General features: G+C 38.0%; 1 pseudogene; it reads right to left on the minus strand.

Moving 5' to 3' along the window:
* Positions 1-21,427: 21,427 nt before the first annotated feature.
* On the minus strand, positions 21,428-44,570 carry LOC101563864 (annotated as a pseudogene).
* Between the last annotated feature and the right edge of the window lie 27,519 nt (positions 44,571-72,089).

Here is a 72,089-nt window from a genome sequence, read left to right on the forward strand (position 1 = left end):
CTCTCTCTCTCTCTCTCTCTCTCTCTCTCTCTCTCTCTCTCTCTCTCTCTCTCCCCCCCCCTTCTCTTTCTCTGGTTTTGTAAATCATTCTCATCCACATACTAAATTTATTCCATCCTGGAAATAAATTTGCTTATGGTAAAAATATCAGTAAATTCTGGAAAATAACCTGTTGCTGGGTTTTTTTTTAAGATTTTGGGATTGTACACCTGTATGTTGGAAGACTAACAATATTGAATATATATGGAGATTTAACAAATTCTACAGTAATAGCCAGCTAAGACTCTGGTCCTTCTGCAATGTAGAAGAAAGCTGAAGGTTTTAAAAAGATGTTTTCAAGCACAGTAGCTACTGTAATCATTGCATGTTGCAGAAAAAACAAGAACATGGTTTCTTTATTCTTCTGTGGTTTTATTTCTAACTATTTCATTCCTTAAGGTCACAATGTTGATTGCTTGATACAAACTAGTAGTTGGTTCATGCCAATCTAATTTCCCAGATGTTATTTTGGGGAAAAAGATCATAAATATTTATAAGTAAAGTTAACTCATCAGCCCCCATCGTCACAACAGCTCCAACTGTGATAAGCCCAGCTTCATTGGTAATAGGTAATAAGAGATGCAGTGGGCTTGAATAAATACAGAACATTATTTTTCAGTTATTATTAAAATAGATTTGAGGTGTCATAGACTGAGTGTGTGTGTGTGTGTGTGCACGTGTGTGTGTGTGTGTACACAGGGGGATATGTGTGTCTTTGTGGGTAAGAGATGTATTCTTGGAGACCAATACTTTGCACTCATCAGAAATATATCTTTCTGGTGAAATGCCAAATTTATAATACTGAACTGTTGAAAGCTTTTGGGAAGCTTTATGATTAGGCCAAGAATGCCACAGATGAGGTTAACTGTGATAAGAAGTAAATTAATGAGGCTGGTGAAACAGCAAACTTGAAAATCTTTTAACATATATCCTAAAACAGCAAAAACAATGTGAACATTATGGAAATGTAAAATCTGAATGTCTGAGAATATCTGAGCCACAAAAGTGTAACAGCAGGAAGATTGTGAATAAGGAAATTAAGCAAATCAGAACCAGACAAAAGGCCATGTTCCTGACCTGGTGTAGCAGTACTGGACATTGAGGGAGCAAAACTGGGGACAGCCTTCATGCCAAATGCACTTATTGACTCAAAATTCAACTTTTAAATCACAAATGTAGTTGGTATATGTACCTTCCATTCTATTTTTACTGGATACTTCCATTTTATATAATCCACAAATCAAAGAATTTCCACTAGAAAATTTTAAATATTTTGGGCCTCACAACAATCAAAACAACACATCTAATATGTAAAATGCACCACACAGTATTTAGAGAAAATGTGTACATCAGTGCATATATGTGAAGTGCAGACCAACATAAAATAAATAATTTGTAAGTTAAATATTCACCCCAACGAGTTGTTCAAAATGATAAGGTACAGGCAAGTAAATTGTACTGAAGAAAATAATAATACCTGGTAATCTGAGCAACTGCATTGAAGACAGCAATGTGCAATATAGTAACCCTTGTTGAATACTTATTACCTTCTTATTTTTGAAATTGCATATCATTTCTCATGTCTTACCTATACTAAAAATAAAAATAAACTAAAATACAAACTATGTGATCCAGTGAATAATTCATGAGTTGTAGTTCACCATATGGTTAACAGTATAATAATGTCTGAAGAAATGCATGCTCTGTGCAGGTAGGATAGGCTCAGCTTCTCTCCCTTAGAGGATACTTAAATATCTAAAGAATATCAAGCTCAGTTGTCCGGGTGTTGTAGGTAGAATGTGGGGAGTACAGGAGTGCAGGAAAAGCTCCAGCATGGTTCCTCACCCACACCTGTGAACTATGAAGAATGGGAACAACCATCAATTTTCCAGAGCATCTTAAGGGAACACCATTAACATCAACATTTATAAGTCTTCCAGAAGAAAAGGAATAAGTATTTGCACTGTGAGTGCATAAGCCTGGACCCTTTCACCATGATTCTGCAAATCTCTGTAGCATCTCACCTGGACAGGATCAGGATGAAAAGCAAAACAGCCTTTTATGTACAGGTGGATGAGAAGAGTCCTTCTAGAATCCTTTCCAATACTAAAATTTAAAACCAAGATAGGGATAGTTCACATAAACACAAAGGGATGCTTCTCATCCACCTGTACATAAAAGGTTGTTTTGCTTTTCATCCTCTTCCGGTTTTTCCATTCCACACCACAACATATGTCATTATACCAAAGTCTAAGTCCCAAAGAAAAATCAGTTCTTCAGAGAAAAATACATGACCCAGGAGTCTTTTAGGATTTTCCTTTTCTGTTACATGAGCAGTTCATGAGTCAAGGGAATGAAGATCGTGTTAATTTTTGAACGCTTCTATCTAAAATATATAGAGAGAATTTTTATAACTTTGTAAAATTGATTGTATTTTAATATGTTCATTTGGAATATAACCAAAAGAAAAATAGAGATTTAAAAAAATAGACAAATTCTAAGAATTTAGAAATGCTGTTTAATAAGGACAAGTTATATAGATTTTTTTTCTAATTTTGCTCCGTTGAATCCAGTAAATGTAGTACGAAACATCTACAGTATTGTATGCAGTCTTGCAAATGGTAGTCTCATTTGAAAAGTTTTGATCTGCCCAGAAGATACTGTATGGTGAATCATAATGAACTATAAAATATAGATTATTTAATCCAGACCATCAGATTCAACAGCAGGAATCATCAAATAAAAGTATGTGTTAGATTCCATAGTTTTTGTGGAAAATTAGGAATGAATCCTTTGTACACGTTACATAAAAATACAAAAATGATAACTAATTTTTAGAAGAGTAATGACATTCTTTAAACAGCTATTGTTTGGAAAATAGAGGCTCAAATTAATATAAATGAAGTATTGCATTTTTAAAATCTCGCACAGTCAGATAGACTCTCTTACTAATTTCCTTTTCTTTGTTTCATATCCTAAATGCTACGGCCCTGACCAACTATCACTATGGTGACATACTAGTTAACAGCTTTGGAAAGGCCAGGGGCCTAGTCAGTAAGAATGCTGTGTTAAAAGACAACTGGTTGTTTTCCTGATATTTGGAGTTGTTTTTGTTTAAAGTCAATATGTCCCCTACAATGCTCATGTACTCATAGGCAAGTACCCTGCTTCTTACTTATTTTTCTGTCATGACTTAGACAAAATTTCCAATGCCCAAAGTTAAAGGGGAAAAAATGTGTTTAGCTCAGTTTGCAGAGGTTTCAGTCCCTAATCAGCTGGCTCCAAGACAGAGTTGCACATGGAAGAGGGGCAGAAGTTCATGGAAGACAGCAAAAGTAACAATCAAGGGAGAATGACAGACGAGTCTCTTTCCCTTATATTGTATGCAGGCTACCTGTCTTAGGGCTGGTGGAGCATTTTCATCTTTAATCCTATCTTTGGACCAAGAATCAATCACAAACTCTAGATTTAATGACCTCTGAAATAAGTACCTCCCCATGATGGCAGGAGGCTTTCTGAGACATCCAGATGCAAACCATCACAGCAGGGCTTTGATGGTTAGATCGAAAGGGCTCTAAACTCATCAGTGAACTCATCCACTAGTGAGGTTTGGCAGCTAAGTGTGCTATTAGGAGGTGAAATGTAGTTAAAGCCAGGTTTCTATGGGTGTGATATGAAAAATACAGCTCACTCATTGACTTATCCCTTCTCTCTCTGCTTCATGACTGCCATAATGTAAGTGGATGTCCCCTGTCCAACCTTTCAACCATACCCATTCTGCCTCAAAGCCAACAGACTACAGAGTAATGTTCTAAAATCCATGAACCAAAATAAGCCTTTCTTCATTTAAGTTTCAGGTATTGGGTATTGTGTCTCATGAATGAGAAATTGACAGAGACAAGTGTTAAGGACTTATCTCCAAATCCTTTCAAGACCCAAGAGAGAGCACTACCCCAATGTAACGCTAACCTTATGTGTCCTGGTCCTTTGCTTAACCTGTCCACTGAATTGTTTACATTTCTTTCTAGAAATGGAATGTAATTTGAAATTGTCAACTTTTCAGACTGACAATTTCAGCATTTTGTTTGCTTTTTTGGTACCAAGGATCAAACACAGGACCATGCACTTGCCAGGCAGGTACTTAAGCCACTGAGCTATATCCATGGCCCTGGACTGACAATTTGAGATTAAGGCCCTCATCTAATTTCTGTGGGCAAAACTTCTGAGATTTCCACTGAATAGGCTTTTCACTCACAGCTTTACACATTGCCCTCCCAGACCTTCTGAAATCTAGGTATAAGCATTCTTAATCTCAGAACTCCTGCATTCTGCATGTGCCTAAAACTAATGTCACGTGGATAATGCAAAAGTCCATTTCTAGCTGGAGAAGTAGCTAGGATTTCTTCTCTCTTGACTGTGAGGGTCGAGTGTCTGGATTGCTTAGCACCTGACCCTGATTCCAAGAAACAAATTCTCTATGCTGCTGCCATTCTGGAACATGCTAAGGCCGTTGCCTCCATTATTGAACATGGCACTCTGGCTTTTTCCTCAAAGCAAAGTCCCTCACACTTGCAGTTCTGAGGCTGCAAAAGGTGAGGACCTGCCACCTCTTGTGATGCCCTTGGGATATTTTATCTATTCTCCTGTTCCTCCTGAGCAATGGAGATCTCAGCTCTATCTTTGAAGTCCACAGCCTTCCTGGCACTTCTTTTCTGGCCAAATTCACATTTTAAATCATCCTTCTGGGCTCTTTGCTCTTAATTTTCAACATAAATCTGACTAAAATCCCCAACAACAGCCATGCCACTGCCTCAATATTTGACTGCCTAGATATTTATTTTGCCAGATTAATTAGTCCATGGTGCTTAATCTTGGACTTGGGCAGATTCTCTAGACACAGGCAAAACACAGATAAGCTTTCAGTCAAGCCAAAACACACATTATCTGGAGTCCAACAACCAATGCAGTCCTTCTTCCCAGCAGAAAACTCCACAGCCTAATCTTTACAGGGAGGACTTCTATCAGCATTCTGTTTTTCTGAGCTCTGCTCAGAATTTGTCATACAGAATAGCCAAAGGTATTCCAGTGCTTCTAATCCAGGCAACATCTCTGAACCTTCCTATCTTTTCCCATAAGCTGTTCCCAGAGGCTCATAATCCACACGGTCAGGTTTATAGTCACAACAATGGCCCCACCCCTGGTATCAAGTTCTGTCACAGTTACACTGCTCTCCTTGCTGGTACAAAATACAAGACACCCCAAATTAAGAGAAGAAAGATTTATTTAGCTCACAGTTGGTGGAAGTTTCAGTCCATACTGAGCTGGCTCCAGGGAAGAATAACATATGGAATAAGGCAGCCATTCCTGTTTGTGGAAAACAGCAAAAAACAAGGGAAGGGGCAATAGGAGCTGCCTCTCTCCATTCCTTATGTTATAAACAAGCTATGCTAGGGTAGGGGTGTAGAACTACACAATATGCACGCCCTTATTATGCACAGGATGATGTTTACAAAGTAAGAACCCTAGCTCCCTGCTGAGTCACTTAATTAATCTTTCAAAGTTCTCAAGTTGGCAAAATGTACCAACCAGTATAACCTACCAATATAGTGTCTAGTTGCATCCTTTTATCTACCAAAGCCTTGGATTTATCATTTTTATGGCTAGGTATTACTGTACTGAGTAAAAATGCTACAACTTTTTTATCCATTCCTCAGTTGATGGTCATTTGGGTTGTTTTCAAGATTTAGCTACGACAAATAGCACTGCTATAAACATGGGTGCACATATATTGCTGTGCTATAATGATTTTAGTTCTTTTAGGAAAATACCTAGGAGGAGAAAACTTGGCTTGAATGGGACCTCCTATCTTTTTGAGGAATCTCTATACTGGTTTCCATGATGGCTATACCAGCCTGTACTCCCACCAAGAGTGGAAGTGTTCCTTTTTCCTCACTTCTTTTCCAGAATTTGTTATTGATTGACTTCTTGATGACAGACACTCTTTCTTGCATAAGATAGTATCTCAGCATTGTTTTAATTTACATCTCTTGAATGACCAATGAAGTTGAACATTTTTCCATGTATTTTTTTCCATTTATCAGTTCATTTATGAAGTGAAGTGTACATTCATCTCAGATGCCCACTTTTGAATTGGGTCTATGAATTTTGGAGGACTGATTTTTTTCAATTTAATAATCAAATTCAATAGAATAGCAGGATACAAAGTCAGCACTCAAAATTAATAGCATTTCTATACACAACAAGTGCACCAAGACAAAAAATATTGAAGTTACACCTTCACTAACACCTAAAAAATGAGATACTTCGGAATCAATCTCACAAAGGAGGTAAATGTTTTATACAGTGAAAATTACAGTTGGCTAAAGAAAGAGATTGAAGAGGATTACAGAAAGGAAAGATATTCCTTGTTCCTGGATAGGAAGAAACAACATTGTGAAAATAGCCATACTATCAATGTGGTTGGGGCTGGGGAGATAAATCAGCAGTTTAAGTGCCTTCTTGGCAAGAACAAGGACCCAGGTTTGTGGGGCATGCTGAGACTGCAATTGAGACTGGGCATGGGGCACACACCTGCAATCCCAGCTCTTGGGAGGCTGTAAACAGGGGGATCACTACGAGTGCTATCTAGTTGTAAGACCCCAAACACCTTGTAGGCCTTTCCCTAACAACAACAAAAAAAAGACTCAGGTTTTATCTCTGGTACCACATGCCATTCTAGCCTCAGAATACGAGGGATACTGAGTCCACCACCAAAACTGGACATGGTAGAACATGCCTGTAATCACAGCACTGGGTAGACTGAAAAAGATGATAACTATGAGTGCAGGCTGCATAGTGAGAACCTGTACCAAAAAAAAAATTTAAAAAAGAAAGAATTTTTTAAATTGTTATACAAACTTAATGCAATCCCATTTAAAATATCATTAGTATACTTCAGAGACCTAGAAAAAAACATTTCTCAAATTCATCTGAAAACAGATAGAGACTTAGAATAGCAAAAGCAATCCTGGGAAACAAAGGAAAGGCAAGAGGCATAACAATCCTTGACTTGAAATTGTATCACAAAGCTACTGTGAATAAGTCAGCATGGCACTGGCAGACCTAAGTATCAGTGGAACAGATGAAAAGATGCAGACACAGCTACAAATGCACTCAGCCAACTTATCTTTGACAAAGGGGCCAAACATGTTTACTGGAAGAAAGACAGCCTCTTTAACAAGTGGCGCTGGAAGTACTGGCTTTTCACATGATGAAGGCTGAAAATAGACCCATGTCTATCTCCATGCACAAAACTACAGTCAAAATGAAGGACTTAAATATTAAAACTGAAATACTAAATCTTCTGGAGGAGAAGTAAGTAGGAATCTTAAGGATGTCGAAGTAGGGAGACAGTTTATGATCAAAAATCAAACTGCATGGGAAATATTTCAAACAATAACTGGGAATCTCATCTGTTTGAAAAGATTATGCACATCAAAAGAAATCATCAACAGAAGAAAAAGAAAACTCATGAATTGGAAAAAAATATAGTGGACTTTCCCTCAGACAAAGAACTCCTATCTCGAACATATAAAGAATTGAAAGGCTACACCTTGACATAAGCTTCTATAACCAACTTAGAAGAGGAATGAAATATGATCTCCCTTAAAGGTTTGTGCTCAACAGTGGTATATGTCTGTTCTGCTTATATATCACTGGCCAAAACCAATTTCATGCCACACCCAAGTCTAAATCATAAAGAAGTGACTTGCACTGTGTTCTCCAAGTGAAGTTTCAGAACAGCACCGAAGAGCCTTAATGACGACCACCACCCTTTTGCTGCTCTTTTGCAGTGCATGTGTTGCCGCCATTCCACCTCAAATTGCCCGTATGCTCACACAGTTTATTTCAAAGTTATTGCAGATAAAAATAGAACTCCCTTACCTTATGTGTTCTCTTATCAACCGAATCTTCTTAGTATATTTTCCCAGATTTTTCAGGAACAGGACAGTGAAATATAATAATCTTTGTATAGAAAAGAATGCCAGTTGAACATGAGCTAAGTATGTCAGTTTCTTTTATCTCCTTCTAGGGACTTGAGTAGCTAACAGAGAATCCAGGTCTGACTATATCTAAAATGCATACTCTTAACCACTGTGGTATATGAATGAACAATTGTTTTATACTGCTAAGTGTTGCAACTCAACAAATACCAATATAAGTGAAATATTTTTTATATTTTCAGCAGGACTCATTTTATGGACTTCTTGAAATTGTCCAAAGACTGTAATGTGCAGGACTTCCTGCACTGCTCTCCTGGGAAGAAAAGTGATTTTCTCTATTTTGGCAAAATCAGGTCCTATTTCCATGTATTCATATGTGTGGAGCTGGCTAGGACATTTCCTTATGCCTTTAATTGGCTTTAAGCAATGCAAATAGGTCCAGCCTAGGTGCTGATGCACAGTCTTTGAAGCAAGGAGACAGGGCAGTGTAACGCAGCCCCTATTGTTCCTAAAAGTGCCAGTGTGAGCTTGGCAGGGGGGAGAGCCACACTCCACGCTGTCAGCTGGGAATGTGACTCAAGATAAGAGGCCGTGACTTCCCAGAGCACATAAAATTACCCATCAGAGCAGAAGCACTGACCTCAAAACATTAGATGCTATGTAAAATTATGTTATATAGATTATTCCTTCTTCATATCCTTCTCTCTGCATGTAGCAGAGGTGACTTTAAACCCCCTAGCTAGCAAAGCTCACACACTCACCTGTTTCCCACCACTCCCACAATCCCTCTGTGTTAAGCCACACTCCTCTTTGAGAATTCATAAAACCTGGGTTTGGCATTGGGTCAAAGCCTTTGCCCTGGTGAGCCATCATCCTGGACGGACTTAGGAACCCCTTGGCTCCCCAGCATGTTGGCTGTGTAATTGTGTCTTGATCTTTGTGATAGGTTGTACTGTAGGTGGTAGATTGGAATTATCTTGCTTGAATTCCAAAAATTTTTCCATGATTTCACAAATACACACTTCTCAGATCCTGATGAGAACCAGGGAGGCTTGCTGCAAGAATCATGAACTCACTTTTAGCTTGTCAATGATTGTGTGATTTTTGGTCTGCAAATGATCTCTCTAGAATCACATCACCTAATATTCTGATCAAGCAGTATCTATAAGAAGTTGTAAAGGTGGTAAGGGAAAGCCATGAGTTATATATTATTTTTATTCTATATATTATTCAATTTATCTTTCAGTTTAAAACACAGTGGTTTACCATTCTCCCTCTGTCAGGAGATACTGTCTTAATCTACATAGAACATGATAGCAAGGATTAAAATTGTTAAAGAATTGAAATTATTGTCCACTATCCTGTGCTGTGGTGGCTCTCAGCATGGCTCCCCATTCTCATACCTACTAAGAAGCTACTGATATTCACTACCCCTTTTTTGCATCTTTCTTCGTATTGGGCTTCCTAATGTTTCTGCTTTTGATCCCTTCTTTCATAGCTTTACCTTCATCACAATTTCTTTGGCTTGGACATTTTGCTGCCCCTGACTATAATTTACTCCTAGACTGAGGATTACATGTTTTCAACTACACAGGGTATAAATTCTAACTGATAACAATGAACCTTGGGGTAATGACTTTTGCAGACCCAGCTGACTGTCATTCCTGATAGATTCTCCCCCCTCATCATCCAGAACCGAATACAAATGTCTGACAAATGATCTCTTATGCAAGATGGCACTCTATACCAATGGACAGCCACAACTTTGTCTATACTAATGTTATAAAGAAATATTTTCATTTTAATGGTGACATTTATATATGGCAGAATAATTCATTTTGTAAAATGTCCAGCCAAAAATACGTTCCAAATGCTAAGACATAGAACACCAAAACAAATTGCCATAATTCCCTAGCAAGAGATTTTGGGAGCTCTCTTCATCCTCCGCTCTCCAGAAGAAAATAATTCATCAAACAAGTCCCCTGAAGTGCTTCAGAAATGTCCAGTTCCATGTATAGATGTTTCCATGAACATACAGAATAAGCACTGGCGGAAACTCTTCATGTAAGCATAACAACCTGCTCTGCAATCCCTGACAAATGCCTTCAATAAATTCTCTCTGTGACCAATGCCATAAATCATTGTGAAGACAGTGTTCACACATAAAATCCATTGCACTATAGTTCCCTGGACACCCAGGAACAGACTACTTCATCTACTTCAGCTATTACTGACAATGGTCCCCCAAGTCACCCTACACTATTCAAAAGTTCCAGGATCTGACTATTAGGAACTTTTAGTATAGCTCCCTGGTCACCCATTTCTCCTGTTCTCATTCCTTTCAGTTCTGAGGGTTGTCCTGACATTTATGACCTGTGAGGAATTCACATTTAAGGCAGATAATGAATGAGTCTAATAAAACAATCATTGCAATACTTTAGAAGCTGTGGCAGGCATTCAAGCCCAGAGCTCACAGCAGTGCCCCATACTTTCCAAACAGCAGGGTGTGCAACCTGTGTTTTCCAGAACTCAGTCAACAGCCTTCAGCTACATACAGTGCCCACCTTTAGCACTGACATCTCCCTGGCAACACTGCAGAGGTTTCCTGTGGCATTTTTTATACTTTGTCAGAGAACACAGTGCTTGTCAGGGAATTTGATGCTACCTCAACAAGATTATGGTCATAAGATAGGTTCTCTGGAATGAAAATTCAAGGAAAAATCTTAAAACAAGTTAAATATTTATGTACTTGGGGAGGGCAAGTACAGAATCTAAATTTAAAATATCTTCTTTTTCAAAGTAGGCATTGCCTTACTCTAGGAAAACAAAAATTCAGAATGAAAGAGTTGTTTTTAACTTTCTGTCCTAAGAAAAAAGATCTAGGATAATGCCTATGTCACTCCCTCCTTTATATCCCTAATCATTATATATTCTTCAATATTTGGTTAAATGTTAACCACGGGCCACGGGTGCAGATCAAAGTTGCAACTGGCACTGAGTGAGCATTTTGTAAGACCAAGGATCAAACCTCAGCACAACAAAAACAAACAGAAAAATACAATGTTATCACTTTTCTTTCTTTTTTTCCCAAAGAAAACTGACCTTTTTCTCCTCAGGTTTTATTTTTTTCCTCTTTCATTTTAAGAGCCACAATATGATATTAGTAACAATTTCATGGTGTTTTTAATGTCTATTAACTTTCCCATGCATTTGTTGAGGGATAAAACTATGACTAAAAATTCTTCATATACCATGACACTATTTCGCACATGGTGTGCACACAAAAGATCAAGAAATTTATGCTATATAATGAATTAAATCAGCAAGTGATGTTGAATCACTTGAGTGGCAAAGTAGCCTAGATTACAGTTTTGGTGAAATGATATTATAGATATCAGATATCAGTGGGCCAAAGGCAAAATAAAATAAAAAAATACACCTAGGAAATATGGAAATACAAATCACTCCTAAGAAACTTAGCTGCAAAGGAGAAAATACTTGCTTAGAAAGAATAATAAAATTTACATAAAATAATGCCCAATAAATTAGAAGTCTGTGTAAGTCACTACATTTTTCTGTTCTCTCAAAATATTACTAAATTTTTCTGTTTTTTAACCTCCAAACAAATATATCAGCTATGAGTCAGAATGAAAGCCAAGCAGCAGATGGGCTACTCAGCTTAGAAAATTTAAGCAAAATACAGTGTTGGAATAATGGTAACAAAGGAGACAGAAACAGAAGTGTGCTTTGTTTTATTCTAAAGTTTGAAAAAAACTAGACTTGAGTTCTCTAGTTTGAGTAACCTTGTGTTAGTCTGTTGTGTTTACAGTATAAAAAGTTATTGTATTTAGGAGTCAAGTCAATTCAATGCTAGTTGTCCTATGCTCTGAGTTTGTCATATTTAACTGATGAAATGATTTAGAATAATAATATTCTAAATATATATCTCCAATTAAAGGATTTTGATAAAGACATTTTTTGAATTCAAAGTTTCCAGCTTATAACACAATAGCTAAAACAATTATTTTCTGAAAACATTCTGCATATCTATTTATTTTCTTTTTATTTTATTATATGCAGAATATGCAGTTTACAGTCATCTCGGGGAGTGGGTACATGTACATACTACAGTTATTTCTTTCTTTTAATTTCCTTCCCTTCTCAGCTTCTTCTACCTCCTCTAATTCTCCATCACAATTTTCATTTTTATTGATGTCAATATTAGCTCATGTTATGGCATACAATGTTTACATTCATTGAGGTGTTCCTATACATAGCATAGCTTTATTTTACTTATTTCTTCTTTCCTCCTCTTCACTCTTCATCCTTGTTCCTTTATACTACTCCTTTACTGCAAGAGATATATCCTTTTGTCCCATCCACCTATCTTTATTACTTTCTTTGCACTTTATCTCACTCTAATGAGATGAACCATACAGTATTTAGGCTTGTGTATCTGGTTTATTTCACTTAACATTGTATCTTCTATGTACATCCACTTTCTTAGAAGTGTCTCAGGTTTGTCTTTCTGTATTGCTGAATACTATTCCATTATATATAAACACCACCTTTTCTTTATCCAATCATCTGTTGATGACTATATAGGTTGCTTCCTGCATTTATCTTCACAAATTGTGCCGCTACAAACATTACTATAAACATTGGTATGTACATGACACAAGTATGATGTCTCAAGATCTTTTGGAAAGATATCTAGAGGGGAGATAAATGGATCATATGGAATTACTAAATTCAATTTTTTGAGAAATCTCCATAACAATTCCCATACCAGTTGCAATAGTCTGCATTCCCACAGTCAAAGATGGAGGGTTCCTTTTTCACCACATGCACTCCAGCATTTGTTGTTTCATTCCTTAATGAGTGCCATTCTTTCCAGAGTAAGGTGGAATCTTAGAAGCTTTAATTTACATTTAACAAATGGCCAGAGATGTTGAACATTTTTGCATTTATTTATTGCTCATTTGCATTTGTTCCACTGTAAAGTGTCTTGTCTATTTCTCTTGCCTATTTTTTTTTGGCAGAAACAGGGACTGAACACAGACCTTTTCATTTGCCAGGGAAATGCTTATTTCCCCAGCCCCTCTTGCCAATTGATTGACTGTGTCTTTAATTTTTTGTATATGTATGTCATTAATTTAACTTTTTAATTTATTTTTAAATGATTTTATTGGAAAACAAATAACAATGAGACGGTTTCAAAACTGATTACTAGAACAGTTTCAATAATAAAAACATTGCATATTGTTGTCTTAGTAGTTATTCACTGTACAAGATGCAGACATGGTATCCTGTACACAAACACTATTAGAACAAATCTCTCTATTCATTGAATTAAGAGAATGCAGCTGTATATCTATCCAAACTACTTTGAATATACAGATACCAAATGGTCCTTCATTTGTTTCTCCATATTTTGTTTAGTTTTGTCTGAGATGGGAATTCCATTATCATTTAAATATTGTAGGTGCAAGAATTCAGCAAAATATTCCAATACAGTCTAGTAGTGCATAATAGTAGCGGGTTTTCCATAACACTGGAAGTGTAAGAAGTTGATGATTTGAGCCTTTTCTAGCTCAGCATATTAATATGGCATTACTTTTTATGCTTGGTTCTTATACTTTTCTGCTAGATGGTTAAGACCAAGATAAAGCAAGACCTATATAACAAGAAATGTAACTTTTGTATCTGATAAGGTCAGTTCAAATCCCCTCATGATTTACCTGAAACCTTGTACCACGGTTTGTAGATTCTTTGTCAGTGTCGGCCATGTGAATTAGTCATGGCCATTGCTTGACCAGTTTGTTTTCTGTGAAAGCCTGAGAGAATATTTTCTCTTCCATGTGACTCTTCTTAGGCACAGTCTACACCATCGATTACTTTCCTCTGTGGCCCCATAGTTTCCTTGATCACAAAATATGGGGCACAACTGAGTTACATGATGTTACAGTACAGGTTCTCCTATGTCCTAAATCTTCACTGACCTTAAAGGCTAGGGCCAAAATGTCGGATGTCCTTGCAGCCCTTCTTTTTCTCTAATTTTTGACCTAAAAACTTAAGCTATTAACCCTCTAGAAGAGATGCTTAATGATATTATTACCATATAACACAGGCAGTTGACCTCAATCTCACTATCTGACTGAATATCAAACATCTTAGGCATAGCATGGGACAGGCATTTTCCATCAAGTATTAATATGTTAAATTTTATGTCCCTCTAGAATATGAAGAAAAATATAAAAAATAAAAAATATTCAAAAAATAGAAATAAACAGTTACATATTTTACACAGAAATTTAGAAATATAACTATATACAGCATTGTAGCAGGATACTCCAGTGGCATTTTTTTTTCTTTTCTCTTGTTTTCATTTTTTACCCTTTTTTAAACAAACATTTACTTTAGAGACAATATGGTAGTAATTGGTGTGTCATGAAAAGCAGTATGTATGCAGAAGACCAGAAGGGCAGGCATTCCAAGCATGACCCTAAAATTACACATTGCTGTCTTCAGTGCAGTTCCTTAGTTCACAGGTATCAGCATATATAGTTAGTCAGGATGAGAATCCTGCCAATTGACTGCTAGTTTCAAAAACCTGCTGAAAAAAAAAAAAAAAGAAAGAAAAAGAAACCCTGCTGAAGATTCTCAGGATCATTGCCTTAACCATCTTGTCCATAGAGATTTATGGCTTTGCCCCTGTCATGCTTCCTAGCTTTTCTCCTTGCCCTCTCTTCACTGTCTAATCCTCAAGTTCTCACGTTCCTTTTAATTGTGTTATACCTTTCTATTTGTATTACTTCTTTTCAGTTCTTACACTATGAGACTATATGATATTCACACATATGTGTCTCGTTTATTTCACTTACGAGTATATCTTCAAGTGGCATCCACTTCAATATAAAGGCTTCAAGTTTATCATTCTTTATAGCTGAGTAATTCTCTATTGTACAAAATACCACATCTTTTTCAACCATTCCTCAGGTGATGGGCATCTTGGTTGTTTCCAAGATTTGGCTATCACAAATTGTGCTGCTATAAATAGATGCACATATATCACTGTGATATGAGGTATTCAGTTCCTCTGGGAAAATTCCAGTAGGGGGATACCTGGTTTCAATTGGAATTCCAGTCCAACTTTTCTAAGGAGTCTCCACACTGATTTCCATAAGGTTGCACCAGTCTACATTCCCACCAGCAGTGGAGAAGTTTCTTTTTTCCTCACAGCCTCTCAAAACATTTGTTTTTGGTTGATTTCTTTACTATAGACATTCTTTGTAGGGAGAGATGGTATCTCAGTGTTTTAATTTGCATTTCATGGGTGGCTATGATGTGGAGCATTTTTTCATATATTTAATCGTTTCTTTAATTTCAACCTCTGAGAACTGTGTGTTCATCTCGGATGTCCATTTCTGGATTGGGTCTTTAAATTTTGGGGCCCTAATCATTTTTATTTCTTCATAAATTCTAGAGAGCAGACCTCTGTCTGAGTGCTTATTAATCACGATTTCTTTTCAACATTTAGTAGATTGTCTTTTCACTTTGTTGGTAATTTCTTTAGATGTGCAAAAACTTCTCAATAAGAAGAGGTCTCCGTTGTTATTTCTTTCAAGTATTTGCTCTGCAAATTGATTTTTGTTCATGAAATCTTTTCCTACCCCTATGTCTTCAAAAGTTCTTCCTACTTTCTTTTCCAGGATATTGAGTATTTCTGTTTTGATGTTTAGATCTTTAATCCACTTTGACTTTAGCTTAGTGCATGGGGATAGACCTGAGTCAAATATTAGTTATCAGCATGTAGAGAGCCAATTTCTCCAGCACCATTTGTCAAAGAGACTATCTTTCTTCCAGTAAGCATGTTTGGCCCCTTTGTAAAAGATAAGGTGGTTGACTGTGCTCATAGAGTCTTCTGTGTCCTCTAATATATCCCACTGATCCTCAGATCTATTTCACTGCAAATACCATGCTGATTTTATCACAGTATGTTTGTAGTATAATTTCAAGTCAGGAATTATAATGCCTCCTGCATTGTGTTTGATGCCCAGGATTGCCTTTGCTATTATTGGTGTTTTCTGATTCCAAATAAATTTTAGGAATGATTTCTTTTGGTCTGTTAGGTGTGTCAGTTGTAGTTTTAAAGGGATTGCATTAAATCTGTACAAGAATTTTGGGAGTATGGCCATTTCACAATGTTGGTTATTCCTACCCAGCAGCCAGGAATAAATCACCATTTTCTGAAATCCTCTATTATCTATTTTTTAAGACCAGTGTAATTTTCATTGAATAGATCTTTCACTTCTTTAGTTAGATTAATTCCAAGGTATTTCATTTTTCATGGTAGTTTTGTAATAGATATTGTTTCTATAATTACCATCTCAGTGTATTTATTATATGTGTAGAGGAATGCTATTGACTTTTGGGTATTAACTTTGTATCCTGCTATGCTACTGAATTTGTGTGTCAATTCCAGTAGCTTATTGGAGGAGTTTTTTGGGTCTTCTGAGTAAATTGTCATCTCATCTGCAAATAATGATAACTTAATTTCTCCTTTACTTATTCTGATTCTTTTTATTTCTCTCTCTTGTCTAATGGCTCTAGCTAATGATTCCAGAACTATATTGAATAGGAGTGGTGATAGAGGACATCTTTCTCTTGTACTACATCTGAGAGTGAAAGATTTCAGTTTTTCCCCATTTAGAATTATGTTACCCTTTGCGTTATCATAGATGGTTTTATTAGATTAAATTAGAGGCCATCTATTCCAATGTTCTGTAGGACTTTGAACATGTATGAGTGTTGGACTTTGTCAAAAGCCTTTTCTGCATCAATTGAGATTTTCATGTGGTTTTTAGATTTGGCTCTATTGATATAGTGTATTACATTTATACATTTGTATATATTGAACCATCCTTGCATCCCTGGGATGAACCCTACCTGGTCATGTTGTATACTCTTTTTCATGATTTATTGTATTCTATGTGCTAGGGTTTTATTGAGGATTTTGCATCTATGTTCAAGAGGGAGATTGGCCTGTAGTTTTCTTTCTTAACTGCATCTTTCCCTGGTTTTGGTATCTGTATAATATTTACCTCCAGGAATGATTTTGGGAGGATTGCTTCTCTTTCAATTTCATTGAAGAAATTGAGGCACATAGGGATTATATCATCTGTAAATTTCTTGTAGAATTCAGCTGTGTGCCCATCAGGACCTGGAGTTTTCTTTGCCTGTAAGTTTTTCATATTTCATATCTCACTGGATGTTATTGGGTTATTGAGAGTGGTTATATCTTCTTGATTCAGTTTTGGTAATTTGTAACTTTTGAGAAATCTGTCCATTACTTCTTTGTCTTCTATTCTGTGAGAGTAAAGATTCTCAAAGTAGCTATTGATGATCTTTTGAATTTCCACTGAGTCTGTGTCAATTACACCCCTTTCATTCCATATGGCTTGTATTTGAATCTTTTCTTTCCTCTTTTTGATGAGGTTAGCTAGAGGATTATCAATTTTATTTAATCTTTCAAAGAAATAGCTTTTTGATTCATTAATTCTTTGAACTGTTTCCTTCATCTCAATTGAATTAATTTCTGCTCTAATCTTTATGATCTCTTCCCATTTTTGGGCTTTCAGGTTGGTTAGCTCTTTCTTTTCTAGCTGTTGGGAGGGCAGTATTAGGGTGTTTACTTGTTCCCTTCTGTTTTCCTAATGTGTGAGTTCACAGCTATAAATTTCCCACTGAGAACTGCTTTTATCACATCCCATAAATTCTGATAAGTTGTGCTTGAATTTTTATTGAATTGCAGAACTTCTTCAATTTCTTGTTAAATTTTATCTGTGACCCATTGGTTGCTGAGTAGAATGTTTAATTTTTATGTATTTAGGGGGGTTTTCTAGTTTCTTTTGTCTTTTAGTTCCAGTTTCATTGCACTGTGGTCAGATAATATGCATAGGATAATTTCTGTTTTCTTGCATATACTTAAACATGAGCCATGGACTACTATTGTTTGATTTTAGAAAATGACCCATAAGTAGCCAAAAATAGATGTGTATTCAGCTGTGATTGAGTGGAACCCTCTGTATATGTCCACTAAGTCCATTTGTTCCAAGCTGTGGTTCAATTCTGCTATTTCTTTGCTACTTTTTTGTCTGCTTGACCTATGTTTTTAGGATAAGGGGGTGTTAAGGCTTCCTTTTAAGACTGTGGTCTTGGATATTAGATTTTTCATGTCCATTAAGATTTGTCTTATATAGTTGGGTGCTCTCCTGTTTGCTGCATAGATGTTTATGAGTGTTACTTCTTCCTCTTGAATTTTTCCCCTAAACAGCATATAGTGGCCTTATTTATTTTGTTTGATCATTCTTGGTTTGAAGTTGAGACTTTCTAAAAACAGGATTGCTACCCCTGCTTTTTTCTGAGGTGCTGGGTATAGTATTGTTTTCCATACTTTGACTTTCAGCCTATGAATTTCCTTATGAGTTAAGTGTGTTTCTTGTGTACAGTATGTTGTTGGATTTTGTATCCTAACCTATTGTGTCAGTCTATTTCTTTTAGTTGGTAAATCTAGTCCATTTACATTGATGGTTGTAATTGAGAAGTATTGATATATGATTAACCTGTTATTTACCTGCTGTTGTTTACTCCTTTTTCTCATGTATTTAATTGTTTGCCATATTTAGTGGATTCCTTCTATTCTCATTCATGGAGTTCTAATCATATTGGTCCCTCTCTGGAACTTTTGTTTTAGTCTGTGTAGGGTTGGCTTTGTCATCATGAAATTCTTTAATTGTTCTTTGTCATGGACGTATTTCACTTCTCCATCAAACTTGAAAGAGTTTTGCAGGGTATAGTAGTCTGAGCTGGAATTTGTTTTCATAGAGGACTTGAAGTACTCTGTTCCATGCTCTTCTAGCTGTCATGGTTTGTGAAGAGAAGTCTGCCATTATCCTGATGGGTTTTCCTTTAAATGTGATTTGTTTCTTTTCTCTAGCAGCTTTCAGTATATTGCTCTTGTGCTAGATTTCTGGGATCTTGACTATTATATGTCTTGGTGTGTTTTTAATTGGGTTGATGTTAGTTTTTATTCTGTATGCCTCAGTTACCTAAATGTCAGAATTTTTCCCCACACTTGGGAAGTTTTCAGCTATTACTTCTACCCATATTCTTTTTATATCATTTGAATTGACTCCTTTCTCATTTATGCCCATTAGTCTCATGTTGTTCATCTTTGCATCATCTTGCAGGTGATGAATTATATTTTCCTGCATCCTAGCTGTTTTTAAAGGATACTTTCTTACCTTTTCACTAGTTGCAATGGCATCTTCAAGATCTGAAACTCTATCATAATTTCACTCAAATTATTTTGCAAACTTGCAATTGAGATTTTGAGTTCCTCTATATCTCTTTGACTCTGCTTCATGTGATCTATTTATTTTTTTCCTGAATTACTCTTTCAAGGAATCTATCATTTTTCTAATCTCCTCTATTTTTTCAGTGTCTTCTTGAGAAGCAGTTATTAATTCTTTTCATACCGAGAGTATTTCTTATTTTATTTCCTCTATATATTTCTGCATTTGATTCTTTTCTTCAGATGCTATTAATTCAGAGTTTTATTTTTTATTTCAGAGGTTATATCTGATCTGAGTTCCTCTATAACTTTCTGCAGTTGTTTCTTTTCTTCACATGCAGTTGATTCAGACATTTCAACTGTGTGACTCCCCATTTCTTATGTTCTAGTGTCCCCTGCCCTTGTTCTGGGTTGGCTTGGAGTCTGAGATTGCATTTTGCTCCTCTTTGTCATTTTGTGTAGCACTGACCTCTTTGGTTTAGAGCTTTGGTGCAGTTATAACCTTAGCACCTACTGAAATTTCCTTGCAGATCTACTAAGTGTGAGTCCATTCAGCTGTGCTTGGCTTAGGTCTGGCTGCTGTGCTCAGCTCTGTCCTGCTGCATCTCTTGGAAGTGAACCTCTTGTGCCCCTCCTACAAAATGTTCCCCTCCTAGATTAGTTGGTTTGTTCTGGCCTCTCATCTCTCTGCAGGGACTTCAGCTGCAGAGTGTCACCCCAGGCCTGTATGCCAGGCCTGGGTTGGGTCGAGGGGTTCAGGGGCCCGGGGGAGTGTGGAAGCTCTCCCACACACTTTCAGGGCCTCAGCTTTGTCTGGGTCTGGGGGGTCCTGAGAGTGAGCAAGAAGGAAGTTCTCACTCATGCAGCATGCTTGGGCTTTCTCTGGAGGAATGGAGGGGTCAGGAGAGCACCGTGAGTGGTCTCACTCATGCCGTTGTGCTGGGTTTGGTTAGAAGAGATCCAGTGGGCACCGGAGAGCATGGAAACTCTTCCACAGACTTGCAGGGTCTGGGCTTGGGCTGGGTCTGGAGGGGTCCCGAGAGTGCAGCAGAAGTTCTTACTCACTCAGCTAAGTTGGGCTGGCTCCAGAGGGGTGGAGGGGTCCCAAGAGCATGGCAGAAGCTATCTTTAATTTTAGGTGATTAACTTTTTGAGTTATTTATATATTCTAAATATTAGTGCTCTGTCTGAGTTGATGCTGGCCAATATTTTTCCCATTTTGATGTTGTCTCTTTGTTCTAACTCTCTTGCTATACAGAAGTTTATGCGTCTGATATAAACCCATTTGTTGATCCTTACTGTTATTTGTTATGCAATTGAGGTTTTACTTAAAAATCCTTTTGTATACCTATATCTTGAAGCATTTTACCTCTTTTACCTTCTAATAAGTTTAATGTTTCTACTTTAATGTTTACTTATTTGATCAATTTTGACTTTATTTTAGTATATAGTGAGAGAGAATAATCCAGTTTCATTCTTCTATAGATAAACACACTTTCCCACTACCACTTGTTAAATAGCTTATCATTCCTCCAATATGTTTTTGTCCCCTTTGTCGAAGATTAGGTGAATGTGCTTGAGTATGTTTCTGCATACTCTGTTCTGTCCCCTTGATGCACATGTCCATTTGTGTTTCAGTAACATACTGTTGTTATAACCACGGCAGTTTCATCACCATTGCTTTTTTTTTTTTAATGTTAAAATATATCCATGTTTATTTTACTATTAAAACTTCCCTGCTCCAACTCTTAAAAAAATGGATGCCCTTGGAAGACACACCACATTTATCCTGTGGCTTCAAGTACTGTATCGCAGTAAGTAACATGGCCCAGCCAGGAAGAACAAGACTGGGTTGATTCTAAGGCCTCATCCCAGCCAGGCCTGGGGTGGGAACCCAGCTGGACAACAGCAGGGCCTGTGGCTCCCAGTGCCCAGTGACTGAGGACAACAGGTGGTAGAGGGGTCTCCGGGTTTAACGTGACAGTCTTGACCAAGACTACCTTGCGAGATAAGCCAGGGTGCTCCACGGCCGGACAGCTTATTCCTCAATCCACCCCTTCCCCAATAAACAAAACACAGCCACTGTAACTTCGGCCCTCAGGGATCCCCTGGCTACACTGGTCCCACACTCTGCAGTGTCCTGGGAGCATAGCAGACACAGATATCCCAAGACTGCAGAGAAAGGCCACAAAGTGACTTTTCACTCTGGCCTTGTGGGTCCTGGCTCTGCAGTTCGGCCAGGGGTGCAGATCCCTGTTTCCCAGCATGGTACGCCAGGGTCCACATCCTTCCTCCACCCACAGGGCTGACCCATTCCGCCATCCTGTCCAGGAGCCAAGGCTAAGGGCTGGATGCAGCAGAAGGTTCCTGTACACAGAATCCCCAGTGGGGCAGCTAGTCATCTGAGTAGCGGTTCCCCAGGACATTGAATTTGCACAGTGGGCAGGTCTGCTGGAGCATCAGCCAGGGATCCACGCAGTCTCGGTGGAACTCATGCTTACAGGGCAGCACCCGGAGCCACTGCTTGTTATAAAAGTAATCCAGACACACTGCACAGGTCTCAGTGTCAGGCTCCGCAAGGCCCTGTGCTGTCCTGCTCAGACGGCAGCGCCGGGTCTTGAGGGAGGCCAGTCTCCGCACCACACGGCGCTTGAAAAAGTCAACCTGGCCTCCAGGCTCCTGCTGGCTCTGCCGTGATGCCTGTCGCTGGGCCTGGACCACAAGTCCTGTGCACAGGAACATGGCCACCATCAGGATGGCATTCCACAGCTGCTACAGGGGCTTCTGCTCCTGGGCACGACTGCCTCCCAGGCACACTAGGTCCTGCCATCCTCCATAGCCATCCTTGGAGAGGCCACAGGTGGTCCACAGGGTCAGCTTCCACTCAATGTTGGCTGACAAAGATTCTCCACTTGTGATCTCAGCTGAGGCCTGGGTCCTTTGCAGCAGTGCCTCCAACAGTTTGGTGACATTGGAAGAATAATGAAGGACAATCAAAGGTCTGAGCAGAAGCTGGGATATGTCCAGTGCTTTGTGATACAGCCTGAAGTCCGGTATTATAGGGCTTTTGCTCAGCTCTTGCAGTTCAAAATTGCCATATCCCTGTCATTCTGTTTCTCTTTGTATTTTCATTTGTAGGCACTAGACAATAGCAGTATCGAAGTGAATATTAATACTCCTCCTCTTCACTGAGCTCACAATGAAGTGTGTGGAAGATGAATTAAACAACAGTGCCAAATAAAAAGCACCAGCTCTAATGATATGCAGTCAGAGAAAGCCTCAGAGAAGACACAAGCCATTCATCAGTCAAAGCGGTGAGATCTGGAAACATATGTGATGCTAAGTGAGAGTACAGTTAGTACAGTCTATGGAGACAGAAATTAGGCTAAATGACAGTAGTAAAAGTCTGACCACAATCATAGTGAATTAGAAGCAAGTAAATCAACCACCCTTGAAAAGACTAGGTTTCTAGAGGAATAAATGTCTGGGTGAAGAAGGCCAAGTTAGTAGTGTTGAATTATTTCAGGGCCAGCACTACATGGGTTAAAGATCATTAAAGTTCTCAGTCTGCTATTGTTAGTGGCCTAGAATACCCACACTTATATGCCTAAAGCATTTTATTTTTGACTTCAAAAAGTAAGCGATTCCAGGGGTATAGCTAAGTAGCATAAGCACCTGCCTGGCAAGCACAAGATCCTGAGTTCAAGTCCCAGTATCAGAAAAAAAAAGGATAAATGACATAAAATTAAGAGAAAGCAAATCCAGAAGATAGAAAATTTAATACATGCATGTAATTTTTCTTCCTCTAGAAAATCTACTAGATAAATAACTATATTTTTATTTAAAGATGCTAATTTACAAAATGGAAAAAAAGGATAAGATTCAATAGGAATAAATTTTTGACAAACTGAGAGGTGAGTACATAATAATTCAGCAGAGGAGACACAAGGGAATTGTAAGCTGGTACCATGGGATGCTAAGAAAGAAACAGAATATTAAATCATCAACATTTCCAGGAAGTGAGAGCACCACATACTTTTGAACTGGCAGTGAAAAGTAGTTTTGATAAAGTAAAATTGATAGTTTGTTTAAAGTTTCTTAAGAAAAAAAATGAGACCTCTCAACCTCACACTTCCACTCTACATCTCTAGGTGGATTAGCATAATCTACACCAGTGGAGTACTGGAGGCTTCTCTGCAGGTTTCTGAAGAGTTAAACTCTTTCAACTATCAAATAGCAGCAGTAGAAATGAATAGCACATTTGTCTGAGAACATGGACTTTTTTCTTTAGAAAAGATGAAGTAGCCAAATGCAGCCAGAATTTTAACCAAGCTCCCCTTTCGCCCTCCTTTTCCTGAACACTGGTAGCCAATTTGTATTTTCCAGAAAAGCGATTAGGAGATTCCACTGCATAGAGAAGCCCAGGGATGCTGACACTGAGGGACTCTTTTGACCTCTCTTGTCACCCTCAAAGAAGATTGCAATCTACAAGCCCTGTTCATGTGCTCAGAGGTTTCAACTGCATTCTGACAACCTGTTGTAAATCGTAAGCAGGAAATTAAGGATGATTATTAGATACCTGAGGAAGTTCTTTGTATCTAAAATAGACAACAACAAACAGAAAACAGTAACTTGAAAGAAACCAGCATAATATAGGGATTAAAAACAACTTTAAAGAAACTATCATAAAGAGAGTAAGACAGCATACTATATCCCTAACACAAAACTAAGGTATTGTCAAAAACCTTGAAAGCTATTCAAGCTAGCAATTAAAAACTGAATAGAAATTTTTTAAAGCCAATAATCTATGTAGTTCAGGAAACATAAAAAGAATGTTAAAGAGAAAAATAAGACAACTAGAGGATTTGTTTATTGTACATTGATATCTAAATATTACTCCAGAAAGAAAAGGAACAAGGACTATGAAGGTGGAAGGCTACTCAAGTAATTCTTGAAATTTTCTTCAAGTGAAAGGGCTAGATATTTCAGATTAAATGTGTCCACTAAATATCCAACATGAAAAATAAAATCAGATCCTGATTGAAGAACATCACCGAATAATTTTGAAGTATTGGAAACAAAGATGTTAAAAGCATTAATATCCAATTTTTCCCCATTCTTGCATAACTGTATCTGTTAATCTGAGTAACAAATTTGTTGATAAAAATAGGTAATATCACAATCATTGTTATTTTGCTATTTTTGTTTCAAAACTCTAACATATGTATTGTATGTTACCTTGTTTCTATCTTTGTTTCTGCTATTTGTTTTGCTTTTGTTTTTACTCTTTAAAATAAAATAAAATAAAAGATAATTTAAAAACAGCTTGAAGAGACAAAAAAAGCTAAAGTGATATTACAGTTTGAATGTCAAACACTTCTGAACTAGCATATGCTAAAGACAGATTGCCAACTGTGCTGCTATTGGGAGACAGTGAAGTCATTAGGAGGTGGAGCTAGTGGAAGGTCACAACAATTGTTTCCTTGAAAAATATATTCCCAATCCGTTCTCTCCTTCTCTTTGTTTCCTGACAACCACGAAGTGGCCATATGCTTTTCACCATGATATGCTGCCTCACCACTGACCCAAATGTAAGAAGGCCAAGTGCCCATGCACTGTATACTTTGAAACAGTTGCAGGCAGCTAAGTTAGATAAAAATATTATAGGGAGTCAGACAGGGCTAAGCCCTTGAAGGAGATAACACAGAAGACAAGATACCTTACAACTGTAAGAGGGATGGATGCTCCTGCTGTGGGCCAGACCTAAAGACCAAAGATCAAACAAATGCTGAACTCCTTAAAGATAAGCGTCTGGGATTGATCATTGCCTTGAGGAAACCAGGAAGAGTCACTAATCCAACTGCTACTAGATGGTTACTGGACAAAGTCTTGTTCTATACTCATGCCCATTTGCTACATGACTCACTTCCCCATTTGGTCCTGGACTTAATTTTACCTGAGCAATAGTGCTTATAATCTCATCAGTTGGCCATAGTTTTGTCCCACCTCATGCCCACCTAAGCCAGATCCCATGTTCTTCACCTTAGACCTGCATGATTTTACACTACAAAAGTCACTGGAAGAGACAGCTTCCTGGGGAACAGCCGCTAAGGACCACCTCCTGTCCCTCTCTCAGACAGGAGCTTTCTTTCCCCCAATAAATATATTCTGCTCAGAACCTCCATTGGTTCCTAAAACTCATTCTTCACTTTTAGAGAACACAAACTCATCCCAAGTACCTTTCAGGTCAGGAGTTTCATTTTTTCCCCTATATCAAAACCATGAGCTCAAATAAATTTTTCTGCTTATAAGTTAATTTTTCCAAGTATTTTGTCACAACTATGAAAGGTTCTTTAATGGCTGTACATGGAGAATGAGAGGTAAAGAGTAGCCATGAGTTTCTGACCAGCATTTCTGGAAACTAGTGTGTTGAGTTCAATACCACATTTAAAGAAAATTCTTCCTAGCCTTAAATTCTATAGCTAACCAAACTAGCAATCAAGTGAGAAGATAAAATAAAGGTATCTTTAAATGTTCAAATTACAAAATATTTAGCTCCCACATATTCTTTCTCAGAATGTTTCCATATATATGCTACTCAAAAGATAATTTTTGGAGAAACAGCACATGAAGCATTTTTACTAATAATCAAAGCACAATGAATATTCAATTAAGTTGTCAGTCAATGTGCTGCTTCTTAATGGAATAGCATATTTGCTTGAGGGAACAATTGACATCAAACTATGGTGATCCAAACTTGGATATTTTACAGATATATTCTCAAAAATGAACCAAGGTAGGCTATCATTTTAAGGGAAATAATTGACCATAGTTGTGATAAATTGTAAAAAATGAAGGTTCGAGACAAAATTTGGGGAACCTATTACTGTCATGTGAGCTTAACATCTTTCTTATAATGGAGATATTTCTGATAAGAATGATAGTGATACTTTTCCATGTTATGCCTAAGATGTTTGATATTCAGACAGATAGTGAGGTTAAGCTTAACAGCCTAGGTTGTATGGTAATAACAATAAACTTCTCTTGTGGAGGGTTAATAACCTAAGTTTGCAGGCCAAAATTATAGAAAAAGGAGGGCTGCAAGGAAAGCCAACATTTTGGCCCTAGCCTTCCAAGGTCAATTAAGACTCAGAACATATGAGAATTGTACTGTAATGTCACATAACTCAGTAGTGTCCCAAATTTTCTGATCAAGGAGATTATGGGGCCAAAGAGGAAAGTGATCAATGATGTAGAGTGTGCCTAAGGAGAGTCACATAGAGAAAAAACATTCTCTCAGGCTTTCACAGAGAACACATTGGCCAAGCAATGGCCGTGATTCATCCACATGGCTGACACTGACAAAGGTTCTACAATCTGAGGTGCAGGATCTCAGGATAAATCCTGAGGGGATTTCACTGACCTTATCAGACCCAAAAGCGACAACTCTTGTTGCATAGGTCTTGTTTTATCTTGGTCTTAGCCATCCAGCAGAAAAGTATAAAAACGAAGTATAAGAAGTAAAGCCATTCTGTTATACTGAGCTATAGGGTACTCAGGTCAACAATTTCTGACATTGCCAGTCAAGTGGAAGACCCAATACTATTATGTACTACTGGACTCTCTTAGAATATTTTGCTGAGTTAACACACCTATAATATTCAAATAACAGAACTAAACAAAAAAAGGGGATACAGATAAATGCCCATTTTGTGACTGTGTATTCAAAATGGTTAGAATAGATATATAGTTACATTCTCTTTATGAATAGAGGGATTTGTTCTAATGGTGTTTGTAAATAGGATATCATGTCCGCATCTTGTACAGCAATTAACCACTAGGAAGAATGTATGCAATGTGTTAATTATTGAAACTTTCCTACCAATTTGGTTCAAATTGTTTCAAATAAAATTATGGGGAAAAAAGAATGATAGAGATATTAACAAGTGCATTGTACATTATATAATTAAACCCACAATATGAATAAAGAGAAAAATAGAAGATAGAAAATAGGGAGAAAAGTCTTTTGTAAAAATGAAGGACAGAGAGATGGGAGAAGGGAAGGACAGTGGAGGGAAAGGGGATGAAGAAAGAATTGAGATGTATTTTGTTCATGTACCACCTTCCAGGATGAACATAATCATTATGTACTACAAGTATGTACTAAAAAGGTGAAAGTTAAATACAAATTTATAAAGTAAGTTCCAGCAGTAAAAATAAAACTAGGGTTTCAGTATTCAAAAATTCTACAGTGGTCAATAAATCAGTATTTATGATCAGTACATCTTATTAAGAAAATTATTCATGGGAAAAGATTCAATAAAGGTGTACAATATATGAACAAGATTTTTACGATGAAAAATAAGTTATTATAATTTCAGATTTGATAATACAAATAACCTTTAAGAAATTAGCATATAGAGTTTTAGTATAGTGTCTTAAAAAAAGAATCAATCATCAAAGTGCCTTGAAATAATCCTGTCTTTTCCAGTTATACTTCTATGAGAGATCAAGTTTCTTCTTATGGACATCAGTGAAAACAACCAACTATACCAGACCGAATTTAGATGTAGATATGGAAACCCATCTGTTTCCTAGAAAGGTATGCATTACAAAGAGATTCTGTTTTGCTTCTGAACTTATAGTTGCTTTTCACAAAAATATCTTACTCCTCTCTAAAGCATTAACTGTGTTAAAACACAAGGAGACTATTACTGCAATTTTAAATGAATGTATAAATGAGTACTTTTAGAATTGTCTTGGCTTTGACATCGAACATTAGGCATCAACACTAATATACATTACCCATGTAAACAAAACTCTTTGAATCCCCCTTTTTTTTGTCTTAAGTATAACAGTACTTGAGACTAAAACATTTGAGAACCACTGTTTTAGAGAAAAGAAAGAAGGATGTGTAGGAGCCTTTGTTATGGAGGTGAACTGCCAGATACTAGTCAGCCTGTCATTTGGAAGTGGCAAAATGACTTGCAGAGATGGTAAGGGACGAGCCTCAGGGCAGTAGCCCAAAGAGATGCCAGCGACTGGTGACTGCCAGATCACATCCATGCCTCTGTCCTCTCCCTGCAAGGCTTTTCTTCCTGATTATGCTGGCTCTACACTTTTTAAACTACCATATACTAAAGAGAAGAGGAAAAACTCCCTAGCTGAATTCTAGTATGCTGTCTAGAAGAGATTAAAAAGACAGAAGCAGTTGACAGCAAGTCGTTTAGAAAAGGCGTCAAATCAGTACAAAGCCAAAAAGGCCAAACCACAAGGAACAGAAGAAGCAATAGCTAAGCTGGTGACTCAAGTGCCACAGGAGAATAAAGAATTCTGGCCAGGGTTTGCTGCAATATCAGTAACAATGCCAATAGAAGCCCGATGCTCCTCTCTCGTAGGCTTTAGGCCATGGACTGTAGAATGGTGCAGCTTGGCTTTTCTACCCTTAAAGATGCAGAAGATAGACAAAGCTCCAAAATCACTCTCCAAACATTGTCTCTTTACTCATGGGGCCTAAGAAATGGAGGACATGGAGTGAGTTCCAAATGGCTTGTTGATATCAGATTTTCTGTGCCCCTGGGAACTGGAATGTGAAAAGAGCAGCCCTAATATCTATAATAGAGGTCTATCAGCCAACTTCAGTGAATGGGAAAGGATCAAGTAACACAAAAGAAGAAAAGTAAGTCTAAAACAAACTCTCTTTCTCCCTCTCTCCTTCTCTCCTTCCCACCCCAGGACGTTTTGTTGTTGTTGTTGTTCAATTTTTATCTCTCTGCCAGACTATCAATAACTTTCATGAAAATTTGTTCAAATGATAAGTTAATTGAGATCTTGAAAGAGGTGGAAAACATATTTCAAGCTTTTGAACTTCTCTTTGAGCAAAATTAACAATTCCATAAAGTAGACAACTCTATCAACATTCAGATGTGAGTCTTCACATTGATTAGGAGCCATAAAGAAAAAATTTCAGTATTTAAGGTATTATAACTATGTGCCTTTCTTTCCCAGAACTTTATAATGTTACTTATTTTACAGTAATGATACAAGTTTTATCAATTACAGCTGTTTATGTCATTTAAATAAAGAAAGCAAAACTAAAACAAGTTAATTTGAACAAAGACTAATAAAAGTCAGAGCTATTGAATACTGGAGTCTGTATTGAAAACTGAGTCCTTTTGCTATTCAAAATCACCCTAATTCTCAGCCTTTTTCATCCCTGAGTAGAAAATTAGAATGAGATTCCTCAAGTACCCATTTCTCACCATTGTCCATTGGCTGAAGTCGAAAAGAAGATTGAGTGAATGTCTACAAGGACATCCTATAGGGGGCATCAGACAAAGTGACTCAAAATGTAGCAGTACTCCCAGATAGATAAGAAAGCTCCGAGACTCCCCCAATGACTTAAGCACACAATCATCCTGTTGAGACATTGGACATTTAGTTACCTTCATAGGAACATGTACTTTGTCTCAGATGTCCTTTTTTCTCTTTGAGGAAACAAATGCATGTACTTTTGATTTGATATCTGCTTCCAATAAATAAGGATTAGTTGAAAAATCATTCTAGCTCCTCAATTAGTATTGCTAATGCATTACAAATCCTTGAATAGATTTGGTTGTAGTCAATGTTTGTAATTTATGTAGCAAATACAGAGATACTGCAACACGAGCCTGGCTGAATATTTCAGAGGATTTTAACCAATGATTGACTTTTCTACTCCCCCCTGACACAAAAAAGCTCACTGACATCCATAGGTACAGGAGGTATTTGCCTGACCATCCTTCTCCCACCTTCAGGATTTTCTTCTTACCCTTCCTGTAACTTGCCTTATCCATATCTTCTCAGCTCAGATATTGTAATGCATCTCTTCTTTGACAAACAAAATAGTAAAAACATGTAACAGTGTATTTAACACCTTTTCTCTTTCTTGGTACTGTACACCTTAGCACTAGGACTTCAACCAGCGTGATTATTGCCAAGCGAGGATACACGTGAAAGCAGTCATTCATGCTGTATCATTATAATATACTAGGAAGAGCCATTCTGTGCTAAAACTTATGCACCAATCTGAGGCCCAGATTTTCCTTGTATTTCATGTACTGCAAATTGTGCAATATGGAGTGATTTTCAGGATATCTTCTCTATGTTCTCTTGTGGATTTTAGCTGTCTGGTATAATTCATGTAAGAAAAACTCTGTTCATCATTTTCTCCATCTCTGTGTATGTGACAGAGAGAAAGAGAGAGACAAGGCCAGGGAGATAATTCAGTAGAATAAGCAATTTCCTGGCAAGCACAGGGACCTGAGTTCAATCCCCAGTACTGCAAAAACAAAAATCTAGATGAAATTTCACTTTAAAAAAGAGAGAGACAGAAAGCGAATGAGGTCAAGAAAGTTTTTCATTATTTTCTAAAATTCCATATAAGTCTGGATTAGTTCAAACTGTTCCAACAAAGTGAAGTCATTTTTTTATTTTTTGAATATATCTATATTTCTGTCCTCAGTTTTAAATATTCTTTTGAACAGCTAGAATATTTCCTAGATCAAAAGCTGATATTCACTTGGCAAGCCGCATTACTTAAGACATCTCTTATAGAGAAAGTTGTTAAAAAGTTCGTTAGAGGAGATTTTTCAATATTCTCTGATGTCTAATTAAAATGAGAATTAAAAATCATAAAAATGATTAAAGTTTATGTGGAAGAAAATAACTTAACCTCTGGACCACTGGTATTTATCATTCTTGGTGAACTCTCAAGCTCAAAAAGTCTGGCCAAAAATACAAGTCTAATGAAAAGCAGATTGGGACTGCTTTTCCTCCTGCCTCACAAATCTTCCTAAAGACCTCAAATATTCTGCAGAAAAAAAATGACATTATGATTTATGGTTCTGTTTAGAATAAAAGATATTTTATTTTATGTCGAATAAAAAATTGATGTGTCTTCTGTTTTAGGATTATACCTTCCTTATGATTTTATCTAATTGAGATGATTTTATCCTATCTTTTGCTAACTTCAAAATCAAAAGTTTAGCTCCTAATCTTCAAAGTGGCTATTATTGGACTTAGGACTCTGGGAGACCATTTAATTGACTGAGGTCATAAGGGTAGAGATCCAATCTAGTAAGGTTAGTAGAAGCACCTATCTGTCCAGAGCAATTTAGTGACTTAGCAAGATTTTTTCCCTAAATAATGAAGAAAACATCATATTCCTCCTCTTTTCTGCCTTCCTCTTTTCTCTGTCTCTCTGTCTCTCTGTCTCTGTCTCTGTCTCTGTCTCTCTCTCCATCTGTCTCTGTCTCTCTCTTCCCTCTCTCCATCTTCCTCCTCCTCCTCCTCCTTCTCTTGTTTCTTCCCCACCCCAAACACACAAAAAGGTCCTGTGAGTACAAAGCACGATTAAGGCCACAAGGCAAGCAATCTCAAAAAGAAATGTACCTAACTGGCTCTCCAATCATTCACTTTCCATTTATTAGAACTGTGACAAAATGATTTTCTGTAGACTAAATCACACAGTCTCTAATATCTGTGGTAGCCAAAGCTAACACAAGGGAATATGACTGTTGATTTACATGAACAGATAATTTTGAGCAGAAATATTTTTAAGTAGAGCAATTTAAGATTGCTATTCTGGACATAAAGCTTTGCATCAGCTGATAACTGGTTTATGGAATTGTAGTACAGACTGCAAGACAATTAGTGTGGCAACAATCATTCCTTTAATATTGCTTAGTCAGAATATACGATGTGTGATGACACCTCAATTGAGTTTCTTCATCTCAAAGAAAGTATGTCAACCTGGCCTTCCTTTTCATAGCATAAAAACTTCCCAGATGAAATCATGTTATATAGCAAAGTGTAAAATTCCTTTGCTTCTTACGTATTGATGCCAAAACACTACATGAGAAAAGAGGAAAATTAGTGCACAGTTCAAAGAAATATTTGTTACAACTGCATTTTAGGGGATGGGAAAATAGGCACTGAAATCTTAGGCAAATGGTCTCTCCATTTTCTCTTGTGGCAAACATAAAGGCTCACTGTCCTGCCAGGCCTTGGACAACTTCGGAATCCATTTCTACAAGGCAGGTTTGGCAGCCTTTCCAATGGACTGGAGCTGGCATGCACAGTACTTTTTCTGTGCCTGAGTATCACTCAGCCTGCCACAGTTTCACAGAGCCAGGAATGGAGGACACTGGGTGGAATCAAAGATAAATTAGGCTAAAAGGAAGAAGATTTAAAAACACTAGCTCTCACTTTATTGTATTATTAAATGATAAGAAACAATTATTCATTCAAAATTATATGCTATAATAATTGCTTATTTAATACTTATCCTTCGAATGTCAGTAGCCCAACAACACTTCAGAGTGGCTAAATGAAACTGAAATTTAGGTTTTTTTCCTGACTCTTATAAAGACTGAAAAGGCTGAAAATGTATTCACATCTCCTTTCAGCTAGGTGTAGACATATGCCACATACCTGGAATATAAGCAGAAATCTGCTAAAGCAAACTATCCATCCATCTGGACTGTGGTCATGATTTCTCAGGACGTGGCATCTTCCAGCGCCCATAATCAATGTATGCAAGCATCAGTGGCAGTACTCTAAGGGTGGTGGGCCAGAAACTCTGGAGAATCTGGGATTCCTGAAGACATCACTAAATCCAAACTGACATGAACCACTGTTGCTAGGCTTTCTAATGTGTCAGGCAAATTATGCCTTTGAGATTTTGATCTAGGTTTGCCACATTTGGCATATGAACACATTTCTAATTAATAAGATGCCTTTGAATTTAGTAAAATTATAGAACTTAAAGCAAAATAAAGATTCTGTTCTATAAATACTATTCCTGAAAAAGCTTTAAAGCTTTGCTGAGTTGTGCAAAGCTTATCATGTACCACAGTTGGACTTCTCACATCTTGCTTCTATCGTGAGAAAGAGCATCTAATGGAGAGAGAGAGACAGCAGTGAATTCAGGGTGGAGTTGTAACTCTGTTGCTTTCATAATTCTATCCACTGTGTCACTTGCTTTCTCCCTAATGCTACGTGCATGTTCTAATTCTTTTCTATGTCCCATGGCCCTCTCAGTTCACAACACTAGTATCCTGTTGGCACAAATTTGAGCATAAAGACCAATTCTGTCCAGACACAGACCCAGCTTCCATTGTGCTTCGCCATAAGCAAGAGACCCAGAGCAACTGATTTGTGAAGTGTGGAGTTTCTCATATTATCTTGTCAGTAAAGCCTAACTATTGTCTAACTATCTGCTAACAAAAACTATCCTAGTTTTTAAGCTCCATTTCACAAACATGGTGGTAACTTAGACCTTCTTAATGTACATATCCTTATTGTCTAAAAACAACTTTATTTTAAGGGCCCCTTGCACAGAGCCATCGTAGACTTGGGAAACATTCCCATCTCTCTTTCATAACTTCCAAATATAACACAAAAATGCAGAACACTCTATTGTGCTTGTAACTATCCATATGTTATTCACATAACTATGATTTACATAAGCAATACAACATGTATGTACCTATATTTTTAGCTTTTCTAGAGGAAGATGCTTTAAAGGCAGAATCTACTAAAGTGGATATTATTAAATTTTTTAAACAAAAAGTACATGTGCTTTTGCCATGAATGGTCAACTTGTGATTTTTGTCACCGGTGTGATACTCGAAGCATTTGGTATATACTCCACTTTCATCCAATTAGAATTGAACAATATTTTGATCATTCACAAATCATAACCAAACTAATTGCAGCCATCAAATTTTTGTTACCAGACTGAGAAATCATTGATATTACTCTTTACTAGCAACATATTTCTGCTTAAAGGGAAAGAAAACCTACTAGCAAAATAACTACTATACTAATCCTTCTAAAAATTTGAGAATGGAAAGATTATTCAAGAGAAGAATACTGAAATTAATCTGTATAAGAAAAAGGTGGGAGAAGAAGTGGAGGAAGGGTAGAAGGGTGAGAAGAAAGCTAAGTCCTGAAGAACACAACTCTGCTCTGAGCAGCCCTACACTAGAGGCTCGGGTCCACCCCTCTGCTCCTCACAACCCCATTCAGAGCACAAGAAGAGTTCTCATTTCTTTCTGCATGTGTTTTTCTCTCTCCAACAGCAGATGAACTAAGATTCTACTTCAAATTGAAGAGTGTATGAAACCATGTCAGAAAGATGACTGTTGGATTGTGTACTTGCCTGGTGGCAGAAATATAGAATACAGCTGATTAAAAGACCACCTAAGTGAAATCAGGTGGTGAAACAAGCTTCAACGTTAGCACAAGTGATGGCCTCTTGAGGAGGAAGGAAGGAAGGACCTTAGCACAAGTGGGAGGATGAGGATTAAGGTTCACACACCTCTGACTCCCTGCATTCTTTCTCTGTTTTCTTTTTATCTTTTTTTAGACTGAAGGAGCCCTGAATTTAAAGGTCCCAGGAAAGCTATGTGCTTGCTTATTAAGTCTCATGTACAGGAATCTGGCATTTTCTTCTTGCTGACCACAATAGTTTACATCAATTCCTCAAATTTGTCAGAAGTATCAGTAGGTCAGACATAAAATATTTCTTCTTATGTGTCCTTTCTCAAGGAAAAGAATCTGCTACCCAAATATGTTGTGCTTTCTTCAGACTCTCAATTCCTTCATCTTCATAAAACCCACCTAATCAAAATATGGATCTATGAAAGTTGGCTTAATCCAGTCTCTCTAAGAATGTGGAGGTGAGTTGGCCGATGTCATATCTTAATCTCCATGCTGTCGGTCATGGGGAGGCATGGAAATTAGATTACACTTTGTCTCACTGTATTCCTAAGAAGCAAAAGTAAGCAAATGTATTTAACTGACACTTAAACAGAACAAGCACTATTAATGATTGAAGGACTTAGAGCTAGAAGGTTTCAGTACTGTTCCCTGGTATAGACATGTAAATATGCTAGATTATTTCCTGTAATTCTGACTTCTTGATGTTTTCTTCCTATGTAGATTAAATTGAAAGAAACTATTCCATATTACCAATTTTCAAGTCTTGGAAGTCATCCCTGCCTGGTATCTGAGACAAAAGCAGAGGTTGCTGGGCAATTGACATTCTTTTATAATATATGATTTTTCTTTGAGACTCTAGAAACACTGAGATTGTATCTAGAAAATTCCACTTTTTCTTTGACTCTCTTTCTCTCTCTCTCTCTCTCTCTCTCTCTCTCTCTCTGTTCTTTTTTGTTTTGTTTTGTTTTTGTTTTTTGTTTTGTTGTTGTTGTTTGGTTTTTGCCCAGGGTCTCACTATGCAGCTCGGGCTCAAGTGAGCCTCTTGATTTCTGCCTCCCTAGTACCCAGGGGCGGGTCCGCACAGCGTGCAGTGCTAAGGATCCAACCCTGGCCCCTGAGCTTGGACGCCCTCTTTTTAAAAAATAATTTTCCCTGCCTTCCCCCTCCTCTGCTTTTATCTTTTGTTCTCTTCACTTGAAATAGATTTCACTGTGTCCTATTGTTTGTTGTTTTGCTTTTTAGCTTTTCCTTTTCCAAGTGGAGAGGGGAACAAGAATTGAAAAGAACAGAGAGGGAGCGGAGGGGAAGGGAACAAAAATAGTAAGAGGTATAATGGATATGTGTAAGCTCCCAGTAATAATCATCAGTACTGCAAACGTAAAAAAAATAAAGGCCGGCCGAATAGCTCAGCAGAGTAAAGCACCTGCAAGAGGGTGCAGGGGCCAGGGTTTTCATCCACGGTCCCACCATGACGGCCCCACCACCGGGGCGCACTGAGACAGCAATTGAGACTGGGCGTGGTGACGCACGCCTGCAATCCCTGCTCTTGGGAGGCTGTAAACATGCAGATCACTACAAGCCTGATCTAGCAGTGAGACCCTGAGCACCCTGTAGATCCTTCCCTAAAAATAAAACTTAATAATCATGCAAAATTATTTTTTTACAAAAAGAGGGTACGTGGAGAAAGGAGATACATACCTGAAGTCCGCAAAAGAGGAGCGAGGTGTGTGAGTGCTACTTAGCGCCTCCCTCACCGAAGACGTCCTCTCAGAGAAACATGCGGAGACTACAGGAAGAAACACCCGGTGCTTCTAGGAACAGAGTAAAGTATGGAAATGACAAATAAATAGAAATGCGTCAGTAAATACTTTAATGTAGGCAAAGGAAGGGCAATCTAAGTACGCTAGACTTGATCACTGAAGCCTCCAAGACACCTGTTAATAGCATCCCCGTAGTAGCAGCGAGTAGGTTGCTTCCTTCCCTGCTCCCTTGTGTGATTGATGGGGAAGGTAGGCAGGTTTGAACATTAGATTAAAGGAAAGCAATAAAGCATAAGCTTAATTATGTCTACAGGTAAATGTATCTGTGTCATGTTTGTTTTAGGAAGAGATGAACAATAAGATAGTTCACAAGACTATTAATAGTGCTTTTTCCAGAAATAGGGAGGATTTCTAGTCTTTTCTTCCTTTTGCTATATTTTCTTCAATATCATTCAACATCTGTCACTATTATTTTCTTCAAAGTTTTCATGTTTTGATGACATTTTTTCTTTCATTTTCCACCAATATTTTCACAATAGACGTTCATTATCTCATGATCAGACAAAAATAAAGGTTTTCTTAATCCCTAGATTTCACAGCAAACAAAAGAGGAGAGACAGTTTCTATTGTGAGAATCTGCGAGGAGTGAGGTTCTAAAAATGAGGCTTCTCAGGGAATGATCAAAGACAAGCTGGGAAACCCACACCTGAGTCTGTGCACCTCGGAGTCAGTTGTAAACAGTCATAAAAGCTGAAGATACTTCTTGAGGTCTAAAACGCAGGATGACATCCAAACTTACTGTCACCTCACAGCTTCGTGTGCCTGCTCCTTCTTTGCCTGCAGACTCCCACTAGGCTGCTCATCCTATAAAAGAAGGCTTGCTTCTCCCTGACCACACATGCTGAAATAATCCCAGCACGCTTACCCTGACCGTGCTTAATAAAGCCCTTTATGCTATTTTCTTCAGAGTGAGGAGCGGACTCTTAAATCATCATATTTACTTTTCAGTTTACTTCTGCCCACTAAATGGCACATTGCTGAGGACTGGGATTCTATCTGACTTGTGCAAGATGGACTCACCTGTGGCTAGAACACCATCCCAGTAGTAAACATTCAAGACATTTGGAAAATTAATGACAGAAACTATTTTGTTTATAATCCCTGAATTCAGCATTTGCCAGATACCAAAATTCCTGAGTGTTTAGAAACCGCCTGCTCCGCGGTTTCTAATGGAGGAATTGATAATTCAATAATATGTTTCTGTTATTCAATATCTATTTTGCTGCTAACTCAGAGGGCAAAGACAGCCAAATCCTTTTTCTTTTTCTGATTAATCCAACTGCCTTATAAGACTAAGGCTCAAAATCCTACTGGGTGGTTGCTGAAAACAATAAAAAAAAAATCAGACTAGCAAAGGGATGTGCCATTCAGCTAGTTTTTAAATTAGCTCATTTTACCAAGATTTATTATTTATACCTTTTGTCTTTCACTTAGAGACAACTATACAACCTTATGTTCTCATAAAGTCTTGCAAGATTAAATACTGCTAATTTCATTACATCTTTCACAATGTTTCTGGAAAAATATTTCATCTTATAAAACATTTTAAGTATACAGTATTTTCATATAAATGGCTTGCCCTAGTTATTTCACATGTATAAATTAGTGTGTCCTATTTATATTGTATAAATCAACATTTTTATATAGTTGGCTGGGTGATTCTTGTTTTCAAATCAATCCACACATCACACTATAATTTTCAATATAAAAATATGTAATTATGCCATTAGAGGGAAATTATAAAAATTATGAATAAATTACAGCTTATAAAAATGAAAAACAGACTAATTTAGAGCACATTTCATGTTTCTTAAAGAATACACTACTAAAAATGAAAGGACCTGGTACCTGCAAGGCAAATTTACAGGTAGTGAATAAGAGGTAAAAAAAAAAAAAAATCCAAACAAAATTTACAAAATTTACATGACACCAAACATAAAATAAATCATGTACTTTTATTGGTTAATTGCATTAAATAGAATCTTAAACTTCTTGTACTTCTAGAACATATTCCAAATTATTTATAAGAACTTCTAATTGTTTGTGGCTTCAAAGTGTTTCTCCTTATAGCATATTATATGTCATAAAAATAAGTATTAATTCTAGCTGAAAACAAATTCAAACTTCTTTAAAAACAAAGGAAGTTTTATGTGCAGTATTTCTTAGTAATGAACCTACTGCTTTGTCCCTACAGGACTCAGACTTAAAAAGAATGAGTTTGGGGCTGGGATAGGTCAGTGGTAGTTCCTGCCTGGTAAGCAGAAGGACCTGAGTTCAGTCCCCAGTATCACATGCAGTAATGGCCCTGGAATGTCAAGTGTGGTGGTGCACACCTATAATCCCAGTCCTGGGGAGGCTGAGAAAAGAGGGTCACTACAAACTGTGTAGGGAGATGAAATAAAGTAATTAATTAAAAATTTTTTTTAAAAGAATGAATTTTTTGACAATAGTTGATGGGGTGAAGAGGGGAAAATCACTAACTGAAAATTGAAATCAGTCCTACCACCCATCTGTTCCCTGCACTGTATGTTATGGTTCATATCTGAATGTTCACCAAAGCTTCATGTCATCAGGGGTGGCACTCAGGGGACAAGCCCCAATCTTGGGTGTGTGACGCTGGGCTTCAGGGTGCAGTGTTAGGAATCAGGATGCGATGCCCCATGCTGGGCACCCTTGTATCACCTAAATAGTTGTAAATAGTTGATTGGAGAATCAAAGTTATTCTGTTTTACATATTAAAATAAAAAATGCTATATCACAGGACAAATTTCAAGATGAGTCAAATGTTGCGCTTTCATTGAGCTAATGTTATTCAAAATGCTTATTCAAAATGCTGAAAAAGTTGTAGTTTTATGTAGTGAGGAAACTACTCTTGTAGAATTAGAAATTTTGAATCTCTGAGAATGAAAAATATAAAAATATCTTGCAATATTAATCACCTTCTTTTTTAAAAATTTCTCTTCTGCTGTCCCTCCTTCCTCCCCCATAAAATTATATATAAATACATATAAATACATATAAATGTACAAATATTTATATATATGAATTCATTTAATCGTTTTTCTCTTCCTTTCTTTTGTAAAATGCATATAATGTAAAATTTGCCATTTTATCCCTTAAAGGAGCAGTTCAGTCACATTAGGTACACTCGCTTTGCCGTGCATTCATCATCACAACTCATCTCTAGGTCATTTTCACCATCTAAACCAGAACCCACTAAGTAAAAACCCTCAGCCCCCTTGTGCTATCACCCAACAATCCCTATATAGCTCCTATTCCTATTAGTCTTTTTTTCTTTCTACTGTTTTTGTGGGATTAAATGGTTTTATCTACGGTCTTTCTAATGAACATATTTTTGAGGAAAAAGTATATATACTACAAATGAAATCAGACATTCCAATACAGCCCCTAAATACTTTTTCTCTAACAGGTAGATCAGGGGGCCGGGGAGATGGCTCAGTGGAATAAGTGCTTCACTGGCCAGTGCAAGGGCCTGAGTTTAATCCCCGGTTCTGCAAAATAAATAAATAAATAAATAAATAAATAAATAAATAAAGTAAAATAAAATATGACAGGTAGATCAAACAGTGCAATATTTTTAATGTATATAAAACTAAAATCTTTAAAACCTTATGATGCATTACATACAATAGGCATCTTCCCTTTAGATAACTAATATTCCCTTAACACTATGGAGAGGTGCACATTTTTAAATTTTAGATGACCCCCAGGTTTAGATATGATTTGAGTATGTTCTCCAAGGGCATGTGGGTAGGTCGCTTGGGCTGCATCATGGTGTGGCAGGATCTTTGGAGGCTGAGCCTGCTGTGATGGTCTTAGGTCACTAGGGTGTCAACCTTTGGAGGGGTATGTATTACTCATGGGGCCCTTGAATTTGTCCTCACAAAAGAATTATTATGAAAACCCTCAGCATTTTACAGCAGCCTCTCCATTCACCCAGGTTGGTCTCTGCATTCACTCACTGTTTCTGAGACATTGTATCTTCCTCTGACACACACACACACACACACACACACACGCAAAAGCAGACATATACACATGCACACATATGTGCATGGACAGATCAGGTTTCTAGAAATTGACCCTTATAACTATGTCCATTAAATGATCATTAAACTTAGAATCTAATCTTTTAAAGAACCCATCATGTGGAGCATGCCTGCCTCCCCATTCCCTCCCTGTGACACTACTTCCTTTTAAAATTCTTAAGTCCAAAAGGCTTATTACAATTCCTTTACCAGGCAACAGGCTACTCACTAACCTTCCCAAGGAAAGTCATTATGAGTGCCTTCAGGTGATCTTTTTGATGCCTTGTCAAATGAGGTTACCTCTCTTCTTCAAAGGTGACTTGAAGGGCCAGCCAGATAGCTCAGTGGATTAAAGCACCTGCTTAGGCAAGACACAGGAACCACTGTGCTGTGCTGTGCTGGGCCCACCCCCAGGTGTGCTGAGATGGTGATTGAGACTAAGTGTGGTGGTGTGCACCTGTAATCCCAGCACTTAGGAGACTGCAAACAGGAGGATCACTATGAGTCCAATCTGTATAGTGAGACCTGTAGACCCTTACTAACTATAAAAAAGTGACTTGACTTTCTAAGAAAGTCATCCCAAGTTATGCTGAGAGGTGTTAGTCACCCACATCAAGTTGAAATAGTGTTCCTTTCTGTGAACACCCTAAGTATTCAGGCTTCACAGTGGGGCACACAAAAGGGCTCTTGGCGGCACTGACTATGGCTGTTTCCCAGTTGTTACATCATTCAATAATGCAAAAGGGAAGAAGCTCAGCCCAAAAATGGGTCCTTACAGTAGAAAGGCCAGGCACCATCTCTGTCTCGGCCCTTTCAGACATAATCACATACCGACAAGCAGGCAACCTCTGAATTTCAGTGTTTTTAACTGTAAGATGAAGATTAAATTATCAACTTCATAATATTTGTGAAGATTAATTGAACTAACACCTGTAAAGTGCACAGCCACATGCTGTGCATAGCAGCCAGTTAATAGAATATTGGTTTCTTTTCCTTATTTATTTTTCACGGTGTAGGAACATATTCAAAGAAAAAATTAAATACAAACAGTTCTCTCGGAGAGTACAAAACATTGAGAGGCAGTAAGAGGTAAGAACAAAAATTTAAAATAGAGTTGATTAAAGGGTGTGAAGAGACATGCTCAAAGTACTATTAAACTGCAGAGTGAGAAGTGAGGAAAGCAGCCTGCACTATGAGTTCACAGGGTTCATTATTCTAACGGTGGCAAATCCTCAGACCTTCTCTCTGCCAGTCACATTGGGTCCAGAGGATCATTCAGAAAGAAAAAAAAAAAAAAAAAACACCTGTGAACTCTGTCCTTTGGGAGCTTATAATTTAGTTTTGAAGGCAAAGACTACATAAAACATGATATTTTAAAAATATTTATTGAATGCCTACTGTGTTCCAAGAGTTATACAATGCAGTGTGCATACTGAGAGACCTCCGGAGCCACAATCTAGAGTGAATGCTGATGAGTACAAAGGTAATCAACCAAAGAATCAATGCCTTTAGGCTGGTGAGATAGATTGCTGGACTAAGAGCCTCCTTAGGCAAGCACAGGGATGGGGGTTCAATCCCCAGCACAACAGGATATGCAAGCCCTGCCCCTGGGTGCACTGAGCCAGACACCTAGACCAGGTGTGGTGGTGTGTGCCTGTAATGCCAGCTCTGGAGAGGCTAAAAACAGAAGGATCAGTACAAGTCTGAGCTGCATAGTGAGACCCTGTACCAAACACACACAGAGAGAGAGAGAGAGAGAGAGAGAGAGAGAGAGAGAGAGAGAGAGAGAGGAATATAATGCCTCCAATTGATGACACATGTGATCATGGTATCTCTCCTGCCAGGTAAGTATTTGATGACATACCAAGAGATACAAACAAGAAGTCATGGAGGAAGGCTGATGACAACAACAGTCTTTGTCAAGTTACCTTAAAACTCATGCTGAACAGTCAGGAAGACCTTTCTGGAATGATAAGTAAGATCAGATGTGTGCAGTAAAGCATGGCATAGACCTGGAAGGACAGAAGGAAGACAGAATCTGATGCTTTATAGCTTCAACACCCTTCTGGCTTTTGTGCATCATGTAATTTAGCATCTTTACTCTGCTTTCACTGGAGAGTGTGAGAAATGAAGTGATCACAATTTAAAGGATTATGTATTATACTTGTCATACATACACATCAACTCTTATCAGGTTGCATATCTGCAAACATGATCATGATTTTGAACTGTGCTCATAGATGGTTGTTGCTTTGCCACTTGCCAGAAGATACATAATCAGTTGTCAGTCAAGACACAGGAATTTATCAGTCTTTAGGAAAAATTGTTAACCAAACTCCTAAAGAGAGTTCACAATAGTAGATATCATGTTTGTATTAAACTTGACTCCAAATGATTTAGCCGACATAAGAATATGGACCTTTAATATTCCTAAACAAAATATGCATTTTATGGTAACATAGTAGAGCAAAGTATATTCTATCCAGCCACTAGAAGTCCAAACAACTGTTAAACTTAAAAGAAATCTTCTAAGAGGGCATAAGGCCAAGAAATATTCTCCAATTTTATTGACATTATTTTTGACATCAGCATTCTTAAAAATATTATTTCCTTGTATGTCTGATAAAACAGGAAGCCTGAAGCAAAGGTATGTTTCTTTTCTTTCTCATCTCATTGACCATGCCTCCCTCTGAGTCCATCTGGACAAATCCCTGGACTTTTCACATCCAGAGAAGACAGAATGATAGGTAACAGAGAAAGGAGTCACTAGAAACCAGGTAATGTATGTGGCATCTTGGCTCCACTATTGTGTGTGTGTGACCCTGTAAATTCCACCACTTCTTACCTCAACTTGTTGACCAATGAAAAGGGGAAGACAGCATGGTCCAAAGGACTATGCTGAAAATTTAATTAAGAAAGTAGTAACTGGCCAGACATACTGGTGCACACCTGTAATCCCTGAACTCAGGAGGCTGAAGGAGGATCACAGCAAGATAAAGGGAAGCCTGGGCTGACTGGTGAGCTGAAGGTCAGGCTGCACTACAAAGAGAGACTGTCTCAACAAACAAACAGAAGATGATAGCCATAAAAGTCCTTGAATCAATAAAGTTACATAACTGCTATAACAGGAAGCCTGAAGCAACATTTAACTTGAAGGCAAATGCATTGAATTTTGTGGGAACAATCATAGCATTAATATTTTAAAACATTCTCAAATACAAAATAGTTCAGGAAAATGTATCAAAAAGCCCATGTGTAAAGAAAAAGGAAAAGATTTCTCAAACAAATTCAGTCAGTCACAAGATAATTAGAGACAAAAGAATAGAATGGGTAAATAATTGAAGATAATAGTGAAGTTGGTATGATCAATATATGTTATACATGTGCATAAAAATATCACATTAAAATAAATTTTGTAAAATTAATAAGTAACCACACATACACATAAGCAACATTTTTTCAAAAAAAAAAAAATGAAGTTATGAGGGCCGACAAGATAACTCAGCAGACTAAAGAACCTGCTTAGGCAAAAATGCGGGGACCAAGGTTTGATCCCCGGCACCACATGCCATGCCAGCCCTGCCCCCAGGTCACACTGAGATGGCAGCTGAGACTGGGCATGGTAGCATGCCTGTAATCCTAGCGCTTGGGAGACTGCAAACAGGAGGATTACTACAAGTGCAATCTGTACAGTAAGATCCTGTAGACCCTGTACTAAATACATAAAATAAAAAAATAAAAAAAAAAGAATGAAGTCATGTCTCATACAAGTACAAACTCTCTGCGATGGATGTGATCATTATGTATCTCAAAATGTACCAATAAAGCCTGATTGACAGGGAAAGAAATTATACATAGTAGAACTATACCTGACTGTGGAGCTGTAGCTATACTTAGCTCCAGCTAGGCTCAGCTGTAGTTGTGCAATCAGTCCCAAAGGCCATACATTGGTATCTATAGACATCCAAGAGAAAGAGGAATCCGCCCAACCAATGTGCTCTTTAAGCGTAAAGGCAACCAAAATGTTCTTAAGCATGTCGGGTCACAGAAAATACAACTCCTAAAGGCCATATCAATGCTAAAGTCTGGCCAAATAAGGAATAATAAAGAACACAATGATGGGTGATGAGTACTGTGTAAAATTAAATACCGGAGTACGACTATACAGCGGTGGATATTATGGCTACTAAACAAGCTATAGTTGTTATAAACCCTGAAACTGTAAAAGTAATGTTATGGTTTGTGTCTAGTTGTCCCCCCAAAGCCTCATGCAGTCATGGGGTGAGGACTTCTAGAGTTTGTGTTAACTCATGATCCACTGGGATTATGTGTGATCCAAGGCTGGGATTACGGGTCTTAGTACTGCTGGGATTACCCATAGCTGGGTAAGTACTGGGAAGTACCCATAGGTGTGAGTACTTGCCCTACCCTGGGGCAGGTAATTTGCATTACAATGTAAGGTGGGAAAAGAAGCTAGCTGCTTGAGCTGCTGCTACCCCTCCCTTGCGCTCTTGCTCTTTGCCTCCACCATGAAAGGTTGCTTTCTGCTCTGTGCTGCTCTGCCTTGGACCCAGCTGAGTATGGACTGAAACCTCCAGTAACTGTGAGCTAAATAAACCTTTCCTTCCTTCATTTTGAGTGTCGGGTATTTGTCCCAGCAATGAGAGAAGAGTAACTAAGACAAGTAATATGACAACCAAAACCAGAGAGGAGAAAGGAGGATGACAATGCTCATTTTTTCACCTCACATAGTAGAGGTAATTGATAGAGTGTAAAATTTTAACATGCAATTTTAGAAAATAGAATCACTGAAAATTCTTACTGTATTTTGCTTTCTTTGGTTTGTAACCTGCAGAAGTCTTTTATAATATTAAAATAAATATACCTCTTAAGGATAAATGTCACTGTTGTGTACTTGCACACTCCTTTCCGATGAATTTTCATGTTCATTTAATACAATTTAAAAGTATGTGTAATGATTTCATAAAAATAAGACACACATATCATTTAAATTAAATTATATCTATATGTCTTTCACTTGTCCATCTATGTGTTTACTTACTCCCACAGCTATATGTGAAGCAATATATAGAAAGCTATTCATCTGCGACAGTAATGTGTTTCTCAGTGGTTGGCTTTTAAATAGTTTTTAAATTTTATGATATTTTCTCATTTTTGTTCAAATTTCACGAAGTGACTATGCATCATTTTCTCAAAATAAAACCAGGAAGCCATTTTTCATTAACAATGTTTTAAAATTGTTTAACTTAGGCAGTATAAATTGGCCAGAGGAGGATTATTTCTCATGAACAATCATCCCTAAGAACTGGTGCAGAAGTGGTTCCAGGGCCCGTTGGACACCAAAATCTACAGATGTTAGACTTCCTGATATAAAATGTTTCCATGTTTGAGTAAATAACTCATATGTGCTCCAGTATGCCTTAAATAATCTCTAGGTTACTTATGACACCAAATACAAATATAGTTGCTCTGTAAAGAGTCGCCTTGGTGCTGAGGGTATAGTAACGCGTACAGATCTATAGACAGTCAGTACAGACAACTTTTTTCAAGTATTTTCAATCTATGATTAGTTTGGTAGGGTCTGGGAGGAGTGTAAAAATACTGATGTGTTTCTAACAGAAAATGAAAAACATGAAGGAGAAAAAAAACAGATTGAGTATGTTACAGTAACAAATTAATCACTAATTTAGCTCTAATCCTGGACAAGTTCTCTTGTGAGGTGATGGGAACTAAAGAGAGAAACCTTTACCTGACACCACTCATGAACCACTTTGGATTCTCCCTGCCTCAGTGCTGCCGGGATGCCAGGGCTTTGTGCAGGCCTGGGCTCTGGCTCCTGCCTTATGAATCACCCCAACCCCAAGTTTCCCTGTGGAAGCCATGGCACCTGCCCCAGCACCCACACATTCCTGGTCCCAGTGTAGAAAATTAACTCTTTGTGGGGAAAATTTTCACTAGAAAGATGTAAATCCCACCAGATAAATCCTTTCTTCTATCTCACCTTTATAGACCCGAAGACCCAGTGGCCCTCACAGAATAGACCACTCTGTTGCCTCTTACAGATTATCATCCCCATAATGCACCAGTACAGAGTCCTCCACCCCAGTAGAGGAAAGCCTTTGAGATAGCAATCCTTGACATGTCCTGAGTCTCTGCTTTCTGGACAAGCAAGGTAGGATAAGAACTGCTGTTTCTCTACATAATAATGTGAAAATCTAATTCCACTGTAAAAGAAGGCTCTGTGAATTAAATTCATTAAATAAAATTTATTCCAAAAGTGAATTATCTCTTTCCTCAGGGGTTTAGGCAAAGAACTAATGTCTCTCATTGGGAAATGAGCATTTTGTGCATTAGGAGTATGCACCCCATCTGATAGAAAAGTTATATTTTGAAACTGCAGTTATAAACATTCTACACCTCTCCTAAGAATGCATCAAACCACCTGCAGTGTCACCCCATGTTCATCTGCCTCTTTCTACCAGAGTCCCAGAGAGCAACACCAGTGGTTCTGAAAGAGCCTCCTCACACCAACTCAGCCTTCCTTCAACCGGGAAAAGGTTACAAAACGGGAATGATTAGATGTGACATGTGCACGGAGTGGGGGTCCTGTGGAGACAAGGTGAGAGTAATTCCAATGGTAAAATAAAGAACTGCAAACATGTTGGATGAATGGGGGGCGCTAGAAAACACAGGGCGTGGGAAAAAATTGCTTTTGTCGCAAATCACTGCCCGAGGACCAGCAGGGCTATTTGTTCAGGGCTGTGCGGTATCTGAGATATTTACAAGGCCCATTGAAATCTCAAGTCCACAACATGAACTTGAAGAGAGGGGAACAAAACGGGGAAAGTTTTGTTGGAAAAAAAAATCACAAACATTAAGCAAGAAAAGAAAACCCAGAAGTTGTTTTCCCCCTTGAGATCTCTACAGATATGGTGGGGGCTGTGATCATTGCCAAAGGAGGGATTAGAGGACTTCATTAGAAAGTTTCAAGTAGAAAAATTTTGTCAAATCGTATGTGAAAGATTTGCTTATAATATGGATTGGGGAAAAAAATCTAATTTAGCTGCAAGCAAATCCCAAAATGTGAATAGTTAAATTAGAGTGATACATCAACTTTGCAAAGAAAGCTTGTTTGTATTTTTCCAGAAGTGTTTACACAGAGTTAGTACATACACTTGTACAGACTGTACCTTGAGGGACACATTAAATTCTACATTAATAATGCTCCCACAGTTATATGTGGACAAGTGTTGTGCTGTGTGTCTATAGTAACAATTGATGTACCCTTAAAATCTGGGACATTTTATGCCATACATTTGAGCTGAAAGCATGTTTTAAAGAGCCAGTTCTTCACTATTACTTTCCTGATAGTTATGCACTCTGTCCAGTAGGGCCACTGGGAGGATTGTCTTTAAAGGCTTCCGTTTCACCTGAGATTCTTAATCTGTGCATTGATTTTACATCATGAAAAATATGTTTCAGGGAAGACTTGTCATCAGTTTAATAATCATAAGTCATTACTCTGTTCAATAATTGTTACAGATAAATTTCAGATATGAACTATGGCTTACTAGCTCTATTGTCTTGTATGTAGTAAATGCCCACGGCTCACCATAGAATGAATGGTGAGAAGAAGAATCTGCTATTTCTTTTCTATGTTCTCCCAGCAACTAAGAAGGAATAATATCCCAAAGCAACATGAATATCAACTAATAGCTTTTGTTAGTAATAGAGACTCTCCATTCAGAAATAATGCTTGAACAGCTGAAGGACAAAACAAGGCTTCTGAAATGAAACTAAACAGAGCATCTGGCAAAGTAATTCCTCCTTTCATCCTCAGCAAGGTGCTGCCATGGCAGGCGCTGCCCTTCAGGCCACGCAACTCTCTGGTTACCTGGCTCAGAGACCGGGGTGACTGTGCGCCTGGGAGAGGAGGCCGGAGAGACGCCTTGGGCAACGTCTCAGTCTGTTGACTGGCGGACGCCTCTGGGGGCGGGACCTAATTCTGGATTGCTGCTCTGCTTCACATTCCTCCTCTCAGCATCGTGATGGATGTCTGTTATTTAGACTCTTGAAATAAAAGAAGAAAGTATCTAAAATGAGCGTGATGAAATGGAGTACTATTCAATTAGAAAGACAAAGCCCAATTTGGAGAAGCAGAGTATAATTACAGGATTGGAGCGTTTCCAGGAGGTTGTGGATGGCACTCAGCTCCCTCCAGAAAGAGCTCTCAGGCTGATCCTGGACACATGCACAAGCCTGTGTCCTCTTCCCCTGCGCTGGTCCTGCAATGGCACAGCTCCCCACAGTGTCCCCTGGTGCCCAAATACCAGTGGCCTCAGTGGTGCACATTTAGAAAGCCATACCTCAAAATGCTGCTGCTGACCTCATAACTCCTTTCCTTATTCTTGATTTGCAGTGGGTAGGAATCATACTGAGTGACTACACAGGAAGACACATTAGACTTTATAAAAAGGTGCATGAATTCAATTATCGTTAATACTAAAAATATTGCCGTGTCATAATTTCTCTTACACGCTTCCAATATATTCAGAAACTACCTTGAAATAGACTTTATGTGTATTGCATGTAGTTGTTTTACAATATTCATTCTCTTTTAGTAAACAATACAATAATTGTGTTTATCATGTTACAAAATATTTTGCATTATTAGAGATAGGACCTTTATAAATGTAACTCATTGTGAAAGTTCGTGTTTGAATTTGAAATACTTCAAGTTTAAGACCAAGTATTATTTATTTGAAAAATAGTTTTCAATACACTTAGGGGATTTGGGAATAGTTAGACATAAAGAAAAATAACTTGCACTTGCTGTGGAACAAAGAAGAGAAACAAGATTGTCACAGTTCACACGTAATCCTGGTTAGGGCAAGAGAGACTGTCCTCCAAGGATGGTTAGGAGTGTGCTTAGAATCTCACTGCACTGCAGGGAGTAGGTTTCACCTCTCTTTCCTGCTCATTAATGCTTTTCACCTTTGCAAGGCATTGGACATGGGCTTCTGATTTCTTGTGTTCACTTAACATTTTCTATGCTAGGTTCTTTTTATTCATTTAATATTTTACATAGTTTTTAAAAGTTTCCAGCTTAAACTTGCATCATAATTACCTGGGAAATTTTGTTCAACCAGATTTCTGGGTCACAGAGTTTCCCTCTCAGAAGATGTGCATGAGACAAAGTAAAATCAAAGGTAAGGAAAGGTAAGGTGTGCTTTTTCTGGTGATAACAGGAATTCAAACTCAGGACCTTGCACTTGCCAGGTAAGTGCTTATTTCACTGAGCTATCTCCCCGGACAAGTGTGCTGCTCTTAGCAAGCTCTTTGATGAGGTTGATACTCTTGGCCCAAGGCCCACACTTTGTGAAACTCTGGCCTCCACTATGGTAGATATTGTATCGGCATTAGCACTAGTTCTAAAATCTCTGCAAAGTTAGATATTTTTAGCCCCATTTTGGCAGTAAGAAAATAGAGATTCCCAATGTTTAGTAGCTTGCTTAAAGGCACACAGTTCCTGGGGATAGCCTAGCATTCCTATCTAGAACTCCTAAAGTCTATGCTCCTTGAAATTTATCATTCTCGTTTTTACTGTGTTCACAAAGCTACGCCAGAGCCCCCCTCTCAATGTTCTTACAATGATTTATTTTAAAAGAGAGAAAATCTTACCATTTTTACCTTGATTTTTTTCCCCTAAGCATTTGCTTAGGGAAAATGGACGAAAGCTGCTGCTTGCTTAAAGCGCATCTCCATCTCCCTGGCACTGATGTCCCCCTCATCTGATTAGCAGTGTGACAAGCAATTAGGAAGAGCTACGCCAGCTCTTCTGAACACCTGCAACTCATTACAGAAACAAACAGCTCAAGTCCAAGGATTCCATTCAGAGAATGGTATAAACAGATGACACTGGATTTGTCAGGGATCCCCAGAGCCAATATGCAACTTTCATTTAGAAAAATAGAGATTTATGCACAAGCTACATAGTGTTCTCCATATGGTAGGCCACAGATAAAAATTCAGGTAAATTCAGTCAGAAAATAGTTTGTACCTGACTAGGGTATGATCTTTTGAGGATAACATCAACCATTTTATTCCACATAGAAGACTCATAAAAGTTGTTTGCAATGGCGTGGGCCAAAAGTGTACCTCAAAGTTCTAGGAAATCTTTTAAATTATTCATAAGCAGAGAGAGCTTTTGTAATCCAGAGCTATATATATACGGCATTAATCTGGCTGGCCGTTAAAGTGATAGCTGTTAGTACAACATTAGTATCTCCTGCTGTCCCTAACTGGCTTTTAGCAACTGCAAGAGTCAATCTGCTCCAGCTGGAGCCAGTAATCCTCAGAGCAGGTAGTTAAGAAAGTGCAGATCCCCTGCTTGGCCTCAGCAAACAATTTTGACTAGAAGCATTTATCTGGTAAAATAACCTTCCAATCGCAATCTGTCACTGAGAGTGGTGTTTTATGTCACACACATGGTGTTGGACAGTGTAGGGAGTGTTTGGGTATGGAATTTAGCATGATCTACATATATTAAAACTGAGCAGGTGACTCCCCAGTGAATTATCAAGCTTGTCTGTGCAAGAAGAGAGATACTATACAGGCAAAAACTAAAAAGAAAGAAGACATCTACTGTAGATATTTTAGGTGCGCAAGGAAGAACTTTGTTCCTAATCCCACCATAATGGAACCTGACTCGAGGAGTTCAAGTGATTTGCTTTATCCTGGCTGAGAAGATTGCTCACCCTTACTCATACTTAGAGAAGCCACTAAATGAGAACAGGTTGACTGCTTTTAATAGAAGTTGTCCTCAAACATAATACCTCAGACTGCCAGTTAATTCAGCAGCTGCCTAGTAGGAAAAAAAAAATACTTAACTTAATGCCTGCCTTCCACACATGCCAAGTGCCAGATAATCTGCAACACAGCTAAATTGAGAGACACTGGATAAATGAGTAGGTGGTGTAGAAAGAACACTCTGGCTACTAAGTACTGAGTGAGTAGGAGGTGCTGAAAAGCTATTGCAAGGATCAAAGTGGGACTAAGGAAGAGGGAACTGGTCGTCTGTAGTGAGATAATGACCAATGAGTGATGCAACCTTAATTTCTTACTTAGTAGACTCAATTTTCTGAAAGATCCAGTTTCTCTTTGAGCAAGAATAGGGCTCAGGAGAGAATCTGAGCAGTAGCTTTTGCCTCAGTTCTTTAGGCTTTGAGACACATATGATTCACTGATCACTGACTTGTTGAAGATGGAAATGAGGATATGTCCTGACTGTTCTGAAGGCTTATGGAAGGAGGAACATAGTAGCTAAGAAATGCTAACGTTTATACTTGGTAAGTTGTTGACAAAAGTTCCCTGACTCTCCCCGCATTTCCCCACCTTACCAACCCCAGCATGATGAAGGACTTGCATAGGTTCAGTTTTTAAGTAAGGATTTCACTCCCTAGCTTCTCCCATAATCCAAGCAATGTGAGGGTTTAGGAAACTACAAAGAAAAAAATTAAAACAAAATAATTACATATATCGTTTACATTTTATAACATAGCTCCTTTAGTTCTGGTTCAAAAAAATAAATTTCCTTCACTGATCTACTCAAGGATTTATGAACAGTCTCTTTCCAATACTTTTTCTGTGACTCTTCTCTCTGTGGCCTTTCTCTAGGCAGTTCATATCCTTTTCTGTAAAACAATAATATTCAAGATCAAGATCCACATCAAACTTTAGTGTCTCCAGGATGCCTTTTTCTCTAAAAATGTACATTCTAAACTGTACTTTTCTCCCTGGGACCTGGAACACTTCTGGTAACCTATGCTAACAGTGAGCCAAGTGAGATGAAGAAGGAATGAGGTTAGATCTACTGTCTACTGGCAAGGAGTTAAGTCACGAGATGTGATGGTCAGAAGATAACTTTGGGCCCCCCTTTATCGAGCCCCCCAGAGATGCTCCAGTCCTTATCTTCAGAAACTATGAATACATTGTTATGAGTCTAAAAGAATTCGAGGTTGTAGATGCCTTTAAGGTTAACATTGCTTTGTGAGGTACATCAGTATTGGCTGAAACATATTTTTCTTTAAGACTTGGAACATTTCACTCCAAGCTTTCTGTGACTAGAGAGTTTGTTCTGAGAATTCTGCTATGATTCAGATGGGCTTTCCTTTAAGGATTATTTCTTTCTTTCATATAGAAGATTTTAATATTCTGTTCTTATATTGCATTTCTGGAATCTTGAATACTGTGTGTCTTGCTATAGATTTATTTTATCCACGGCTATTTGGAGTTTTATATGTCTTACCTACTATATGTCAAATTCTTTTTTTCCATTCCTAGGAAGTTTCCCACTATTAATTTTTTATGTTGTTTGCACTGTTTCTGCTTTTTTGAGGACTACAATGAATATTATTTTGTTCTTTTTTTGTTTCATCATGCAGTTCATAGATAGACTTTTCTAGTCCATTGCTATTTTTAAGAAACCTTTTTCTTTCATGATCACTATCCTCAATCCTTCCTTCTATATCTGATGTTCTTCTTCACACTGATTCATTTATCTGTGAATACTTTCAACATAATTTTTAATCTCCTGAATATCTGGAAATGCTCAAAGAGATAAGGGGAAATAGAATACAGGAAATCATCAAGATTATATGCAATGTGCATGCAGGATTTATCCTAGGGCTGCAGGTATGATTCAACACAGGCAAGTCAGGAAATGTGCCCTACACAATAACAACAAAATCAAGGACAAAAATCATATGATTATTTCAATAGATGTAGAAAAAGTATTTGACCAAGTCCATCACTCATTCATGACAAAAAGATCCTACAGAAAATTGTAATAGATGGTTATGATCTCAATGTGATAAAAGCCATCCATGACAAACCAACAGCTAACATCATACTAACTGGTTAAAAACTGAAAGCTTTTACTCTAAAATAGAGAGCAAGACAAGGATATGTATGATCAGCACCCCTATTTAGCATAGTCCTTGAATCATTAGCCAGAGCAAGCACACAAGAGAAAGAAATAAAGATAGGAAAAAGTTAAGTTATTATTATTTACAGGTGACTTAATACTCTACATAGAAGACACAAAAGTTCCACCAAAAGACTCAAAAATAACCATATTCAGACACAGAACTGGATGTACTAAAAAATTCATAACATTCTTGAAGACAAATAATAAACTCTCTAGGAGAGAAATTAGGGGAACCATGGTTTTCACAATAACATTGAGAAAATGAAATATTTAGGGATCAATTTACAAAAGGTCTTAAAAGATCTTTCCAATGAAAATGGCAGTACTTGAAGTAGGAGATTGAAGGGGATATCAGAAAATGATAAGGTAGCCCTTGCACTTGGATAGGAAGAACCAATACAGTGCAAATGGCTATAACCACAAAATTGCTGTATAGATTCAATACAATCTTGATCAATCTACCAATAGCATTCCTCATCAAACTTGAGAAAGCAATCCTTAAATTCAATTGGATCCAGAAGATATCTACAACAGCAAAAACAATTCTGGACAACAAAGACAAGGCAGGGGACATCAAAAACCCTAACTTGAAATTATTATACAAAGCTACTATGATAAAAGCAGCATGGTATTAGTAATAATAATAATCATAATAATAAATTTTTAAAATCCAGATCTCAGGAGCAATGGAACAGATTAAAAGATACAGAAACCGCTCCAAGACAACTCAGCCACCTTTTATTTTAAAAAATGTGGCCAAGCACTTTCACTGAGAAAAAGATAACCTTGGGCCAGCAAGATAGCTCAGTGGTCTAAAGCACCTACTTAGGCAAGTTTAAGCAAAGCACAGGGATGACAGTTCAATCCTTGGCACCACATGTCATGCCAGCCCCACCTCCAGGGGCACTAAACCAGCCACAAAAAAAGAAAGAAGAAAGAAAAGAAAGAAAGAAAGAAAGAAAGAAAGAAAGAAAGAAAGAAAGAAAGAAAGAAAGAAAGAAAGAAAGAAAGGATGGCCTCTTTAGTAAATGGTGCAGGAAAACTGTCATTCCTCATGCTCAAGTCTAAAACTAGACTCATGCCTATCACCATTCACCATTAATAAAATCAAAATGGATCAAATACCTAAATATTAAAACAAAAACATTAGATCTGTTAGAAGAGAAAAAAGAACCCTGGAAGACAAAGGTATAAAGATTTTATGAACAAAACCCCAATCATAAGGGAAATATTCCAGAGAAAACAATGGGGATCTCATCTTATTTAAAAGCTTTTTATTAGAAAAAAGAAGGAAAAAAATCATTAAGCATTAGTTATTCCTTTCAACAGATGAGTAGAAATTAGCAGTACAGATATCCAAGCTATCCTAAATGGCTAGCTGCAAAATCCACATCTTCTACCTCTTTTTGTTTGATTGTTTGTTTGTTTTGATTGTTTGTTTGTTTTTGTGGAACTGAGGATTGAACTCATGCCCTTGTGCTTACCAGGCAAGCACTTATTCTACTGAGCCATCTCCCCGGCCCTATCTTCTCATTTCCACATACTGCTTTTCTAGAAGAAGCTAGGAAATTAGCTGGTGCTGTGACTTGCTCTTTCATGATCTGATTTTGCCTTTGCTTTGGTTGTACTGGCTGCCAGTTCCCATTTCTCACTTTATTTATACCCTAGAAATCCCAGCGGACACTGATAGTAATCTGTGTGCTTCCTGACCTTTTATATTTCTGTCGTTGATCTTGCTGAGGAGTTCCACTGCCCTGTCAAACTCCTTGCTTGTTTAGTGGACCCTGACCCTCTTTTAAATCTGAATTCAGAACTGATCCCAGCTGCCCTCCCCAAAAGACAAAGTAAATTACTCCCACTGCACTTTCATTGTTTTTTGAACATGCTGCTCTGTTTCACTTGTTTACCATATCGTAATTCTTTTTTTTTTTTTTTTTTTTTTTTTTTGGTAGAATAGGGGATTGAACTCAGGCCCTTGCGCTTGCCAGGCAAGTGCTTATTCCACTGAGCCATCTCCCCGGCCCTTGTAATTCATTTCTATTCATACGAGCAACTAGATTGGGACACCGCTAGTTCAAGAACTGTGCCTTGCTTGCTGTTGTGCCCATAATATCTGCCATAGTCTACAGACTCTAATTAATTTATCAATTTTTGCTTGCACTCTAATCTTCGTTTCTATTTTATTTACATGCTTTAATTATTTTATTGTCTTGTTACTAATGATTAATTACCCAGTACATATGTTTGGATGCCTTGTTATGCCCTGGAGACTAATATAGAAACAAATAAACAAGTAACTTAGATGTATAACTTAAACATTAAGAAATAAAATCCAAAAGAAACATGAAAATTACAATCAATGTAATTTCACACACTCAAATATAAAATAAAAGAACAAAATAGGATAATGTAATACATGTCTGTTGAGCTGTACTATTGAATTCACGGAAAATAGCACCATGTAACTAGTTACTGAATTTCAAGTAATTCAAATTCCAGATCGGTGTAACCAACCCTTATTCATGGCTATGCATATCTCAAATTATTTAAATTCCAGGGAAAAACAAAAAAAGACAACAATTTTAAGTTAGAAATTTTAGGGAGTTATTCTCCCTTGTCCAGTATGCTTTTGGTAAGAAACAAAAATGAAAAGTTAAGATAAATGTAACACTATCAAATTACATAAATCAAATAATCAACTCTGCAAAGAAATGCTCAAAAATTAGTGAACAGAACAGACATCAGCAGGTACTTATCTAGTGGGAAAATCTAAATAGCTTTTAAGAAATTACTTCACAAAAGATCTTGATTTAATAATATCAAGGGAAATCTAGCCCTACTTCAAATGTTCTTCTAAGGAAAGTTAATAGGCTGCTAGAAAACAAACTGCAGCATTATAACAAAATAGAATAATTCATCAAGAGCCTCTATCAACACAGACACTACTTATGCCTATAACAGTCAGATGATGAACAGGTACCACTGTTCAGACCATAGCCCTAAACATGCCCATATTGTTCTCATAAAGAAAGTACCCTGGTTTACTTTCAGTAAGGAAATGGATAAATCCATTCTTTTTTATATATTTAGGGCAGAGTTTACAGGGTCTCACTACGTAGATTGGACTCATAGTGATCCTTCTGTCTTCAGCCTCCCAAATGCTGGGATTACAGACACATGCTGCCAAGCCTGTTCTCAATTGCTATCTCAGTGTGCCCAGAGGGCTGGGCTGGCATGGCACCACAGGCCAGGAAATCCATTCTTCTTAATCTTCTGTCACTAACAAGAAATGTGGTGTCAGATGAATCACTTCATTTGCAGCGGGGCTTCATGTCATCCTTTACAAAATGCAACCAGGTAACATCCTTTTCCAATATAAGTATCTGTGATTCTAAGTCATTAAGAATTTGGTTCAAGTTATAATGCTATTTCATTTGATGTCTGGCAGAGGCAAATTCCAGGACTACATTCTCTTTGTGCTGTATGCATGGGTTCTCGGTTAATTTAGTCCTGCCAACAACAAACCTGCCTTTGACCAATAGTAATATCTCTATTTGTTGCATAGTAAAAGATCTGATGGATATCTCTTTCTTTTTCTTTAAAGAGTGCACAGGCAGTCTTTGCTTTGCATGACAGTCCAGGACAGAAAAATGTTTGTCAATACTGATACTGAGCAGGACAACTTTTAATGATCCGTGGAAGAAATTGTAATTGTTTTGAGATTTTTAAAATTATTTGTTGAAATAATGAAAGCCCTACTATTATCAGTGATAAGTGTACAAGGTGAAGAAAAATATAATACTCATAAAAATATAATAATGCTCATTTGCCACACTGTCATCTAAAATGTTAAAGATGATATTAATTAAGGCTTTTTATTTACTTTCTAAACAATCATAAATGAATTTGAACAGTGCTTCCTTTCCTTCTCATTGTGCCATTTACAGTATTGAGCAAGCTTTTTCCCATGTCTGTCATATTTCTTGCTAAGTTCTTACCAACTTTATGTTTTTCTTTTACAATTTTGCTATTGCATAATATCCATGAGAGTTCTTTCAATTGGGAAGTTCTTGCCAGTGTCACTTCCTCTAAAGCAGTGATGGCAAACCTTTCTGAGACAGAAACCATAACCCAAATCCACTTATTTATCACAATGTGTCAATGATGCAATTAAATCTGAATACTGAGATTTTAGTTTAGAAAAAACAATCCATGTGTTCATTTCTCTTATCTTTTTTTAAATTTTAGTTTATTTTCAAGAGTAAAAACAAAAGCAAAATAAGTAGCAGAAACAGGGTAACATACAACAATACATATGTTACAGAAGCTCTTTTGTCTTAAAAGAAAAACAATAATAGATTGTTCAATCATACCAATGGTTTCTTACAGAAAAGTAAAAGTTTGCACTTGACAAGCTTTTGCACAATGGATGTGATTTTTGCTGTTATATGTATGCTGATAATTTTTCAAACCTTGACTGGTGTAACTTGGCTTCTGTGCTGACAGAGAGGGCTCTGTATGGCCATTGTGACACCTGTTCCACAGGTTGGCCATGACTGCTGTAAGCTTTCTTGATCCTTCTTGTCCCAACCACTTATATCTAAAAAGTTCATCCTCCTTTCTGGCTGTATCATGCAGAGACTCTTAACTGATGTCAGCATGGATCATCCTAGGTGACTCTTTCCTCTATAACTCCATGAAGGTACACCTTGAATTTCTCTTCCAGCATTATCACCCTTCTGTTGTTGTATTTTTATCTTTGTTAACCACTTCCCTAGCTATAAAATGCCACACTCCTTCATCACCAGGAAGTAAGGATATAACATAGCTACATGCTGTACTGTCTGTACATAAACAAACTAAAAGATGGGTGCAACTAGTAAGTATAGACTTTGACAGAATTGATGGAATTAGCTACCCATTACAATAGGCATGTGTCATTTATTTGGTGACTTGTATATTAAAGAGTCACCAAAGAAGTTCATACTTTGCCCAATGGTCTGCAGTTAATATGCCGTGGTAATTTGTGGTGACATGCTGTGGAACTTTGAACTGTGTTTTGGAAATTGGAGTTAACACAATTGTGACAAATGAAATCTTTGTCTGTCAGAATAATGTAAGATGCTTGTCTTAGAGTCTTTTCCTATTTCAATTTGGTTTTGCCAGTCTAAATAATGCCATTTTAATAATTCTTTTTCTTAGGCGGAAGACCCAATACTATTATGGGCTACTGGACTCTTTTAGAATATTTTACTGAGTTTACACACCTATAATATTCAAATAACAGAACTTAACAAAAAAAGGGGATACAGATGAATGTCCATTTTGTATCGGTGTATTCAAAGTGGTTAGGATAGATATATAATTACCTTCTCTTAATGAATAGAGGGATTTGTTCTAATGGTGTTTGTAAATAGAATATCATGTCCGCATCTTGTGCAGCAATTAACCACTAGGAAGAATGTATGCAATGTGAAACTGTCCTACCAATTTGATTTGAAACTGTCTCGTTGCTATTTGTTTATCAATATAATTATGGAAAAAAAAAGAATTCCTTTTCTTAAGGGCCAGTAAGATAGCTGCTTTGGCAAGCACAGGGACCAGTGTTCAATGCCCAGTCCTGCAGCACCAGCACCAGCCCCTGGGGCATGCTGAGCGGTGACCAAGTCCAGGTGTGGTAGCACAGACCTGTTATCCCAGGACTGGGGAAGCTGAAAACAGGAGAATCACTACAAGTGCAATCTGGGTAGTAAGTCTGTACCAAATACATAAATGAAAAAAAATCCTTTTCTCATATGTCTATTTATTTTTTAATCTTCTATATTTTCAAAGCTAAACTTAATACAGAAAATCTTCTACTAATTCGGTCTCCTTTTCTCATTCCCATATCTTCTATAAATGAAAGTGGGAAGTATCCTTAGCCATATCCCATACAAATGAAAGTAGAAGGAGAGAAATGCGAGATCACAGAAAATAAAAAGTTATAACTCTAATAATAAGAAAATGGTCTTCAACCTCTATGGTCCTTGAAAAGCTAAGTCATTGCAGAACTTTTTTGAAAGTCTGCATATATTTCTCAATTTGTTTTTAATTGAGTTATCTCTTCCCATAAAACTGTGTTAAAGATTTTGCTATGTAGCAAATATGTACTATACCATCAGTTTGAATTCAGTGTGCTCATGTGGGTAGACCAGGAAACCTCCTTGTTACTCTAGCACTTTTGCATTTGCCAAGTTAGAAATGAATATTTAGTGAACAATTTGCCAGAAAGCAGAGTTTATCTAAAATCATAAAAGCAAAACATCCATAACAACAAAACAGTAATATAATAACAAGAGAACTATTTATACTCACCTTCCTTTAACATGTAGGCAGATCTCTTGTATGTTTTTGATTTTATCATTTTATTTTTTGTCTTCTTTTGTGTGTGTGTGTGTGTGTGTGTGTGTGTGTGTGTGTGTGTGTGTTTAAGACAAGGACTCACTACGCAGTTCAGGATAGCCTTAAGCTCACTGTGTAGCCCAGGCTAGTCTTGAACTTGCAACAGTCCTTTCTGCCTCAGCCTAGTGAGTGCTGGGATTACAGGCATACACCACCATGCCTGGCTGTTTTTATAATTTTAATTTTTCTTTTTTTCTAGTTTTACCAATCTCTCTCTGTATCTGTCTCTGTCTCTATGTGTCTTTGTCTCTGTGTCACTGTCTCTTTCTCTCCCTCTGTCTCTCTCTCTCTCTCCCTCTCTCTCTCTCTCTCTCTCTCTCTCTCTCTCTCTCTCTCTCTCTCTCTCTCTCTCTCTCTCTCTCCCCCTCTCTCTCTCTCTCTCTTTTATTGCGATGAAACTCTTTCTGTTCATTCCAGCATAGAAAAGCCTACCACCCAGTGTATAGAACACCATCATTAGAAACTTTTGCAACTTTCATAGGTCATGGTAAGTTAAACACAATAATTTGGTACATGATCTCATGACTGAAGTGTTCCCAGAGAATTATTTTACCCAAATTTCCCACTTTATGGTGGCTGTAAGATGAATCTCCAAGGTAGTGATTTCTGAATGCAGGGCAGGCAAAGCATCTGAAAGTGACTTTTCCAATTTGCAATACATACAAATATTTAGGAAAGCAGCCAGTAAGTCTTCCAGGCCTTCAGTATTCTAAATCATTCAAGGCCTGGATAATCTCAAAATGCCTGTAGTCTCCTGTTACGGTGTGTTTCTAGCTGTCCCCCACAAGACTCATGTAAATCATGGGGCAGACCCAGCTCGTGGCTTGAGGGGCGGGGCCAGAGGACCAGGGTGGGGCTCAGGGGCACTGACGGCATGCGCTGCCCGCAGGCCAGCGGTCTCTCAGAGGTGCGACGAGGGTCACCCCTGACACAGCCAGCCTCTCCTCTGGATCCTGGAGAGTGGGGTGGCAGTGTCTGTGATTGAGGCCACCTCGGGCAGAGAGGACGTGTTTGGAGAACGCTGAGGCACGGACCGACCCTCTCTCCTGAGCAAATAAGGCTCTGAGGTCTTGCTATGTAATACAGGCTGTTTTAAGCTATGAAACCTTCAGTAACTGTAAGCTAAATAAACCTTTCCTTCCCACTTCTGAACAGCAGGTATTTGTCCCAGTGATAAAGGAAGAGTAAATAAGACATCTCCCAAGAGGAAAACAGAAGAAGGAATGTCACAATCTCTTATTAATTGAAAAATAATACCGAGGAGTGAACATAGCATGAGAGGCAGACAGGGCACTCAGTTTGAGGAGAAAGAGGAAAATAAGAAGTGCTGACATGACAGGCCTAAGAGAAGGTAAGAAGAAACACTATATTAAAGCTACTTTGAGGAGTCTAATGAATACAAATTAGACCTCACTAGTAGGCATTTTTTTATTTCAATATGAAGTTAAAATAAGAAAGAATTGCATAATTTCCACTGACCTGGAATGATAAGCAAGAACTAGAAATCATAGGATGAACGCATGACGAAATAAGCCGAGCCGAACTCTTAACACTAGCGCTATGTAGTTATTACATTTCCTAGTTTAATTTTATCTGTCACATTAAGATAACTCCAGTAGCTCAGGATGTGATCCTATCAAAGAATACCAGGTGTCACTAGCTAAATGTCACCAGGAGTAATCCATAAACAGAAATTGGACATCCCCTGCAATGGCACAAAATGAGGTATGGTTTTGGTGGCACTGCAGGCCACTGCTTCTATGCTCGTGTGCTTACTTTCTGCATGCCCCACTCTACAGCCATGCTGAAGAAGACTACAGCTAGGACAACACTCGGACAAAAATAGTACTGAATTCCAAGCCCACTCCTAACAATCCAGGTAAATTTTTCTCTAAAGGTACTTACCTCTTCTCCTAAGATTGCTTGCATGCTCACAGAAAGTTCCAAATTTGCACTTTATTTCCTCCTGAATTATTCATAGCCTTTTCCAGTGTGGCTGGACTGTACCACGTTAGAATTATATCTTGTATTCTTTCTCCTTATTTTCCATTTTCTCCAGGGGAAGGTGTTTCTCTTTAGTCTCTGAGTGTACCTGTCAAAAAGCCGCCTTCAGTGATAAGAATAATTGTTTAATATGCTCTTCTAGAGAGTCTGCAATTCCCCAGAAAGTAAAATCCTACATCATAAGAAGCAATAAAGGACACAAGGAAATTAGTTTGAACCAAGGCCTAGAGCAAGAAAAGAAAAGTGCCTTCACCAACTTTTGTTTTCACTCTTTATTTAATATTCATTACCAGATGTTAGTTCAGGGCACTCACTCCCATCTGGCAGTCAGTATGTGAAGTCAGGGTAGCAGAATCACTTAGAACAGCCCCATTCTTGTATTTATGTTACATGTTTAAACTGTTCGTCTCTCTGCGCTGGGTGACATGTGCAGGACATCAATTACATACATAAAATGCTAAGAATATGCTTAGGTTCCATCACGTAACCGTGTGTGTGTGTGTGTGTGTGTGTGTGTGTGTGTGTGTGTGTGTGTGCAGTGCACACATCTGTAGGGAATACCACTTAAAAAAAGAAAAACTTGTACTAATATTTTAATGCCAAATTTTTTGTAACATTGTGAGATTAACACAAGTTATTTTTGGCCAATGCATTTATAAAAGGAACTCAAAGTGCTGGTCATTAGTTTCCAGAAATTTCTTAGTACGGTGCTTTGCTGCATGGGTAAACTGAGTCACTGTGATTGTTGCATGTACATTTTCAATTTCTTCTAGGATCCCTCTTATGAAGGCTACACCATCTGTCAAAAAAAATCATACTACTGTTTTCTGAACTGTGTATGCATTTTTGGCAGACTCAATATGTGTCATATTTCACATGCACACACACAGACACAAACACAGACAGACAGACACACACACATGCACACCTAAATTGTTCCAATAAACTTAATACTTTTTTAAAAATGATAACATGAATGATTTGATTTTCTTTTGCTATCCACCAAGGGAACTGTCAAAATTCACTGAGGTTTGAGAATTCCACTTGTCTTACTGTCATAAATGGTGTCTAGAACCACAACTGAAGGGTACTTGGAAACTACAGAGTCTGCTCCAGCCATATGATTCTTCCATACAAATAATCTAAAATTGGAAGCACTGAAGAAAATCTACAGATGACAGAATATTTTTATCTCTTATAATTTAAAAAAAAAGAAGTTCTCACAAAGCGTTGTGCTAAGTGATGAGCCTTTTGAAAAGTGACTGGGTCTTGGGGGGCACTAACCCCTTCAATGGATTGAGATCAGTAGCTGAAGGTGCTGTTTGGATAGGGGGTGGGTCAGAGGTGGGACACCAGAGGGGTGAAAAAGTTTCTTCCTTCTCTCTGCTTTCTGATCACTCTGACATGATCAGCTTTTCTTTGTGAGACCCTCCCAACATGCCCTTCCTGCCATAGGGCTAGCCAACTATGTGCTAAATCCTCTTAAAAATTGTGTCCTAAAATAAACTTCACTTCTAAGTTATGGGCGTTGGATATTGTGTCTCAGCAATTGTCTCAGTTACTTTTTCTCTCCTTGCTGGGACAAAATACACAACACCCAGAATTAGGCAAGAAAAGTTTTATTTAGCTTAGTTAGTGGAGGTTTCAGAACATACTCAGCTGGCTCCAAGGCAGTGGCACAAGGCAGAGGACAGTCATTCATGGTGGTGGAAAATAGCAAAGAGAGGAGCTGCAGTGGCAGCAGCTAGCAAGCCTCTCTCCCCTCCCTATGTTTGTATACAGATTATTTTCCCCAGAGCAGGTGTAGCACTTATACCTATAATCCCAGCATTGGATCATGAATTAATCACAAACTATAGAAGCTGCCCCATGACTACTTGAGGCTTTGAGGAGACAACTAGACACAAACCATAACAGCTATGAGAAAGGGACTAAGCAGATTTTGGTACTAAAAGTAGGTCATTGCTATGAATATACATAACCATGTGGTTCTGAATGCTTTGGAACTGATTTGTAGGAGGAAAAGGAAATGCTGGATGAAAAGACATAGACTGGCGTAAGTTGAGCTTTATGGGAGATACTGGTCATAAGATCATAAATGCCAATAAAAATGTGGGCCATAAATAATAGAGTCAGGAGATTCCAGTTGTGAACAAGAACTCTACTGGCATCAGGACCAAAGGTCATGGGTATTATTCTCTAGCAGAAAATTTGTCTACATTTTGTTCATTCCTTGAGACTTTATGGGAGACTGGGGGGAAAGGCAACAGACTAATTACTCTGATGGAGGAATTTCACAGCAGCCCATTGTTCAGCTGTGGCACAGGTACTGCTGGTAGCTTTTAGCCAGGTTTGTACTACAAATCAGGAGAAATGAAAAACCCACTTAAATAGTTTTTTTAATTTCCCTGAAAGGGAAACACCAGCAATGTTGGAGCAGAGATGAGCTTTCTTGATCAGAAGATTAGCATTATAAAGAAACCAAATACTTTACTATCAGGATAGTAGGGAAGCTGCCTTGAGGACATCTCAGAAATAAGCAAGACCTTCATTGGGTTCATTGGTGTAAGTTGGTAAAATGAATTCCCTTGAAAAATGGCTTGGAGAAGAAAATTCTAGCTTCCTGTTCCAGAAGGGCTGGCTAGGGAGGTGATCCATGAGATTTGCCTCACAGTACTCAGCCATTCAAGCCCTTAGAGGCCTCCACAGTCCTCAGTCATGCAGGGGGTGGTGGCTACAGCTCAAGCTGGCCACAGATCTTGGTATCACCATGTGGGGCAGGTTTTACAGGCACAGACAGTTCAGGCATTGTAGGGTGGAGATGCTTCCATCCAGATTTCAGAAGTCCTAGAAGGCCAAGCAGGTTGCTCATAACAAGGAGTGTGTGAAGCTGTAAGATTGAAGTTGAAAGTACAGTGGAGACCCAAGAAAGTTGGAAAATAGAGGAATATAAAAATGTCTTACGTCTCAGCCAGTGAACAAAGCCAGCACAACAGAAAAGACAAGAAGGCTGCAACCAGAAATACATTTAGGGATGAGGATGGTAAGACCTTTGAAATGTTCATCTCACTGTCACGGTCCTGGGTGATGGGCAGGAAGCTGCAGGATTTTATGTTTGCCTTGTTGGGTTTCAGTCTCACTTTGGTCCCACTGATTTCTAGTCCCTTGCTTCTTTCTTTTGCAATCAGAATGTTTATCATGTGCAGTCATATGTTGGGAATGTTTAACTTCCTTTTTGATATTTTTGGGTTTTGTATGTGTTCATAGCTAAGAGTTTGCCTGTAGTCTCAGAGAAAACTTTGATCTTAGACTTTTCAGCAATGCTGAAACTGATAAGACTTTGGTGACTTTTAGATACTGCACGAATCCACTTTGCATGACAAGATGTACGGGAGTATGTTAGGGGATGGGCGGAGAATGCGTTTCTTCTGACTGAGAATGCCCCCCCCCCTTCCCAAAGACTTACAAGCTCAGGAGCGAGGCTTCTGGAAGGAGAGGGATCCTGAGGATGCTGTGCTCATCAGTGGACCTCTCCGCTGAAGAGTTGAGGGCTGAGTGTGCCATTAGGAGGGGCTCCTAGTTAGAGGCAGATCACTGCGGGCATCGCTAACGGGGTACATCTCCTCCCAAGATCCTCCTTTGTCCCTCTGCTTCCTGTAAACCATGACATGAGCAGTTGTCTTCTGCTGGACCTTTTTACCATGCCTTTTCTGCCTCAGAGCCAGCCAACTGAGAATTAAATCCTCCAAAACTCATGAGCCAAAAAAAGTCTCTTCCTGAAAGTTGTAGGTGTTACGTATTGTGTCCCAGCATCAAAAAAATGATTAGACTAATATTTTAATTAGAGCTGCTTCACAACAGTCTATCTGCTCTATGCTTAGTGGGTCTATTTCAAAGCCAGTAATGTCTAGCTTTTAAAAAAGCAATCTTTATGTCTAGACACTGAGTGTTTATTGAGTTAATTTGAATAAAGCTAATGTATAAAGCTCAACAGGAAGTTTTAAAGTTTTAATAAAGCAGGGACTAGGGATATAGCTCAGCACCACATTGCCTGCCTAGCAAGAGTGAGGGTTTTAAGTTTGATTCCTGTTTCCACACAAAAAAGAAAATATTTAATAAAGCAATCAAAACATATAAGTGGTTTTTGGATGGCATGATACTACTACTCTGGAAAAATATGGAAATACTTGTCCACTTATGAATACTCCACTTCATACTCATAAGTAAATGAACAGGGAAGATCAACACTCATTCACCCCAGTAGGTCTTCTTGAGGGTCCCAAAAATAATGACTCATAGGTTCTAAGATATCATATCTCAATCTTGGCTGTTCATGAAATATGGTGGCTGTAAAACCAGCAGAAACCTTTATGTAATTGTTCTGACGTGGGCTTAGGCATAAGCATTAATCCCAAGTGCTCCAGGTAATTTTACCACTCAACCAAGGTTCATAATTGCTGTTCTAAGCGGACACTTCTTTAAGGGAATGTGTTTTCTTTGTGTCTCCCTCAAACACCTCACAGGTGGTCTTGAAAGGCCCTTACATTGTTGTAGCCAGGAAAGAGTAAAACATACAGTTGCTTTCCAATAAAGAAAAAAATAAAATAACAAAAAACTTTCTCACTGCTGCAGTGCTGTTTGCAAAAAGGCCCACAGGAGCCCAACGCCTAGCCATCACCCTCTAACAGAGGCAGCACATTGCTTATGCAAGTGAGTTAACCTAAATATCAAGCATTAGCCACAAATGTGACAACTGTTGTAAATAATGCACTCCCTTTTATCTTGGTTTTTCAAAGAGATCTCCAGGGGAAACAAACCTGTGTTCATCATTTTGCATTACTTGGCAACTAGCAATTTGTGGCCTGAAACTCCACACAACTGTCTTTTGGGGTCTCTGTTAACTTTGTTCTAAACTTTACACAGCTAATTAGGAGTATTCAAAGGCCCTCATTTTGAACCAGTTAGTTAATGAGAAATGCATGCTTAATGGGTGTCTTCGAAGACAATTTAATGAATCTAGAAGGAAAGCAAAGTAAATTGATTATTATGCAATGACTTGCAAGAGCGCCCTGTGACCAGCTTGTAAACAGCAGAGCACTGAGGTAACCAGGACATGGATGCTGGCAGCTCAGATTATTAATGAGGACACCAATTGTGCTAATGATCAAGCTGCATTTTTAAAAAGGAAATCTTTAGGGGATAACTGAAAACATTCCAAGCTAATATTATTCAAATAGTACTTTGAAAAATCTTACTTAACCCCCATGAGCTATACAAAAAGCTTTAGAAGCAAAAGAGGGCAAGAGTTAAGAGTTATTGGGTTTCCCTGGCTGAGAAACCTTGAAAGGTATCCTTCCCCTAAGAATTCTGCAGCCTCCCCATCCAAGGTGATTATACTAATCAGTGATGTTTGGGCCAGGTTCCATCTGGATTATGTAACAGGCTTTTCTTTATCATTTGATTAATCAGGTCTTTCTTAGAAATGTTCAAAAGTATAAGGGAAGTAATAATGAAAGCATCATTTTGATAATTTCTTAAAGGTTTAATAACCTCAAGACTGTTAGGCTAAAATACTTATGATATCCGTTTCCATCCTTCATGGGCTTAGAAGAAAAGTAGATTTCACCTATACCTGGAGGAAAAGGACTGCTTGGAAGAAGGACTGCTTAGAACAAAACTCAACTCTTCCTAACTTGTAGCTGTTTTTGTCCCCTTCACACCTCTTGCACTCACATGTAAATGTGTACACACACACACACACACACACACACAGTTATATAGCTTTTCACATTGATTTAGATGGGAAGAACTTGTTGAAATAGAAAATGAGGTCTCACCCCCATAGATTCTGATTAAAACGATATATGGAAACACCTAATTATTTGCATCTCTAATGAGATGCTGATGCTGCTGGTCTGGATACCACACTTTGAGTTTCACTGCCCAGGATGTTGGCTCCTTCCTGACAAACAAGGCAAATTGCCAACATTGTCTGAACATGCCCATGGCTTTAGACTGTGCGTCCACCTCTCTTGACATACCCAGCCTCAATAAAATAAGGCTCCTGACACCTCCATCTCATTCACAGATCCTATCTGAAAACATTTCCTTCCGCTCAGCTTGCCCTCCATGTCTAGACATGTTCCTAATTTGCTGAATCCTGGTACTTAACACTGAGACAAATTCCTAGGACTGAATTCTGGGATTCTTTCTTTCATAGACTTTTTTTTTTTTTTTTTTTTTTTTTTTGGAACCGGGGATTGAATTCAGGCCTTGCACTTGCCAGGGAAGCGCTCATTCCACTGAGCCATCTCCCCAGCCCCAGAAATCTTTGATTGTACTGCTTGCATTGTTTTTGGCCCAACCAGAGCCCTTGTGTCTTTATGCTACCACAAGCATTTGGGGTGTCTGTGTGAATGTGGATAAACACAGCACATATACAAAAACATTTAAAAGTGATATGTCTTTAAGAGCCATCCAGATAGCTCAGTGGATTAAAGTGGCTGTTCAGGCAAACACAGTGCTGACCTCACCCCTGGGGTGTGCTGAAATGGTGATTGAGACTGGGCATGGTAGCACGCGCCTGTAATCTCAGTCCTTGGGAGGCTGAAAACAGATGGAAAACTACAAGTCTGTTCTTTGTGCAGATCCTGTACTAAATACATAAAATAAAATAAATCCTTTGATAACATATGCCAGAAAGCAAAATCACAGTATGAAGACCAAAAATTATAAAGGTAGAATAAATTATAAGGAATTATAATGCTACTAAATTATTTAGTATGTACAGCTGGCATATTTTGAATTTTTTGGAATAAATATGAATTTTAAAAGTAGGTTTTAAGTGCCAGGCATGGTGGTTCAGGCCTGTTATCCCAGGTTCTCAGGATGATAAGGCAGAAGTCTTGCATGGTTGAATCTACCTGGGCTGTATAGCAAGTGGTGTCTCCAAAAAAGTAGATCTTATTTGTTCACGGACTGTAAAAGGCTGCCTGTTACACAGCACTGACCATTTTCCTTTAGGAGTACCTAGGCGCAGAGAGATTATGCCTTAATTTTAGTTTAGATTCATTTGCCTGCGTCCCTGTCACGTAGCCCTTTGGCTCCCTTTGGTGAAAAGTAGCGCACAGCACTGTCACACTCACTGCTGGTCTCTTTAGAAAGGACTCTCTTTTTGTACTAAAAGGTACCAACTCCTCTTCCTGTAGGACATTCGGGCCAGTCATCAAAGCCAGGGTTCCATCTTCTAATGGTCTCAGCATGCTTCACACACTTATCCACTGCCCTTTCCTGCAAGACAGCCAACAAGGGAATTCAGTGTGCGGCGGTCTGAGAATAAAGTGACTCGCTGCTTTCTAGTTCCTGAGCCTGGGCACTTTTTAGCTCACTCACTCACTCCACTTGGGACACTCTTACTATTCTACTTGCAGTAATAGGAACTTGCCATTCCAGGGTCTCTGCTCATCTATTTAAAAGGTGCCAAGGCAGATGTAAGATACAGTGCCGCCCTAAAGCATCAAGGCCCTGAAGGTGAAGGAGCTCAGTGTGAGTTGGGCTTCTGCATTGAACTAGGAACATGGACTGCCAGCGTTTGCCTCATTGAGTGCCGTTGTGAGGAGTCATGGGAATTTTGTTTGCATGACTAAAGTACCATGCATATAACAGAAGGCATTAATAGCAGCAAGTATACATAGTTTTTTTTTTAAATTAGCATATCTGCAGTACACAAAGTTTATATTCACCTTGGAGACAGTGTGTTCCTTCTCTTAATCCCCTTCTTTCCAACCACCTCCTATAGCTTGTTTCCACCCTTTTATAGACTAAGAACCACACCTATTTCACTTGAATACACAGAACTTCCCAGAGCCCCAGAAGTCAGATACCACATCTGTCTCACTTCCTTGGTTCAGGGTCTTGCCACATGGACGTCACAACCACTGCTTAATGAGCATTCTTCTCCTCAGCATCCTTGTACCACCACATCTCTTCCCCACACCCATCCTTTATTATGCTGCCTGCAGGCTGATCACTGGAACCAAAACCTTGGCTTGGGAATTTTGTGTTATAGTGACTTGAACAAAATCCATGTTCCTTGGTATTTTACGCACTGTCTTCTCAAACTGCACGTATCCTTCCTTCCTAGTCCCATGTCTTGCCATTACACTTATCTGGAAAATACCTCACAGTAACATGAGCTCCTCAGTTTCACCTTACATCAGTCTTTCTAAGTAGGCTTCTAGAATGTTGTGCTCAGTTGTATTTTGGTGTCTCTCCAAATGCTATGTTGGAGTCCTACTTACATGAGGATATGGTTGGGACATAGAATCTCTGGGAAATAACTGGGAATAGATGATGCTATGAGGGTGGACCCATATGATAAGACTAATGCCCTTACTAGAGACTTGGGAGTGCTTGCTCTCACTGACGCTTGTGTGGAAGAAGGCCTTTGCTAGAACCTGTGTACTAGCATGCCGATCTCAGACTAGCAGCCAAAAAATAAATTTCTGTTGCTTAAGTTTCCCAGTGTATCTTATCCTGTTAAAGCAGCCTGGGATAATACACATTTTAATGTCCCCAATACAAAATGTCATCCCTATATGGGTCTTCGGATTGTTCTCTTCTGCAGCTCTGCCTGACTGAAATAGACTTCTCTAAAACTTCACACATAATTAACTTTGAACGCCTGCTCATATTTCAACTATGTCTCAAGATGACTTTCTCAGATAAGTTTTGTATAAGCACAGATACAGTGGGGAGAAAATAATTGATTATGAAGATAACTAATTTTAGCTAGATTTCTCAGTGTTTTGTTAGCACATAGGTACTTGTCAGGCATATCTGTTTATGCAACACAAGCTCTCTAATGACGATCATGTCCTTACTCAGGGCTGAGTTGTGTGTCCATCCCATCAGGCCTTCAGTTCTGATTCTAAAAATGTTATTGACAGTTTGTCAAACAAGGCTCAGTAGTCCAACAGATTATGCTGCATCTTCTCCAAGAATTCCTTGAGAATTTGGAATCAGTAAAAATAAGAAAGATAGAACAAGTTTGGTTATGAAAAAGAGAGAGCTCTCACCTGCTGGACTAAGGATTTTGGGTTGGTGAGCTATGCTTTGGCAAATTTAACTGAGATAAAACAGGGTTTTTTTTTTTTAAGAATATAGATGGTGGGGTTTGATCCCTGGTGTGTTGTGCCAGCCCTGCCCCTGGGGCACACTGATACAGCCACTGAGATGGAGCATGGTGGTGTGCACCTGTAATCTCAGCATTTAAGAGGCTGAAAACAGGAGGATCACTAGGAGTCTGATCTGTGTAATGAGATACTGTAGACCCTGTATGAAATATTTTTAAAAGAATATAAATGGGAAAGCCTACCATAATTAAATCCCAGGACTCTAACATAGCATGCAAAACTGAGAATAAAATAAATACTGATGAACTTTTAGAAATGATGGAATAATGAGACTTACCCATAGTCCATATTAGGGTAATTATGGTTCTGGTTTTCATATTAAGCAAAGGGCAGTTCAGGAGTTGGAAAAAGTTTAAAATTATGGTTGATGGCAAAAGAAACAGTTACCACTGAGTACCAGTATTGACTTACAAAGAACAAACTATGCTACATTAATTTAATTTGCCTCCTAGAAAATGTGAACAAATTAAAAAGGTCCTACATATCTAAAAACAAATGTCTTGCAGATTTACATATTTTGGTTTCTTCTGGTGTCTTTGAACTTGGGTTAGTAAAGCATTTTTCCAAACTCAAATGCAGCTTTTGGTAATTAACATTGGTATTGCAAAAATCTTAACAACAATAATTTGTTTCTTATAAATATGTGGCATATTAACTCACTGTCACTTGATAATTTACATAATTACCTTATAATTACTTATAATTCAGTATAAGTATCTATTTACACCATGAATTCATTGGCATCATCATACACTTTCTTGCTTTTAGGTCTTAAATGCATTAGGATTCTTCCTTGTAAAATCACATTGTATGTGCATAAAATATTCTAACAAATTGTGGTATGAAAACCATATTGATTGAAGATTCCATAAAGTTTACACTATAAATATGGGCATGGTTAAAAAAA

The sequence above is a fragment of the Octodon degus genome, unplaced genomic scaffold, assembly GCF_000260255.1.
Source record: "Octodon degus isolate 3935 unplaced genomic scaffold, OctDeg1.0 scaffold00014, whole genome shotgun sequence".
In the NCBI taxonomy this organism is placed as follows: Eukaryota; Metazoa; Chordata; class Mammalia; order Rodentia; family Octodontidae; genus Octodon; species Octodon degus.